This window comes from Nelumbo lutea, chromosome 5, assembly GCF_056320005.1.
Source record: "Nelumbo lutea isolate HS-2025 chromosome 5, American lotus-T2T, whole genome shotgun sequence".
Lineage (NCBI taxonomy): Eukaryota > Viridiplantae > Streptophyta > Magnoliopsida > Proteales > Nelumbonaceae > Nelumbo > Nelumbo lutea.
Window position 1 is genome coordinate 50430923 of NC_142688.1, and position 72089 is coordinate 50503011.

Consider the following 72089-nt stretch of genomic DNA (forward strand, 5'->3'; position numbering starts at 1 on the left):
TTCCTTGCAAATAGAGGTATTGTGGGGGGTAGAATGTCTCAGTTTAATTTGATTTCTCAAATTACCAGAGTTAGTGAGGTTGAGCTCTTTTTTCTTTGGATTTGGGGTAAGGTCAGTTATGTCTTTCTCTATATTTTTTCGCTTCCCATTTGACAGTGGTTAATAAAATTTTAAGAAGACCAACCCTCCATTTAGAATAAATGTTGGGGTAAAAAGGGATTTCTAACTAAGGGTTAGGCCTTGATGCGGGCCCAATTCAATATGGTATAAAGGACTCTTGAAGCCAAAAGTTTTAGATGTTACCAAACTTGATCCAAAGTAAAATCTTAAATAAAACTAAATTAGTGCCTGTTTGGAAGGGCTGAAGCACAGTGGCTTCTGCCTTTCTAAGGTGGGTCCTACACGAATAGGAATAGCCTATAAACTATATTTGGTGAAAATTCCAGAAAGCCCTAATTGATTGTCGGTAAATCATTTTATGGGCTGTACACTTCAACCTCTTTAGATAGCTTATCCGGAGTGCTTCAAAGTAATTGAACCTCCCAAATGGGCCCTTAAAATAAGGTTGTGAGTGGGGTGGTAAACGAATCCAGATTATGTTAGCTTGAGGTCAGGTTGGTTCAATTTCTTCCTTTGTTGAAAAAAGGTTTCTTAACTTAGGAATTGTTAAGCAGAGTTAATTTAGCTTTAACTTCAATATGTATCATGACTTTAGAACTTAAAATTGTTGATGCAAATACATACATACATATATACATACATAATACCATGCAATGCATGGTTTTTTTTTTAAAGAATTTAAGGTAAAATATTAGGTGGGCCAATTCGAGCCTAACTTGGCTGAACCAAAGATTTTACGTAGATTGGGCTTAAGTGTTTGAACCTCAAGTTGGGCTTCATCTAAAAGAAACTTAGGCCTAACTTAAACTCAGGTTGGGCTTGGGTTGAGGCCTCAGGTATATTGAGCCCGATCTCACCAAATCTGAGTCTACCCAACATTTTATGATATACTTATCTACATATTAGCAATCTATTCTACCTGGAAATTGGGTTACATAGCTCCATATGCTCAAGCCCAAGCCCAGCATGAGATGTTGGGTTAAGCTCAGGTTGGATCTAGCTTGGTAAACTTGGTCTTAACCTTACATTGGAACAAGATTAAGCTCAAGGTTTGAGAGTTAGGTTTGAGTTTAGGTTGACCCTCAATTTGACCCAACCCACCCAAGTTGCATCCTAAGAGCTAGCATTGAGACATTCCTAATAGTATTAGTTTTTGTTTTTATTAAATTGTTTTAAATTTTGCTAAATTTTTATTTAATATTAATTTTTGTTTTTTTAAATGGATTAGGAGATTTTAAATTAATAATAATTAAATTTAAAACTAATAATTTTGTTAATTTTTTATTTTATCAACCATTTTGTAGTATCATTTTATTTTTTTAAGTAAAATTTAAATGGATATCAAATTATAAGATTTATTTTTGAAACTAAAGTTTTCTTAATATTTTGTCATTTTATTAATAATCATGTATAATTTATATTACATTTACTTTTAAATAAAAATCTGTGTTAATAAAAAATTGCCTTTAGAAGCTCAAAGAGTTGCCACCTCAGCATGGCTTATCTCCCTTTCTCCTCTCATTTTTATTAGGAAACTATCCCCCACTTTTTCCTAAATTATCTCTAATTCCTATTTATCTCTAAAATTATCACTAATTCCTATTTATCCTCTCTCCCACTTTTTATCTATATCGATCTAAAGAAAGCTCCAATTAAAAAATTTAACAATTTTTAAATATTATAATGAAATTACGTAATAACTTTAAAATATTTATTAAAAACACAAAAATAATTATGACAGATTAAATAATATTCATTTTCTTAATAATTTTATATTTTTATAATTATAATAATAATAATATAAATTATAATTTTATGGATTATTCAATTTAAGAACTAAAAAATATTTTAAAAATAAGTAAGAAATTATTTAAATGTTATTCAGATAATAAAAATTAAAATTATAAAATAAAACATTATTTAACTATTTCAATAATTAAATGTTTTAAATAACAAAATATTAAAAATAGCTAAATTATTGTATAACAAAATATTCAATATTACATAATAACTTTAGAAGAAATAAAATTAAAAAAACAAAAATGTTTAAAAATTTTACATATTATTCAAATATTTAACATATCTAAATTTTAAATAGTTAAAATAACAAAAGTTATGTAATAAATTTAAAAACGTTCTTATGAGTAGAAAAATAATTATAGTAGATTTCAGACTATTTGAATTAATAATAATTATATATTTTACAAATTAATAACGAAATTATGTAATAATAGTATAAATTATAATTTTAAGGATTACTAAATTGAATAAATTATTATTATTTTAATAATAATATTATTTAAGTAATTAAATATTATTGTAAATAAATAATTTTTAAATACATTAAATATCAAAAAAATAATAACTAAATTATATTTTATATATTATTTCAAAAACAAAAATAGATTAAATAATGAAATCATGTTATAACTTTAAAAAATGATCAAAAACAAAAATAACTATAATAGATTTAATAATATTTGATAATAAGAGTATAGAATATAAAAAATTTAAAAAACAATGAAAATTAGATTATATAATGAAATAATGTTATAAATTTAAAATTTTATCAAAGACAAAATAATTATAATATATTTAATAATATTTGGTAATAATAATTTAAAATATAAATAATTGAAAATTTTTAAATATTATTGAAGTAATGAAAGCAAGGTTCAAAGTATCGACACGTATCAACCTGTATCGGCCGATACGTATCGTTCCGAGACCCCTCCGATACGCCCCTACAGTGGGTGTATCGGGGGTCTAACCAGTTTAGGGGGTGGATCCTAAACTAGCCCCCCTGAACCAGTTGCAAAAAAAGAAAACAATAAAACACAGTATCGATTTGCCCGATACGTCCCTATCGGCGTATCGGGTGTATCGATATTTTGAACCTTGAGTGAAAGTATATTAAATAACTTAGAGGTATTGAATTTGTTTTAGTTATTAATTGTATTTTCACTGTAAATTTTCAATAATTATTGGAAATTAAACTATTGTTATTTGTTAGAGATTAGACTATCAATTTAGTTGAAATTAGGAGTGTTCACTAGGTGGTTTAGTTTAGTTGTAGATTGTTTGGCCAACCAAACTGATATGGTCTGGTGGGGGAGTTGGTTGCTCGAAACTAATCAACCATTAGTGAAAACCGACCAATTTGAACTGTATCGATTAATGTTTTTAAAACCAACCTGAAGATCGACCTGCTTTTGCATCTAGGTCACAATCACCAGTTCAACCATCTTGGTCAAATGGGTTAGACCATTCCACATTAGCACTCTATATATTTATATACATATAATGTGCATACATGTATATATGTGTGCGAATACAAGTTTTATCAATAAATAGTGTATAATTATGTTTTATTTATTTTATTTTTTAGTTTAGTTTTACTTTATTTTGTTTATAAAAAATGTTAAAATTTGTGACTTGAGGACAAAAAGTTATTTTTTTCACAAAAATAGCAAATCAAGGCACCCACGACACCTTAAGATGCATAGATCTCGAAAAGTTACCCAAAATAAAAAATGATCACCTAAGTTGTACATCGGAGTACAAAATTATGGTCTCCAAAAGTTTGCACATGCATTAAGTATGCAACATGTAACCTAGTGAGTAGGTCGAAGATGTCAACAATTGAACCCTCCAAGTTGGATGGTTTTTTACCAAGTCAACTATTTTTGATTGAAAGGGTGGGTTTCAATAGATCTAAACCCAGAATCAAGGTCTGGTGAAGATTCGAATGGTTCGACTGGTCGAGTCAATGGCGGGTTGAAAACATTGGTATCAATTTGGTTGGTCAATTCAAAAGACTTAAACTTAAAAAATTAAATTACATTTAAAAAAGACAATGATATTATTAAAAGAATAAGTTTAAAAATTTAAGTTTACAATATAAAGTATTTTAGACTAAGAAATATGGGAATTTTCCCACTTTCCTGTATTGAGAAACTTATATTTGAAATATAAAATATTAATATATATTTATGATCGGGTTAATTCAATTTTGGTCAATTTACAAATGACCAAACCGAAACTAACCTGACTTGGTTGGGTTGGGAAATTACTGAATCGAAGCCGACGAAAATACTAGAAAGTGACCAACTTGGGTCGAGTTGGATCAGTTTAGTCAGTTTCATTAGTTTGATGAACATCACTAGTTGAAATTAATTATTGTTATTTTTGTATTACAAAATAATTATTAAAAATAGTATACAAAATATAAATAATTATTTATTATTGAAAAATTAATTATAAACAATTATCTACTCTTATGTATTTCTATTAATTAACTTTCACTTAACAAAGTCCTGAATCCCCGCTAGTGGAATAAAAAAAAAGTGTATATATGTATGTATGTATGGTATGTATGTATAGACATATGTGTTGGATTTGGATTGGGTCAAGTTAGCTAAGGTCTTAACTGTAATTAAACCCGAAGTCAAATGAGGTTCATCATTTTCAAAAGCATCATAACTTCAAACCAACTTTTTGGGTTCGATTAGGGCTAATTTGCCCAAATTTCATCCCTAAAGAAGGGGATATGAATGCGGCACATGGGTCTAATTGAATGTTATATTGGATTGACCCAAAAACCACTATGGATTGAGGCAACCATTTGAGTTGAAAAATGGAGATGGGCCCTGGGTCTAAACAAAAACCATGGTCCAAGGTAACATTGTGCGGAATAGATTAAAAGAAGTGTTAGGTTCAAGTAAGGAGAAGGTCCACAGAATACTGCTCCATAAGCTAATAATTCTAACCGTTCAAGACATGCTTGCAAATAGGGCAGAGTTGTAGGGGTCCAACTTGGGATGATCCAACCTAAGCCCAAACTGACCCAACCCAAAATTTTACACGAACTGGGTTTGAATTTTCAGTCCTCGGGCTATGATTGGGCCCAAGAATTTGGGCAATTTTTATTTTTTGGGCTAGGCCCTATCCCTAGGTTGCTCGAACCCAGCTAGACCCAACCAGATTATATACATACATACATACATACATACATACATACATACATATATATATATACATACATATTTACATATATACATACATATTTGCATACATATTTATATATACATAGATATATGCATACATATTTGCATAAAATGTATATGAACATGTACAATTTTAGAGTGGGTTCATCAACCAACCCGAATCCAACCTAGGCTCGAGCCCAACCTGAATGCATCAAATTAAAATGCGGGTTGGGAAGATCAGGCTTGATCAGGGCTCTAGTCTTCAGCCCAAATCTTAGGGTTAGGCCTAGGTAGCCACTTCTCATGTTGCAAGGTATGCTCCACACAAAAAAGTGTGAAACCATGTTCTGTGAAAAACCCAAAAATTTAAAAATACATTTGTATGAATCACAAAACTAACATTCAAGTGGTTCCCTAAATGCAACTGAATCAATGCTAAGGCCCTACTAAACAAGCTCTAAGATAACATGTAAAAGAATGGCAAAGTGTTTTTAGTGAAGGAAAGGGAAGCAAGGTCTAATTGATAGCATAGAGCGTCAGGTAAAAGAAGGTCAATGGTACAATGCCCTGATTCAGGCTAGATCCCTGGGAGTCAAACAGCGAGGAGTGAACCCAAAGCGGCTACTAGCATCGAATCAACGCCGCCCTTTGACACCTCGAGAAGACGAAATGACACCTCCACTCTCCGCACGTGTGTAGCCTCGGGGAAACGAAACGATACACCTACCAACTCATCTCAGAAATGGCATGGGCATTGAACCAACTAGTTCACCTAGCAGATTAGTTTCACCCCGGGTTGCTCAACTTGGAAAATCAAAATCAATTAAAGTCAAAGTTTCTCAACCGAGGACCTTAGAGCTCTTCCACATCAAATTGCGAACGAATACTTCACTCATCAACTTCGGAATTGGGGGAGTGGTGTTTGGGTTATAGTTGAGCTGGCCACGGATGCCATGTGGCAGCTTCCACGGCCATCTTATCTTTAAATCCACGCTGACACCACATGGAATAGATAAGAGCAACCAAGAAGGAGTCCTATATGGACAAAGAAGACAAGTCCACTGGGGAAGAGGACTCATCTCGAAGACCTCATTGGATAACCTTATCCCGACAATCCCAGAAGCCTCATCCGAATTGGAGACAGATCTTCCGCTATAAATAGGTAACCTCCACTCAAGGTAAGGGACTTTTGGATCCTCAGACTTTTATCTTGCTTCTTTTGCTCGGAACCAACATTATTCTAATCCGCTCGAGCCGACCGTTCACCCTTTGTTTTATTGACTTGAGTGTTAGAGTGTCTATTCGGGGAATAACTGTGGTATTGGTTCGAAACACATTGGATCGACAACATGAAAGAGAAATCAAGAATAGTAAAGAAATAAATAAACTAGAAATGCACAAGACTTATGGGGTTTTTGGCGTATTGGATCATTATGTCTATAGATGATCCCCGCAAAAACTTGTTCTATTTTTCAGTCATGTCTTACAATCCTAACGAAAACATTAGCATTCATACCATATAACAGAACGCAGCACCATCATAATCACAATTTTTATTTCTCAAAGTGAGTATTACAAGGTGCAGTTACATTCAGAATAGAAGACATGCATGGTCCTTCCATTGGTCCAGGAACTTCTTCCCTACGCTGGATTACATAGATAGAGAAGAGAGAGGTAGGGCGGGGGGGTTCAAGAAGTAATGCTTAGATCTGATCTGAGAAGGCAAGGAAGGTGGAGATGGATGATATTTTAAATCCATTGAAGTTGGATCCAGAGCTGGTTGTGTAAGCACCCATATTAGGAAAAACAAGCCAATCGTTCAGTTGTAGCTCTGGAAGAAGATGGCATTTAAAGATTGTGTCACCTGAGTCACACGTTGGCCCAAACACGGTCGATGGGTATGTGTCCTCTCGACATGCTGCTAATTTGCCGTTGCCCCAATTCGAAGTGATCAAAATTGGTGCACTCAGAATTGCATTACCAGTGAGCAAGCAATTCATAGACCCATATATTCCATCATTGATCCAGTATTCCTTCAGATTACCTCTCACACGCTTCCCTATGATGCGGGTTGCTAGGGTGATCGGCTTCTCAGCAAAGAATCGCCCTGGTTCAGCAATCACAGTCAAGTTTGGTTCATTGGAGAAGTAAGTCTTAAGGGCTTCTTCTATAATAACAGCAATTTCTTCAAATTTTGGCCCAACTGTAAAGCCACCACCAAGATCGAGAATGCTCATTCTAGGCATGGCAAGCTTCACGGCAGTATCAAACACCTCCTTAGCAGCTGCTACTGCATCATTGTAGATTTGTGGATTAGCAACCTTGCTGCCTACATGGAATGAGACCCCGACCACATCTAGCCGAGCTTTATGTGCAGCTTGAAGAAGTGGCGTCACCTCTTGGGGCAATGCCCCATACTTGGCTCCCAAAGTACGCAGCGCACCACTGTCCTCTGGGACCTTAAGTCGAATCAACAACGAGCATTTTGGGTGACACCTTTGTATCTTTTCTATTTCATCCAGGGAGTCAAAGGTGGTAAGATTAACTCCGACTTGAGCAGCATACTTGATATGGGACTCCGCCTTGCACGGGTTAGCATAGACAATGCGCTCCGCCGAGACCCCAAGCTCTAGGATAGCCTCAATCTCCTCCTGGCTTGCACAGTCAAAGTGTGCTCCCAGTGCTGCGAGGGCACCAAGCAATGCTGGATGGGGATTACATTTAACAGCATAGAAAGGATGGGCAATGGGGAGGCATTGTCTCCACTTGTCCATGAGACTGACCACCAACCCAAGGTCCAGCACGTAGAACGGATCCTTCATATCTTGGTTGTTTGATACTATAGATTGGATCAAATCCATTAGACCATCGGTTGCAATGTTGCTCACATGCTTACCTTTGACCCCAGGAGCAATTAACATCGATTGTAGGATCCTACGATTCGATGCAGTAGCATGGATCTGCAAGTGGCTCATGAAATTAAAACACAGAGACTAAGAGTGAAAACAGAATATGTGAGAGAAGAATAAGAAAAAAAAACCTTAAGAAGTTAAGAACTTGTTTTGTATCTCTTTTACTTGAGACTCTACAAATATATAGGCAGTGAATACTAACAACACGTTTTATTAATGACGCAGAAGCCTTTTTATTTGAAAAAAATAAAATAAAAACCCATGATCTACGAGTATGCAAATAGAGTAGGTTGGAGAATAACAAGAAAAAACTTTTGAATTTGTTTTGTATCCCTTTTGCTTCAGATTTCATATATTCAGGAAATGCTTCGAGATTCCATATGTTCAACACCTACGCGAAATTAAAAGATTATATATCTATATTACTTATAAATTACAGTGTGAATAGGTTGTCTTGGTTTATGGAATTTTCATTAAACAGCTTTAACCCTATACCTCAAGGTATATACAAAGCATACATGTAATTATTACTTGATAAAATGCTTCACATTAAATGACACAGTTGAAGAATGAATATATCTGATTTTGGTTTTGGCTTGGAAACAGAGAGCTAAAGAAGATGGACAGTTCAGATTTCTTACTAACCAAATTCTACTATGCTTATTTCTACTAACCCAGTGAAGCAATTCCACCTTTCCATAGTGACGGTAAGGGTCCTATTTCTTTGCGACAAAAATAAAAATAAAATAAAATAATCAAAATTTTGAATAAACCTTTTTTTTTTCTTTTTAAACACCAAAGAATGAAATTCAGTGTTCCACCTACCACACCCCCTCCTCTAATCTTGTTTTCTTCAAGGGGTGCTGCAATTCCCAGAGAATCCAATGCTCCCCTTGTAGTTCGAGTCTCTCCAGCTAGCCTACTATCCTCTCAACAACTCCCGACCAATTTCATTCCTGATTTTAAACACCAAACTTTGGAAAAATCTGTTGTTTTTTTTCCTCTCCTGTGAAATTTTGTCAATCATAATTGCATTTTATTGATCACCAAAGAATAATGAAGACTTTTTTTTTTATGAAAAACATATAATAGTGAAGATAATTTGTTATGATATGTATATTGTATATGATGTACCTTATCTTAGCCTAGCATAGCTCATAGTTGATTAGAGAGTTAGTTTCGAGTTAATAAGTTGTTCATATTCTAGAATTATACCCTGCATGTGTTGTTGCATGAGCTGGCAGGTTAGTTACAACAGTTTTCTGTATATAAGGATTGTATAGCAAAAATATTCAATGAGTGAGAACGAAGTTTCTTCTCATCTTCAACATTTCTTATTTGGCTTGGTTTTAATCCAAGTTTGTTCATGGTATCAGAGCTCTCGATCTGATATTGATTTTTTTTATTCAAGTATTTTTTACTTACTGGTGGTAAAGAACGATGGAAGAGGAGCAAGAAATTACTCTTACTCCTGCGGCTCGGGTCACAAATACTAATGCTGGAGCTACAAAGGAGCTCTTATATGGCAACAATGGAGATCCACTTGTGTTGCAGAGTTCGGATCATCCAGGAATGGTCCTGGTAACTGCTTTGTTAAATGGAAATAATTATCTTGCATGGAACAGGTTGATGAAGATAGCTTTGGGTGCAAAGCTTAAACTGGGTTTTGTAACAGGGGAATGTGTTAAACCTGAAGAAGGAGCACCAGAATTAGCTTAATGGAACAGAGTGAACTGCATTGTGACTTCATGGATACTTAATTCCATCTCTAAAGAAATTGTTGAAGCCTTCTTATACACCACAACAACAAAGAAACTTTGGGAAGCAATCGAAGAGAGATTTGGAGAATCAAATGGGCCATTACTCTATCAGATTCAAAGGGAAATCAGCACAATCTCTCAAGGTACTATGTCTATCGTGAAATATTATACTATGTTACATAAGCTGTGGGATGAATTAGCATGCCTTATGCCCTTTCCTATATGCACCTGTGGAGCTGCAAGATCTATTTCTGATATTAATGGTTTTAATAAACTGATGCAATTCTTAATGGGTTTAAACGATACCTATGATAATATCAGAAATCAGATTTTAGTTATGGATCCACTTCCTTCTATTAACAAAGCTTATTCAATGGTCTTACGTGTTGAAAAGCAAAGGGAAGTTCATGGTTCTTACAATGACAATATTGAATCAAATGCTTTGTTGGCTAAAACTCAATTCTACAAGAAAGAAGTGATGGAATCCGTTAAGAAAGAAGAGGACAGGGGGAGAGGGAACTGTAAAAGAGTAGACAAGGCCAATAAGCATTGCAGTCACTGTAACATGAATAGTCATGTTAAGGAAACTTGTTTTAAATTACATGGCTACCCGGATTGGTATAAGGATTTGAAAGGAGGGAAAGGGTCAGGTAGAAATGTGGCAAACATGGTGGATACTCCACTGGATACTGAGGATGACAGTGAGGACAAAAAATCAGACAAACAGAGTTCTATTGCTAATCTGGTACAACAAGAACTGATGAAATTATTGAATGGCAAAATGACAGTAGAAAGTGGAGTACATGTCAATTTTTCTCATCTCAATGATTTTGCAGGTAACACATTTTCTTATTAATTTGCCTTGGCTTCTGCTTTTAATGCTAACTTACTATTAAAATCTGGAACCTGGATTATAGACACAGGTGCATCAAACCACATGTGCACTGATATCAAATTGATTGAAAACCCCAAACTAGTAAAACAAATCATACATGTTTACTTACCAGATGGAACCATTCAATTTGTTAAACATATTGGAAATGTGCCTTTGAATTCCAAATTGAACTTAATAGAAGTTTTACATATTCCAACCTTCAAGTTCAACTTGCTTTCTGTTAACAAGCTTGCTAAATCATCAAATATCAAATTCATTTTTAAGCCTAACCAGTGTATATTACAGGACCAATGGGTTGAGAAGATCTTGGCTGTAGGCAAGCTAGTAGGAAACCTATATATTCTAGACAAGTTTTGTTTTGATCATTTTGAAGATCATTGTAAACCAAAGGCAATTTTTGCTTTACAGACTGAAACTAAGATTCCTAAACATGATGTATTTGACAATTCTGGTTCTTTATTTGCTAATACATCATCTTGCTTACCTTTATCTCTCTGGCACAAAAGGCTTAGGCATGCATCAGTTGTTGCTTTAAAACATCTAGATCAATGTAAGAAAACCCTGAATCATCCTTTACCTGTGTGTGATATTTGCTACAAATCAAAACAACATAGACTTCCTTTTATTCTTAACAGTATTCACACATCAACACCTTTTGAGTTAATACACTTGGATTTATGGGGACCTTACAGATAGCCTTCCTTGTCTGGTGCACACTATGTGCTAACAATTGTAGATGATTTCAGCAGCACAACATGGACCTATTTACTGCCAAATAAAATGCACACTCATTGTTTTTATTAATTTTCATACTATGGTTACCACTCAATTTGAGAAAAGAATAAAGTCTGTAAGGACAGACAATGACACAGAATTTGTCAACAAAGAATTTCAAAAGGTTTTACTTGATAATGGGATTTTGCATCGAAAGAGTTGTGCATATACACCCCAACATAATGGAATAGTAGAAAGAAAGCACAAACATTTACTTCAAGTGACATGCTCTTTGATGTTTCAATCAAATTTGCTCAAGAAATTTTGGGCCATTCAATTTTAATGGCTACACACATCATAAATAGACTTCCTAGTTTTATTTTAGGATGGAAAACAACTTTTGAGATTTTACATAACAAGAAACCAAATTACAAACACTTAAGAGTGTTTGGATGTTTGTGTTATGTAGCAAATACTTCTCCTCATAAGGATAAATTTGAAACAAGGAGGTTACTAGGGACATTGTCTTTCATGAATCTATATTCCCTTTTAGCAAGTCTATGTTACTAGAGACATTGTCTTTCATGATTTTTGAGATTTCAAGCATATGATGTTGAATCACACTGATGCATTACCCCTTCCAATTGTGACAGAAGCAAATGATATACTTAATACTCCTCAGCTTGATCAACCCACAAAACCAGAAATTCAACTAAAAGATCTCACTCCTGAAATTTCAGAACAAAATGATATTGATCCAATTCCACCTTCTCCTATTGCACCTGATCAAAGCCCTACCAAATCAAACTTGGTTCCTAGGCGTAGCACTAGGCCTAAATAGAAACCAATTTGGCTCAATGACTTCATAAAAAATATGGCTACTGCTAGCAAATTGGCTACATCCAAATTTTTTTATCAGTTTCAAAGGTCTCAGATATCACATGACCATGCCCAATATTCACCTCCAACTTTCTCTTTTATTAAATCTTCTTGTTTCAACAGTGCATATTTATCCTTTTTAGCTAATGTGTCTAGCATCCAAGAGCCAAGATCATATAGAAAAGCTAGTATAAATGCATATTGGGTTAAGGCAATGAATAGGAAATTGCAAGCTCTTGAGCAAAATCAAACTTGGGAAATAATAGAACTACCAGCAGGAAAGAAGGTTATAGGATCCAAATGGGTTTACAAAACTAAATTGAATGCTGATGGAAGTTTTGAGAGGTTTAAAACTAGGTTAGTTGCAAAGGGATATGATCATGTGGAAGGGATTGACTATTTTGACAGTTTTTTACCAATGGCTAAACTGGTTACTATTAGAATTTTTCCTGCTATTGCTACAACAAAGAATTGGCCTATTCATTAGTTGGATATTAACAACGCATTCCTACATGGACATCTTGATGAAGAAGTGTATATGGTGCCTCCTCAAGGATATTTTAAAGCTGCAAATGGGAAGGTTTGCAAGCTTAAAAGATCTCTATACGGGTTAAAACAGGCATCAAGACAATGGAATTCAGAGTTTTGTGTTCATTTGAAATGGTATGGTTTTGTTCAATCAACCTTTGATCACTATTTGTTTATTCTATCTACTGGTTCTTATTTCTTGGCACTCATTGTTTATGTGGATGATGTCCTTATTACTGGAACATGTGAAGATAAAATTCTTGATGTTAAAAGTTTCCTGGATGCTACTTTTACCATCAAAGACTTGGGGCATGCCAAGTATTTCCTTGGACTTGAAATTGCAAGAGGAAATACTGGCACTTACACCTATCAACGAAAATATATTTTGGATATCATAATTGACGCAGGATTACTTGGGGTAAAGCCAACTTCCACTCCATTTCCTAAAGGCCAAAAATTATTTTCTGATAAAGGGACACCACTTGCTGAACCTGACAAGTATCGAAGACTAGTTGGTCGACTACTTTATTTAAGCCTCAGTAGGCCAGACATTACCTTTTCTATACATCAACTCAGTCAGCACGTTAATTCTCCTTGTCAACCTCATTGAGATGCTGCCATTCATCTTCTTCGATACTTAAAGGGATGTCCATCAATAGGTCTTTTTTATCTAGCAAATAACTCTCTTGTTGTGGAAGCATATTCAGATTTAGACTGGGCTTCTTGTCCCCAAAGCAGAAGATCACTTACTGGATACTGCATCTATCTAGGTTCTACCTTAATATCGTGGAAAACAAAGAAGCAAATCACGGTATCTCGATCATCAGCAGAGGCAAAGTATCGCAGCTTGGCCTCCACTGTCTGCGAATTGCTTTGGATTTCATACATTCTTGCTGATTTTTTTATTTCTCTAAAGCTGCCAATCACTCTCTGGTGTGATAACCAAGCTGCCATGCATATTGCAGCAAACCTTGTCTTCCACGAACACACCAAACATCTCGATATCGACTATCACTTAGTCCGAGATAACTTCAAGAAGGGTTTTATTAGTCTTCAACATGTTTCACCAAGTGGCTGACATCTTTACTAAAGGCCTCTCCAGTCCACAATTTTCTTATTTGCTATCCAAGTTGGGCTTGGTTGATTTTCACCAAGACTTGAGGAGGGGTTGTTATGATATTTATATTGTATATGATGTACCTTATCTTAGCCTAGCATAGCTCATAGTTAGTTAGAGAGTTAGCTTCGAGTTAATGAGCTGTCCATATTCTAGAATTATTCCCTGCATGTGTTGTTGCATGAGCTGGCAGGTTAGTTACAACGGTTTTTTGTATATAAGGGTTTGTACAGTAGAAATATTCAATGAGCGAGAATGAAGTTTCTTCTCATCTTCAACCTTTCTTATTTGGCTTGGTTTTAATCCAAGTTTGTTCATAATTTCTGTTCCTTTGATACTTTTATTTTATTCCTGTTCCTTTGAGTGGGTTTTAATGAAACCAACAGTCTTTGACAAAATAGTAGGTTTTAGGAAACCTTGAGGCTTTGTTTGGTTTGAAGGAAAAAGTAGGGAAAGGAAAGGAAAGATAGGAAAACTTTTGCAAACCTTGTATGAGTTTCCCTTCCTTTCCCTAACCTTTCCTTCAAACCAAACATAGTCTAAAGGATAATGCATAAAAAACCATTAACAACATCAGTAAAAAGAAATGATGAATCATCACAGATTGAAGGTGATAAAAAAGATTAGAGACAGACTAAAAAGAAAATAAGTTGAAGTAATAAAAAATAATTTAAGCATAATTAATTTAACAACGATATGGCACCATACAAAAGTCCATGTAGACAACCCCATATTAGAGTTGGGATAAGGTTTATATGAAATATGATAATGATATATCATCATTTTAACCCACTTAATACCAATGGTGAGTTATGATTAATAATTACAATTAAGCCTGTAAGGCTATAACAATGGTGAGAGGAAATTTGAATAAGGCTTCTGGAATGACATTGATAGCTCACGAAAGGAGGAATTAAATGAACAATGATATTAAATATGTAATTTTTCCAACCCATCATCGGGCCATTGCCAATGAGTGTAGCTACAAAATTCAATCAACAATGATATTAAATGTGTAGAGAGCTTGGATCATGGGCTGCCGTGGAGTCAATTATTTTGTCAGAACCATGAATTGATGAGTTGGAAAAATTAGATCCACAAACAGCTTAAGGACCGAGTCAATAAATATAATAAATTCCAGCTAGCTGCCGAATACAATGAACCATGTGATAAATGAGGTATAGGAAATAAATTGGAAAAAAATATAATAAATTCCAGCTAGCCTACTGGTGTCTGTTATAATTACTTTTGTAATTTTGTTAAATTTCTTAAAGTTATTATATAATTTCGGCATTTAATCTATTTATTTGTTTTTAAATAATATTTAAAATATGATTTAGTTATTAAATTTTTTATATTTAATTGAGATTTATTGCAAAGAGCCCTATCCAAATGCAATTATAGAGCTCTAGACCATGGACTGTGGGTAAGATGGGAGTAAAACCATATGGATTGACAATGACATCACTGAATTATTTCAATTCTATTAATAACACCCACATTCACTGCACTTATTGTCATTTGATCCCTCCAAATGCTGAACTCTCACCTCAAGCAGATTAGACTTGTTCACAGGCTGGGTTCAGACATGTTCACAGGTCTGACCAAATTCTTTTGAATCATGTTCAATTTGAATGAATGTTTCATTGATTATTAGACTTTTTCACAGGCTGGGTTTAGACCGGGTTTGGGATGGACATTACCACTTAGTAGCAGAAAGGGCCCAGGCCCGAGCTCATGAAACCCTGATGCAATATCATAGTTTTATCTTAATTCAAGTTTCAGTATGCATGGTAGCTTTTACACGTGACAAAATAATAATTAAAGTTATTTTGAATAAACATTTTCAGTGATCTATTGAACCACAACACTGAAAACACTCTTTTGGTTATAGTTTTTGGCATTAAGAAACAAATATGATAGGAGAAAACTAAAGCCCCTAAAGGACTGTCTGAAAACAGATGAAATGCCTGAACTTCTAGAAGGAATCTCTATGATTGGGAAATGGTGCAACTGCTAGAACTTCTAAAGTTATTACAGAATCAACAAATTTCTGTTGAAGTGGATGATGAATGGAAGTGGAAATGGAGTGGTGATGGGGTATTCTCAGTCAAATCTATGGCTGAGAAGCTGAGCCAAGGAGCTAATTTGGGGTTCCCTAGTAAGCAGATCTGGGTTTCTACCAGTCCTTCTAAGACAAACTTTCTGGTTTGGGTTCTTGCCCTTGATAAATGTTTGACTAGATCCAATTTGTGCAAGCTTGGGGTTCATATTCCTAATCAGAGCCGTAGCATTTGTGGTCTGGTTCCTGAATCTTGTGACCATTTGTGTATTCATTGCCCTCTGGCTGCTAAGTTATGGGAGCACTTCATCAATTCAGCAGGTCTCAGTTGGGTTATGTCTCGGTCTGTTAAGGCTTTGTGTGTAGTTGGAAGCTTTCTGGTTTGAGCAAGAAAGGGAAGTTGGTCTGGAAAACAATCCCTGCTGCTGTCCTGGTTATTGTCTGGTCTGAAAGGAACAGTCGTGTTTCCCATAACAGATCTATAGGTCCTGATGACCTGCTCAAGATGGTGGTTAATAGGCTCGCTTCTTGGCTTTCTGTAATATCAAGTTTTAAAAGTCAGAATGACTTTCAGCTCTTGCAATCCCATTCCATTTGGGGTCTGTAATGTTGTAGTTCTCCTGGTGTTTTCTCACCAGGTTGCTGTTGTACTGTAACTTTCCATCATCAATAAATCTTCTACTTTAAGCGCCTGAACTGAATGACTTGTGTTTGTGACTGTTGTCTTTTAGTGGATAAAATGGGTCAAATGATAAAAACTCCTAATGGTTCAAATTCTGTCAACTTTTGCACCCACACCCATTGAGTGCCAAATCAATCAACATCATTTGTCTGGTTGATGTAGATGTAGTCTCAAAGTAGGTGGATTAGTGGAGTCAAATGAAAGGTTGGAAACCTGAACCTCTCCAAACATTCATCCCTATTGTCTCAACTATAAAGAGGCACACAATCTTGTGATAATGAAAGAATTTTGGGAGCCAAAAGTTCATTCTTTTCAGTGTTATCTTGTGGTATATATACAAGTTCGATGGAGTCTCTTGCTCCTAATACAAAACTTTCTAAAAGCAACTTTCTATAACCAAAAAGACTTTCTAAAACTGCTAACTATCCAAAAAGAATATGTAGAAAATATACAGAATATCTTCCTAAAAAAACAAAGCTGTTAAAAACAAAACTTCTAAAAAACAAAGCTTCCTAAAAAACTGCAAAGAATCTGTACAGAAAATATACAGATTTTCTATAAAGTTTCTTGCCTAAAATAGGTGAAGAGGATCTCCTAGGAATCTCGCCCAATACTCCCCCTCCAGTTGGTGCATGAGGATTACAAATGCCCAACTTGGGAAGGAAAAGTTCAAACTGCTTCTATCCGAGAGCCTTCATGAAAATGTCAGCAAGTTGTTCACCGGTACGTACGTAAGAAGGCGCAATGGTGCCAGCTTGGAGCTCATTACAAATGAAATGACAATCAACTTCAATATGTTTGGTTCGCTCATGGAAGACAAGGTTCACAGCAATGTGCAGAGCAGCTTGATTATCACAAAACAAGCATATAGGTTGAGGGTGAGATACACCCAAAGACGACAACAGACCTTTGAGCCACTTCAACTCACAACTGGTAGTAGCCATTGATCGGTATTCAACCTCGGTAGAGGAATGAGAGACAGTATGTTGTTTCTTAGTCTTCCAGGAGATGGGGGAATGTCCCAACATGACAAAATACCCAGTAAGAGAGCGACGAGTTAAAGGACAACTCGCCCAGTCAGAATCACAATAGGCATACAATTGCAGATCACTATCAGAGTGCAAAAATATCCCTTGATCAGGATGTCCTTTCAGATAACGAACCACACACAATGCCGCATCCCAATGATCCACATGAGAATACTGCATGAATTGAGTCAGGACATGGATGCAATAACTGAGCTCCGGCCTTGTAATGGTTAAATAAATCAAATGGCCCACAAGACGACAATATCATTCAGGATCATCCAGGAGTGCGTCGCTAGCAAGGGTAAGTTTATGATTCTGAGCAATAGGAAAGTGAGCAGGTTTGGACCCCAATAAGCCGGTTTCCGTGATAATATCAGGTGCATATTTCCTTTGACAAAGAAATATCCCAAATGGTCTACGAGCCACTTCAATGCCCAAAAAATATTTAAGAACACCCAAGTCCTTCATGTGAAAACAACGGTGCATATACTGTTTAAATTTGAGTATGAACTCCAGGTTATTCCCACCAACAATCAAGTCATCATCAACATAAACCAAGATGTGCAAGATAAGCCCATTATTGCGATATGTAAATAAGGAATAATCAAAATAGGACTGAGCAAATCTAAAGGTTTTCAAGGTAGTAGCTAATTTAGAAAACCAATTCCAGAGAGCTTGCCGTAGGCCATTCAAAGATTTTTGGAGTTTGCATATCATTCTAGTCCCAGAGGCCGAAAATCCTGGAGGAAGTTTCATATAAACCTCCTCATGGAGATCATCGTGCAGAAAAGCAATGGACATCCATCTGATGCAATTCCCAATTTTGGGCCGTAGCAACTGCTAAGAAGGTTTGAACTATGACCATTTTAGCCACAGGAGCAAAGGACTTGTTGTAATCAGGACCTTCAACTTGAGTGTTGCCCAAGACTACCAACTGTGCTTTAAATCTTTCAATGGAGCCATCAGAGTTGTACTTGATTTTATAGACCCATTTACACCCGATTGCCTTTTTCCCAGGTGAGAGGTCTTCCAAGGTCCATGCCCCATTGTCTTCTAACGCCTGTATCTCTTGGCGCATACCCTTGCGCCACTGAGGATCAGTTATTGCCTCAGACAAATGAGTACGTTCTCAGCCTACAGTAACAACTGCCAAGAAATGTCTGTGTTTCATAGAAAAATTATCATACGTTACATAATGAGCTATGGGATAAGGAGTACCTGAGGACTGGGATGATAGAGGAGAAACAACTGAGGGGTCTAAACGATGAGCAGAGTGTGTGATAAAGTCTTGTAAATAGCTGGGGGTCCGCTTTTCTCGATGTCCATGGCCTAATAACTCCGTGGTAGGCTGAGGAGTAGTTTGATTTTCATTATTCCTGTAATCTGTATGGCTCCTTGTCTCATCAAAAGGACCTGCCTCAACATCGTTACCCATGTTCTGACATCTTTATTCATCCATTGTGTCTCTCCCCCTCACTTCTATATGAGCTGAATCAGATACCATGTTTGGAGGAGTGGTCATAGAGTTCGGTGGTTGGACAGTCAAAGGCAACACAACATTTTGCGTGACTATGGGAGAATTGGTTATTGAGGGTTAATGTTCTAGAGTGGCAAAAGGAAACTCGGCCTCACTAAACACCACATCTCGTGAGATGAAGTATTCACTGGACTCAAGATCGTATAATTTCCATCCCTTTTTCCCAAAAGGGTACCCAACAAAGATACATTTCCTACTCCTACCGGCAAATTTGTCACGGTCCCGAGTATGCAAGAAACACAAACAACCAAAAACTCTGAGATGTTTATAAGACGGACTTTGTCCAAACAACATCTCGTAAGGTGTTTTACCACCAAGAAGGGTTGAAAGTGTCCGATTAATCAAGTACCCTGCGGTCAAAACACACTCACCCCAGAAATTGATAGGAAGATGTGCTTGAAACCTGAGTGCTCTAGCCACATTCAAGATATGATGATGTTTTCTCTCCACATGACCATTTTGTTGTGGTGTTCCAACATGAAGTTTGAAATAAAATTTCTTGCTTGTCAAAATATGATTTCAAGGATTTAAACTCTGTTCCATTATCACTCCTCACCACCTTAAACTTCTTATAGAATTGTCGTTCAATCATTGCACATAAATTTTTTAGTGTTTGACCAACTTCACTCTTTTCAGCCAACAAATATATCCAAACCACTTGAGAAAAATCGTCAACAATTGTCATAAAATATACAACACCACAAGATGCAGATACTCTATAAGCACCCCATAAGTCACAATGAATCAATGCAAAACAATCAATCACTTTATTGCCACTTTGAATAAAAACATTTCTAATTTGCTTTGCCTTCAAACAAATATCACAGTCTTTATTCTTATTACTATTACTGATATTAAGAAGCAAGCTAACCGTTTGATAAGAAGGGTGTCCCAATCTCCGATGCCATAAATCACATGACCCAACTCCATTTGTCTTGTAAGCACGAACTGGCACCACACCCTTGAAGACATAGACCCCATCAATTTGTTCACCTGCACCAATCAGAGTCCTCGAGATGCGGTCCTGTATTACACACAACTTATTAGTAAATGTCACAATACAATCTGTGTCATGAAGTAACCGACCCACTGACAATAAATTACAATTGAGTTTTGGGACATAAAATACGTTAAATAATTTAAAATTATTTCCAAGTACAACAGTGCCTTCTTTCACAACCTCGGTGTGTGCACCATTGGGTAACCCAACAGGACAAGGTGCAACATCATAGGTGTCAACGAGCATATTTAAATTCCCCGTCATGTGATGTGACGCCCCAGAGTATTTCTTATCAGAGATTTTTTCATTAGTCCCAGTTTTGTAAGCATTAAGCATGCTTACAAGAGTCTACCATTGCTCGTCATTAAGCCTGCTCAGTGTAGTCCGATCTCCATCAGTCACAACAGCATTAGCAGCCATCTCTCACCCCTTTGATGACTGAGCAGCATGAGCTTTTGTTGTACCTCGGCCTCATCCACTAGAGGATCCTTGCCTTCTTCCTCGTCCTGCTCCATGCCCAACTGACATACCGCAGGGTCTGTCTCCCTACCATTCAGAGTATCCAATCAATTGGAAGCAATTCCTTGCTTCATGGCCAAATCAACCACAATTGTTGCACACAATTGATTTGTCTTTTGAAGAGGCCCTACTGTCTCGCGATATCTGCAAGGCTTGTGCTGCAAAACCAACAACATCTGCCCATTCCTCCTTACTTCGTGCCAATGATCAATGTCGATCTTCTTGTATGATCATTGAGTAAACTTTGTTCATATTTGGAATTGGCTCCATACTCAACATGTTGGAACACACAGTTCCAAATATATCATCATCCAAACCCATCAAAAATTGATGGATTTTCTCTTCTTCTCTTTCTTTAACTAACTCAGCTGCCACTCCACACTTGCACCTACATGTACACACAAGCACCTTAGAGTAGCTTCCTAATTCGTCCCACATTACCTTCTATTTTCCGTAATATGCAACCGCAGTCTGTCCATATTGCTTGCAGTTAGCAATCTCAGACTTAATCTGATAAATCCATGGTTTGTTGCCAATTGAGAATCGTTCCTTCAAATCATCCCAAAGTTCTTTTACCATCTTCGTATACATGATAGTTGAACGCAGTGATGGATCGACAATATTGAAAACCCAAGCCACCAACATCGAGTTCACAATCCACCAAAGATCCATCTTCAGAGCGTCGTTCTCTGGCTTTGTGACCTTGCCTTCGATGAAACCGATCTTGTTTTTGGCATGAAAAGCAGTTCTCATCGCCTTTGCCCATTCGTCGTAGTTATCTCCTCTCAAGACCATTGGACTGATAATAATTCCAGGATTATCTGAGGGATGCAAATAGAAAGGAGAGGACGGTCCAATAAACTTACTCGAGCTCTCACTATTCTTGTCGTTGTTGGCAGCCATGGTGACCGATCAGCAAGATTTGTCTGAGGTTGGGTAGATCTCCAGGCTTGGCTCTGATACCATGAAAGAATATTGGGAGCCAAAATTTCACTCTTGTCAGTGTTATCTTGTGGTATATATACAAGTTCGATGGAGTCTCTTGCTCCTAATACAAAACTTTCTAAATCAAAAACTTCCTAAAAGCAATTTTCTATAACCAAAAAGACTTTCTAAAACTGCTAACTATCCAAAAAAAATGTAGAAAATATACCGAATATCTTCCTAAAAAAACAAAACTGCTAAAAAAAAAACTTATAAAAAACAAAGCTTCCTAAAAAACTGCTAAGAATCTGTACAGAAAATATATAAATTTTCTGTAAAATTTCTTGCCTAAAATAGGTGAAGAAGATCTCCTAGGAATTTCGCCCAATAGATAATACCATTTTGACGTCTTGAGGAATAAAAGAAAAGATTTTTCTTCCAATTGGTGAAGAGAATCAGTCTTCACTATAAAGAGGCACACAAACTACTTTAATGCATGTTAGTCAAAGGTTTTGAAATTTTCTTATAAATTAATATACTTTGAATTTTTTTAGTAGATGTAAAGTATCCATTCATTCATGCTGCTAGTGTGACCTACCACCTAATGGTCCCACATAGGAGATGTCCTCTATAAGTGTTGATTTGATTTGGTAGTTGAACCATCCATTACATTTCGTTTTACTGTATGAGAACCAATGGATTAAGAAAGGCCTTTCCTTGCATGTTTATGGGTGTTGCATTTTGTGTTCAATCCTAAAAGAAACCAGATTGTCAGTGGCTGTATTTCTTGGGTTAAATCACAACCTCAAGAGCGAGAATGATACAAAACAACCTATTGATAAAAATTTCTGTTTGTCATACTTGCATTTTGGATGACACTTGAAACTTGAAGAGACCTCAAAAGAAACACCGTTTATATCAACCCCATAGGTAAACTAAACAAAATGAATAGACTAAAGAAAAAACTTGTCACTTACATCCTTCTCCAAAGGTATTCTAATTCATTGAGTCCACGTAGAACACCTTGTGAATGTAAGTCCTAAAAATTCAAATCTTTCAACATAAGTAAATAATATTAAGGAAAGCAAGACATGGCAATGGCTTCTGATATGAATGTAAAGCTTCATTTAGACTTACAGATCAGAAAATGTTCTAGATGATGCAATGGCCGGGCAAGGGGAGAATAGGGAACTGATGTTTTGGGGCAACTTGTTGTAAGAGAATAAGTGTAGGGTGAGGAATTGCCTCATTGGAGTTCTAGACAACTTATATCTTGGGGATTCTCAGCATTTTGTAAGTATTCATTCTTTCACTTAATCATTAAAATTTTCTCAATTACGTACAAATTAGAAAAAAGGCACAGTTTAGACTAGAAGAGTGTGTTCAATGTTCAATGATCTAAAAAGTGTCAGAGTTGATGCATGACCTATGGTTTTGTCATAGAGTCATTGGCATAGTTTTGTCATAGATTGGCATATGAAACCAAAAATGAAAACCCTAAATAATCAGAATTTGTAAGGTGATAACAAGTGTTTAGAAACTGTCATCTAACCTGATTCTTTTATGCAACAGTGGTGCTGCTATGCCTCTATGGTTTTCCTTCTTTGATGATAAGATAGATAATAGAGGCTGGGCACCAAATGAAGATTTCTTCTCCAACGAGGATGGTTTGTGATGGAGGCCCATCTCATCAGGGAGGCCCATCTCATCATATGGGTGACAGTTCATGGGCGACAGCTCATGTGAATGATATGGCTTTTCTACGAGATTTTTAACCTTTTAAAAGTGGTTTTCTCCATTCACGTATCCTGATCTGGAACGATAGGCCATCTGTCTTCTAAGTTTGGATTTTTTCAATTTTGAAGGAACAATTTTATTGTGTTTGGAAACGTGGATGTTTTTTGGGATCGATTTTCAAGAAAAAATGTCCATGTTTTCAAGACCCATTTTTCATAAAAAAAGGTTTCTGCCACTTAGACAGACAAGTAAACATCACATAGGATACACATCAGTCAACCATTGGGGAAATTGTTCACTGATGTATGAAACGTCAAATCAGTGGGGTCCCGATTTTCGAGACATACCCGATTTTTTAATAATCGGCTAAACCAAACAATAAGATACATGAGCGTTTATTGAAATGCCTATATGAATCCGATGTAACACCATTTTTTTGGAAAAACGGCCACGGTTCCAAACATCCCCTTTGTTAACCATCTCATTTCCCTCTTTCACCAGATTTGAAGTTTAATGTGATTGTCAATAGATGGGTTTGATTTTAATAATCAATTCTCTCCAAATCCCTTGTTGGGACACCTTGCTCAGGATTTTTTTCAACAAATTGGCAATAATCTGGACTTATTAGTTCTTACTTCATTTTTTTTTTTTCAGTTGAAATCACTGCCCCACTTCGCCTCGCCCCATATGGACATTAACCTTTTCCGTTAGGCCCAAAACGAAATCAAAGGAGTTTTAGTATTTTAAGCAATGTTTTTGAACCGTCGTTGATCTGGACGGTTGGACCATTCGGCCTGGAAGCTGTTTGGACAACTGGTTCCATTTCACCCCTAATCTGTTATTGAGTCAAAACTCATTGACTTTGTTAAAAAATCACTGACCTGGGCGGTTGAACCGTCGATTCGTTCAACCTGATTAGTGGTTCACAATATAAAGTTATAGAGAGAACTCGATGATTCAGATCTGAGATCAGACACGAACTCAGATCTGAAATCTAATACGAAGAAGAAGAAGAAGACACGAACTCAGATCTTCCCAGATCTCAGATCTGAAATCCAAGAAGAAGAAGAAGACACAAAAAACCTAGAAACTTGGCAAAATTTAAATTAGCTGGTGACGGTCGTGTTTAATTTTTTTTATTGGCAAAACATGAAAAACATATACAATAATAGGCGCCCTAACCTAGAAAATTGGAATTACCGAAAAAAACTTGGAAATTTGGAAAACCAGGTACAAAGGAACATGCTGACAACCAGATTTAAGGTTTTTTAGTAAAATATTAGATAATTACAAGGACCCACCTCTTATTACGGGGAGTGACAAATATCCACTCAACTTTCATTTGTGACAAAGAGCCCTTAGACTTTTACATTGCAATAAATACCTCATTGACCATTAAGTCAGATGAGGGAATGTATTAAATTACGAAAATGCTTGAACTTTTCTTATTTTCTCATTTTCGCCCTTTTTTCTTAAACCTTAATTAACCAAAAATACCTCTATTTTCTTTAAATTAAACCAGCTAAAATAACAAGAATGCATAGAAAAAATGTTTTTTCATTTAAATTCTTGATTTATTTCACTAACATGAATGTATCCCTTCATCTAAAATATAAAAATTGTTCATTCGTTTCTCCAATAAATCATGAAAAAACAAATGAAACATCTACTATTTCTTTTGAAATTAATTTGAGCCTAGGGTAGTTCTATTGGAACAACCAAGAGGTATTTTTCAAAATAAGATAAAGGTATTTTGGAACGTGGTCGCGATGAGATCGTAATCTTCAAGGAGCAGCTTGTGGCTGGGCTCCTAATATGGACGTGTAATGGGAGCAACAACAACAATGATCCGGTATTCTCATCCTATCCAATTCGGCAATAACAGTCTTATCCATTCAGCAGATTAGATTAGACTATCTTGTTATTCTTATCTTATTAAGTTAGTAGATTATCTTATCTTATCTCATTAGATTAGGATTAAGACAGACTTATCTTATTAGATTAGGATTAAGAGAGATTATCTTATCTTATTAGATCAGGATTAAGAGAGACATATCTTATCTTATCTATCTTATCTTATCAAGATAGAGTTGTAGGTCTCCCTATTCAGCAAGGAGTCACCCTAAGAGCAGGTCTCTTGTAATCTCCTATTTAAGGAGCTGAAATTATTGAATAAAGATATCAAATTTCCAGTCAAGAAAGAGAATAAAAGGAGAGTTTGGTGATCTCTTGGACAAATCACCTCTAGGATGCCAAGATAGGTTCAGCTAGGAAGGGGAGGAACAAGGGAAAATAGGAGCTTTTCCCCATGGACAAACCCGTGATGAGATCCTACGCCCGGGCCCATAACATTTTGGTATTAGAGCCAACTGTCATGGGAGATTTGGAGCAGCTATCATCTAGGGTCCATGAACTGGAGCATAGACTCGTGGAAACCAGCGTGGAGGTTTGTGAGGTCAAAGACGATGTCCGGGAGCTGCGACGCTTGCTGGAATCGTATTTCTCTAACAAGGAGAGGAATCCAGAAGGGGCTGTAACCACAAACAGCCGCCGACCAGACTTGACGGAGTCATTCGACGAACAGCAGGTCATCGCCCCGGTAGCCGCGATCGTTCCCAAGTATAGCAGGCTAGAGTTCCCTTCATACAACGACGCCGGAGATCATTTGGGATGGCTGTATAGATGTGAGCAGTTCTTCCGCAACCAACAGATAGTGGACAGTGACAAGGTAAGCTTGGCCGCATTCCGCATGAAGCAGGAGGTGCAACTCTGGTTTTATAAATTGGAGCAGGAGGAACCCGGGCTCAATTGGAACCAATTCAAATCCTACTGCCTCCTCAGGTTTGGGCCCCCATTGACGAACAACCCATTAGATGAACTAATCAACCTCAAACAGACTGGAATAGTGGCTGAATACCAGCGCCAATTCCAGACCCTCCTTGCCAGAGCAGCTTCGGTACGACCGGACTAGCAGGTAGACATGTTCACTACAGGGTTAGCAGAACCCTTGAGGGTGGATGTAAAGATGCAACACCCCCCAACCTAGTTACAGCCATGAATCTAGCTCGCACCTTCGAAAGAAAGATGTAGCTCAGCCACGGAACCTTCAGTATGGGGCGACCTCCATTCGCATGGGCACCCCCGGAACCCCTCGGAATGGCTCCATCTTCAGCAGCCAACCAAGAACGGAAACCATAGATGAGCCACAATTCCATATCAGCATCTAGTGAGGGGAGTAGCATTGTTGCACCCCCTATTAAGCACTTGTCCAGGACAGATGGTAGAGCGCAGGGTGAGGGGACAGTGTTTTAATTGTGATGAACCCTACTCAGCAAGGCACAAGTGCAAGAGACTTTTCTGCCTCCTGGTGGAACAAGAGGACGATGAGGATGAACCCCCTTCATTGGAACCCGATCTAGGAGGGCTAAATCATTCCACCTATCTTGGATTCCCTTAACTGAACTCCAAGACACATATCCAGATTTCGAGCTTGAGGACAAGCTCAAAGTCCAGTAAAGGTGTAATGATGTGGATGCATATTGGGAGCAGCAGCAACAATGATCCGATGTTCTCATCCTATCCAATTCGGCAGTAACAGTCTTATCCATTCAGCAGATTAGATTAGACTATCTTATTATTCTTATCTTATTAAGTTAGTAGATTAGATTATCTTATCTCATTAGATTAGGATTAAGAGAGACTTATCTTATTAGATTAGGATTAAGAGAGATTATCTTATCTTATTAGATTAGGATTAAGAGAGACTTATCTTATCTTATCAGTCTTATCTTATCAAGATAGAGTTGGAGGTCTCCCTATTCAACAAGGAGTCTCCCTAAGAGCAGACTCTTGTAATCTTCTATTTAAGGAGCTGAAATTATTGAATAAAGATATCAAATTTCCAATCAAGAAAGAGAGTAAAAGGAGAGTTCAGTGATCTCTTGGACAAATCACCTCTAGGACGCCAAGATAGGTTCAGCTAGGAAGGGGAGGAACAAGGGAAAATAGGAGCTTTTCCCCGAGGACCGACCCGTGACGAGATCCTACGCCTGAGCCCATAACAGCTCCGCCTTCCTCTGCATCCCTTGATCGTTGAAGTATTAAACCACTTCGACGTAACCATAGACAAACTCCACCCGAACTCCATTCGGAATGTGGTCGGGACAATCTCCCTCTGTTCTGACTATGCCCTTCCACTTGACCTCGATATTTTTTCTTCAATCCTGTCGATAAAGAAGAATGCGTCTAGCGTTCTCCCCGAGCACAGGCAGACTTATTACCTGTTCCGCCGCCCGGGCTTCAAGCTGCTACACAACCTCCCTAACAAAATCCTGGTCTGGAAATGGGATTACTTTGTAGTTCGGAACCCTCAGGGGTGGCCCTTCCGTACTCACTGGAGGGTGGCCATTCAAGACTCTAGCATTATGCTGGACAAGGACACAAGGGAGACACTCCAGTCATGGGTGGAGCTCAGCTTCATCTACAAGGACTTCTTTTTTAGTAGCATCATTGATGTCGAATTCTATTGCAGGTCCTATGGAGCATCTTAGTGCCGAGAAGCTGTTCGGAAAAATGAAGAGGAGACAGAAGCAAGCTTCTAAGAGAGCTCGTATTGAGTCCTCACAAGCTCCTACTCCTGAGCCCACATTGCCCACTCAAGCTCCTCCGGTGATTAACTTGGTAGAGTCGGAAATCCCCCCTCGAGAGCCTGAAACCACTATGGAGCCCCCTCCCGAGATGGCCGTTACCATGTTGGGGGCAGAGAGGCAACCCGAAGCGTCCTGAACCCCAAGTACAGCCTCCGAAAGAGCAAGGAGGCAGTTTGTGCCAAGGAGGTATTTGACTGGGCCGAGCTAACGCCTGCTCGGCTCGGAGCTCGGGCAGCTACTCATTTCATGGTGGTAAGTCCCATTGCAGTTATAATTCTTTGCGATTTGTTACCTTACTGGTGCTAACTGGCACTTTCTTGGTAGGTGAACTCCGCTGTGCATGCCCTTACTCTCCAATCCGAGAGGCACTTGAAGCAAGCTCTAGTTGCCGAGGACTCAGCTTGCGAGGCTCACACTGACCTGAAGTTAGCTTGCAGTCAGATTCACCGGTTGGAGAGCGACGCCATTGTTCAAAAGAACTACATTCAAGTATTGATGTTGGAGAAAGAGGAGTTACAGCGAGAAGGAGGAGTTGCTGCTCCGGGTGAAAAACCTTGAGTCGGACAAGGTGACCCTGAAGCATCAAGTAGAGAGCCTGGAGGCCGATGTCAAGGAGTGGATTGAAATCCTTATTGGTGCCATGGACGAAGCTAAGGCCAAGGCCGTTCAGGATTATGTCCAGTCGGAGGAGTTCGATCGATGATGGTGGAGGCCACCCATAAAGGCTTCAAGCTTAGTAGGTGGTTGATAAAGCGCAAGTTCCCACAACTTGATGTGAGCGCGATTACTACCTCGCAGATCACAGGAGAGGTAGCCAATCTAGCCGCCGAGGACCCGAACTCCGAACTAGAGGGTGATGATGACGAGGATACCACCACCGACCAGGCCGGCAGTTCGGAGGCTCCGAACAAGAAGGATGAACCCCTCGAGTAGTCTTTGTACTTTGGGCCTACCAGCTCAATTTTTCTTCTCTTTCTTTTGTAATGAACTCCACATTTTGTAATGAAGTCTCTGTAGTGAAGTATGTTTTGCAATGAAAAATACTTTTCGCTAAGTGTTTTTGTAATTTACCTTTTCCAAAACGATTGTCTTACCTTGAGCTGTTAAGCTATCGAGTTAAATTCCCGAAGTGGGTGTTCCTTAACTGCTATTAGACCTATTCATGGGCTGGGTGGCCTGACGGGTCGGCCCGGCCTGGCCTGGCCCTCGGACGGGCTTGAACATGTTTATAGGTCCACGGGTTTAAACTCGGTCCAAAAAGCCCGGCCCGCAATAAATTCCAGTTGGGCTCAGGTTTTGTCAAAATAGCCCGTTCCGAGCCCGACCTGGCCCAACCTAAAATTAGACATAAAATGGGTTATGTGATTATGTCCATTTGAATAATTTTTTTGATTTAAGAATGTAAAACTGTGTTTTAAAACGTAAAAGAAAGGGAAAAAAACCATCTTGGTGGCCCATTGTTCATTTAAATAGGAAAAAAAATCATCTTAATTTTTAATTCTAATTTGAATAGGGAAAATTGTAATTTTTTTTATTAAGTCAGGCTTCGGGCTCGGGCTCGATCTTCGGACTTTTTATCAAGGCCGGGCTTAGGCCCAAGTTATAGGCCCATTGGTCAAGCCGGGCTCAGGCTCGGGCCTAGAATATTTCCATTAATGATGAGTTAAAGCCCGGCCCGAGCTTCATTGATTACTGCAGACAGTAGGTGGTGGTCCTAATAGTGACTCAAAACCAGCAAGAAGTTGGAAACATCTTCATTGATTGATTGAAATGAAATTGTGGGGAGATTATATGTGGGGAAATTATAGTCTTTATAATAATCACATACACATGCAACTGCAAACAAACAAATGAACCCCTAGTGGTTCAAAGTTATTATATTTCAATATAATTAATTAGGTCATGTTTGATATCATTCCCTTCGATGATGTCTTAGAATTATATAAAGTAATTTAATGGTTTTATACATATTTTATATTTTTATTTGATGTCAATTAAATGCTATTAGACAAAAACGAGTTAATGTCGTTTCTATTGCATAAAACATCAAAATGACATTTTTATTTTTTGGGCTAGGCCCTATCCCTAGGTCGCTCGAACCCGGTTAGACCCAACCTGATTATATACATACATATTTGCATACATATTTATATATACATACATATATGCATACATATTTACATATACATACATATATGCATACATATTTGCATAAAATGTATATAAACATGTATAATTTTAGAATGGGTTCATCGACTAACCCAAATTCAACCTGAGTGCATCAAATTACAATACAGGTTGGGCTTGGGTTGGGATGATCAGGCTTGGTTAGGGCTTTGGTCTTCAGCCCAAATCTTAGGGTTAGGCCTAGGCAGCCACTTTTCATGTTGCAAGGTATGCTCCACACAGAAAGGTGTGAAACCATGTTCAGTGAAAAACCCAAAAATTCAAAAATACATTTATATGAGTCACAAAACTAACATTCAAGTGGTTCCCTAAATGCAACTGAATCAATGCTAAGGCCCTACCAAACAAGCTCTAAGATAACATGCAAAAGAATGGCAAAGTGTTTTTAGTGGAGAAGGAAAGGGAAGCAAGGTATAATTGATAGCATAGAGCCTCAGGTAAAAGAAGCTCAATAGTACAGGGCCCTATTCAGGCCAGATCCCTGGGAGTCAAACAGCGAGGAGTTGACTCAAAGCGGCCACCGACGTTGAACCAACGCCGCCCTTTGACACCTCGGGAAGATGAAATGACACCTCCACTCTTCACACGTGTGTAGCCTCGGGGAAACGAAACGATGCACCTACCGACTTGTCTCAGAAATGGCATGAGCATTGAACCGGCTGGTTAACCTAGCAGACTGGTTTCACCCCGGGTCGCTCAACTTGGAAACGCAAAATAAAGTGAAGTCAAAGTTCCTCAACCGAGGACCTTAGAGCTCTTCCACACCAAATCGCGAACGAACACTTCACTCATTGACTTCGGAATTGGGAGAGTGGTGTTTGGGTTATGGTTGAACTGGCCACGAACACCACGTGGCAGCCTCCACGGCCATCTTATCTTTAAATCCACGTTGACACCACACGGAATAGATAAGCGCAACCAAGAAGGAGAGTCCCGTATGGCCAAAGAAGACAACTCCACCGGAGAAGAGGACTCATCTCGAAGACCTTGATGGATAACCTCATCCCAACAACCCCAGAAGCCTCATCCAAATTGGACACAGATCATCGGCTATAAATAGGTAACCTCCACTCAAGGTAAGGGACTTTTGGATCCTCAGACTTTTATCTTGCTTCTTCTGCTCAGAACCAACGTTATTCTCATCTGCTCAACCCGACCATTGACCCTTTGTTTTATTGACTTGAGCGTTAGAGTGTCTACCAGGGGAACAACTCCTCGGGCCTTTGAACTTTTTCTTGATTCTAAATCTTGGTGTACAGCTTCATCCTTCCACCTTGATTTCACCAGTTGGTAGAATTATCTAACTGCGGTATTGAATCTAAACATATTGGATCCGACAACATCAAAGAGAAATCAAGAATATTTAAGAAATAAATAAACTAGAAATGCACAAGATTTATGGGGTTTTTGGCGTATTGGGTCATTTATGTCTATATAGGATCCCTGCAAAAACCTGTTCTACTTTTCAGTCATGTCTTACAATCCTAACGAAAACATTAGCTTTCGTACCATAGAACAGAACACAACATCATCATAATCACAATTTTTATTTCTCAAAGCGAGTATTACAAGGTGCAGTAACATTCAAAATAGAAGACATGCATGGTCCTTCCAGTGGTCCAGGAACTTCTTTCCTACGCTGGATTACATAGATAGAGAAGAGAGAGGTAGGGCGGGGGGGTTGAAGATGTAATGCTTAGATCTGATCTGAGAAGGCAAGGAAGGTGGAGATGGATGATATTTTAAAGCCATTGAAGTTGGATCCAGAGCTGGTTGTGTAAGCACCCATATTAGGAAAAACAAGCCAATCGTTCAGTTGTAGCTCTGGTAGAAGATGGCATTTAAAGATTGTGTCACCTGAGTCACACGTTGGCCCAAACACGGTCGTTGGGTATGTGTCCTCTCGACATGCTGCTAATTTGCCGTTGCTCCAATTCGAAGTGATCAAAATTGGTGCACTCAGAATTGCATTACCAGTGAGCAAGCAATTCATAGACCCATATATTCCATCATTGATCCAGTATTCCTTCAGATTACCTCTCACACGCTTCCCTATGATGCTTCTCAGCAAAGAATCGCCCTGGTTCAGCAATCACAGTCAAGTTTGGTTCATTGGAGAAGTAAGTCTTAAGGGCTTCTTCTATAATAACAGCAATTTCTTCAAATTTTGGCCCAACTGTAAAGCCACCACCAAGATCGAGAATGCTCATTCAAGGCATGGCAAGCTTCACGGCGGTATCAAACACCTCCTTAGCAGCTGCTACTGCATCATTGTATATTTGTGGATTAGCAACCTTGCTGCCTACATGGAATGAGACCCCGACCACATCTAGCCGAGCTTTATGTGCAGCTTGAAGAAGAGGCGTCACCTCTTGGGGCAATGCCCCATACTTGGCTCCCAAAGTACGCAGCGCACCACTGTCCTCTGGGACCTTAAGTCGAATCAACAACGAGCATTTTGGGTGACACCTTTGTATCTTTTCTATTTCATCCAGGGAGTCAAAGGTGGTAAGATTAACTCCGACTTGAGCAGCATACTTGATATGGGACTCCGCCTTGCACGGGTTAGCATAGACAATGCGCTCCGCCGAGACCCCAAGCTCTAGGATAGCCTCAATCTCCTCCTGGCTTGCACAGTCAAAGTTTGCTCCCAGTGCTGCGAGGGCACCAAGCAATGCTGGATGGGGATTACATTTAACAGCATAGAAAGGATGGGCAATGGGGAGGGATTGTCTCCACTTGTCCATGAGACTGACCACCAACCCAAGGTCCAGGACGTAGAACGGATCCTTCATATCTTGGTTGTTTGATACTATAGATTGGATCAAATCCATTAGACCATCGGTTGCAATGTTGCTCACATGCTTACCTTTGACCCCAGGAGCAATTAACATCGATTGTAGGATCCTACGATTCGATGCAGTAGCATGGATCTGCAAGTGGCCCATGAAATTAAAACACAGAGACTAAGAGTGAAAACAGAATATGTGAGAGAAGAATAAGAAAAAGAAAACTTAAGAAATTAAGAACTTGTTTTGTATCTCTTTTACTTGAGACTCCACATATATATAGGCAGTGAATGCTAACAACACATTTTATTAATGACGCAGAAGCCTTTTTATTTGAAAAAAATAAAATAAAAACCCACATGATCTACGAGTATGCAAATAGAGTAGGTTGGAGAATAACATGAAAATGAAAGGATGAGAGATCCATCACATGGACGCCCAAAGATTGCGGAATAAGGGGCGAATTTCAAAAATTTTTCCTCTCCCTTGAACTGGGAATCACATTCCCTATTTAGAAAATCATATTTTCAAGGATAAATCTTGAACCTTAAACTGAACCAGATCTGAACCAAAAGGAATGGGAGAGAATAATACCTGATACAGAGAAGTAATATCTCCCAACGAAGGTGTTCACGCCCAAGGAAGGATCCAAAGACAGCTCCCACTGAACATGGTGCAGTGCAGGATGGAGCAGAATCAGTAGTGTTCTTCCCCAAGAACTCTGTCCTTCGCAAGAATCAGTAGAATGGTACGTGAGCACAGCTGGAGATCGAACTGGCAAACAGGGTGACAAGAGCAGGGAGTCGGCAAGAGAGTATTCGCAGGGTGCAGAATTCTCTCTTGATTTCAGCACTAAAGAGGATCTGATGTGTTTCTTGTTGGTCCCTCTCAAGATTGTCGCCCCCTCCTTCTTTTTGTTAACTTGAAAGATCAACTCCTAATCCCATTAGGAGGTGCTTATCCAAATCATATTTGGATCAGCCTTCTCTTCTAGTGATAAGGATAAACTCTTATCTTATCTGCATATTAGATTAGCTTTATCCTAATCCCATTAGGAGATTTTTAGATTTGAATCACATTCAGATATGGACTCTCTAAGTGGATAGGATTAAGACCCTATCCTATCTACTAATCCATCTCAGAATTCGCCCCTTTAATTAACTAAACAAATGGCCCAGTTCGAAATGGGCTTTAGGCCCATCAAGCTTATGTGCTCACTTAACCTTCCTAACTGCTGCCCAGTTGGGCTTCCTTGTATGGCATGGGACCCAAGCATTGATCTACACATCAGCCACATGGGTTCGGCCCAGCCTTTGTTACAAGGCTTGGTCGAATATACTGTTAAAGACAGTGCACCCCCTGAAACCCATCGAATGGGCTCTATGGGCCCAACACTTACCCTAAGTGCTCCCTGAGCCAAGCCACCTTGTAACACCCAGGGACTGTGGGCAGATGCAAGATTAGCCCATCAGGTATTATCCTCAATGGTCTTACACTTAACTTCTCAGCCCTTAATGATCATACACTGCCCGACAAGAGAGGACCTCTCCCTCGGATGCAAGGAACAGTGTTGCACTCTCCACTTATATGAATCCTGGGAATTAAAACCTTTTTGCAAACATTTTAGAAACCATAATATATATACTTTTATATCTCATATAAAATATACTTTGCAAAACAAATCTCAACGGTTGAAATCGACTGCCGGCAGTCTTGGTTTCCAACAATGAGAGCGCATCCCTGATCATTACCTTTGTCCGACAAAGGGGCTGATCCTGTCACTATGATCACCCACTTAGATGAATTCTCGGATTGTCCCAACATACCCAGGTTTTGACCCCCGCTAAGGATCTCACTGATTGGTACATCAAAGACACCCCGATCTGACACCTAGTGCAGTATCATAATCGAGTCTAGGGGTCGGGTGTAACTTTCCAGTTTTGCCCATCAATCTCCAAGGTCCAGGGCAATACTGAAAATCTGGTCCAGTTCAAAGATTCAATTAATCCCACACTGTATGTGCCTAGGGTCTCACCCCGGTAGTTGAGACAAGCCACCCCAACCGACTTGATGGCACCACAGTGTCAGCCTTGTCAGGATAGATCTCCCCAGACCGACCCACTGGCTGTGAACTTTCTAAACTAACACGAGTCTCAATAAGTGTCCAGTTTAAGGGTATTACACAGAAACATACCAAGGGAACATGAATCAAATGTGCAATTTTATTCATTTACAATAAACTCATAAAGTACATCAATTTTGATTGAAGCTAAGGGCATACAAAATTGTCTAACAGAAAAAACTTTTGAATTTGTTTTGTATCCCTTTTGCTTCAAATTTCATATATTCAGGGAATGCTTCAAGATTCCATATGTTCAACACCTACGTGAAATTAAAAGAATATATATCTATATTACTTATAAATTACAGTGTGAATAGGGTGTCTTGGCTTATGGAATTTTCATTAAGCAACTTTAACCCTATATCTCAAGGTATCTACAAGGCATACATGTAATTATAACTTGATAAAATGCTTCACATTAAATGACAGAGGTGTTACCTAACAACAGATTGGCTCACCTACTCCCTAGTCCTGATAAAATGACACAAGGCGTTACCTAACCACAGATTGATTAAATGACACAGAGGCATTACCTGATAAAATCTCAAGGTATCTACATGGTCACATTGGCTCACCTACTCCCCAGTCTTGACGATAACAGCCAATCATTCCGAATCGTTACCTAACAATAGATAGCCGCTGCAGAGATTTGGGATCTGCCCCTCCAAACCTGCCAGAATGTTAGTACATAAAGATTGCAACCCCCCAGGGGCCAAGGTATCGCATATTCACCACTCTCTAGCTTCCTCATCTTCTTGCAAACTTATTCTCTTTCAGCTCACAACCGAATACTAACTTAAGCATCGGTAAGAGGAAGAAGAGGAAATGAACCAAAAGGCCGGGGCTCCAGCAAAAAAGAGGAGGAGAGATGATGGAAAGATGCACCATGGAAGCGGTAAGAGGAAGAAGAGCAAGTCCCCAACCAGGGGAGACAGTAAGTCAGGTTGGCACCCCCGAACTCCTCTAGTTGAAAGGATGAATTACACCCCTCTCAATGCGAGGCAAGGGGAAATTTTAGTGACGACTGACGATTAAAGACGCTCCGTTTGTAAGGTGGCCACCCTGGATGAAGGGAGACCTCACCACCAGGAATAAGAATGTATATTGTCATTTCCATAAAGATCACGGTCACAATACCGAGAATTGTAAAAGCCCCTGCGACGAGATTGAGGAACTCTTCGTCGCAGATACTTGAAAAATTTTGTACAAAAAAGTAATAAAAATCAGATAGGTCAATAGAGGGAGCAGAGGAGAGATGCTCCCGAATCTAGTAACAGACAAGCTGAGCAGGAAAGAGCACCTGAGGAAAGACCAGTCTGTGGGGTGATCAACACAATTAGGCGGTCCATCATCGCAGGCTGCACCTCGGCAGCAGGGAGGACCTCGGTCCATGAACTGGAGCATGAAAGACAGAACCCGCAAAAGCGCCCACAGTCCGCAAACCCCGTATCTTTTATCGAGGATGATGCACGAGGAGTCCAGTACCCCCACAATGACACACTAGTCATAAGGATGAAGATCAACGACTTTGAAGTCAGACACGTCTTGGTGGATTCGGGAAGTTCGGCCATGACATCCTATTCAAGAGCACCTTCGACAAGCTACAGCTCTGGGAGAGTGACCTCTAGCCCACAACTACCCCTCTAGTGGGCTTCAGTGGAGAAGAAGTTAGGTCCCTTGGCCGGATCTTGTTGTCTGTAGAGGTCGGGACATGGCCTAGTATAGCAAAGCATGAGCATGCCTTCCTAGTGGATGCAATGCCTTCCCCATACAATGCCATCATAGGATGGCCCATCACCCATGCGCTTCGTGCGGTGGTGTCCACCTAATACCTGACAATGAAGTTCCCTATGGACTTCGGGAACGACCTAGGGAACGACCCTCTTCCCGACTTTGAAAGAAGACCCGACTAGGACCCTCCAGATCGGGGTAACAGTTGGAGAACCTCTTCGAACCCAACTGATAAGCTTCTTACTCAAAAATTTAGATATATTTGCATGGTCTACGGTAGAAATGCCCAGCATAAACTCAAAAATAATAACTCATAGTTAAACACTGATCCCATAGTCAGGCCCGTTAGAGAAAAGAAACTCAACCTCGCCCCGGAACGTTGGAGGATAGTTGACGAGGAGGTCGGGAAACTTCTCACGGCCAATTTCATCAGGGAGGTCCACTACTCGAGCTAGGTAGCCAACCCCATTCTGGTAAAGAAGGTCAACGGTAAATGGCGCATGTGCATCAACTATACTGACCTAAATCGAGCTTGCCCGAAGGACTATTTCCCGCTCTCCAAATTGCATCAACAGTGGCAATTCGGTGATGCACCCCATATCTTCTCAACAAGGCTTCAACTGTTCTATTGCAAAAATGGGTCCCTTGATCGCTTATGATGGCTCGAGGAATGCCAAACCTACTAAAAATGTTAGACTTTATAAACCCTACAACACATTTAGAATCATCAGTTTTGGTGGCTTTGGCTTCCACCCATTTTGTGACATAATCGACTGCCAAAAGTATGTAAGAAAAACCACAAGATGGGGGAAAGGGTCCCATGAAATCAATGCCCCAAACATCAAATATTTCACATATAAGAATGGGGGTTTGGGGCATCTCATTCCTGCGAGATAGTGTACCTGTTTGTTGACATCTTTCACAGTTTTTACCAAACAAGTAGGCATCTCTAAATAGGGTAGCCCAATACAGCCCACTATCCAAGACCTTTCGAGCAGTCCTCTTTGGCCCAAAATGGCCCCCACAAGCATTATTATGACAAAACTTTAGAATTGACATCTGCTCCTCCTCAGGGACACATCTCCTAATCATTTGGTCAGAACAAAATTTCCATAGGTAGGGTTCGTCCCATACATAATATTTTGCCTCATACTTGACTTTATTCTTTATGGATCTGCTAAGGTTATTAGGCAAAATTCCCGTGACCAAGTAATTCACAATGTCATCAGGAAACAACTCACAAATGGGAGAGGAGTCCTCGTCTTTCACCAACCTACTTAGGTGATCAGCCACCGAATTTTCAGCTCCCCTTCGATCCTTGATTTCTAGATCGAACTCTTGGAGCAAGAGTATCCACCTTATCAACCTCGGTTTCGACTCCTTCTTTGCTAGTAGGTATCTCAAAGCTGCATGGTCAGAAAAAACAATCACTTTAGAGCCAAGAAAATATGACCTAAATTTGTCTAAAGCAAACACAATAGCTAATAACTCTTTTTCAGTGGTTGTGTAATTGCTCTGTGCAGCATTCAATGTTTTGGAAGCGTAGTGAATGACATGGCTCTTCCCATTTATTCGCTGCCCTAGAACAGCCCCTACTGCATAATTACTTGCATCTGTCATGATCTCAAAGGGCAAGTTCCAATCGAGTGGTTGAATGATGGGTGCAATGGTTAATAAATTTTTAAGCTTGTTAAAAGCTTCCTTGCACTCATCATCAAAATCGAAAGGCGCATCTTTTTGCAGCAAACTGGACAATGGCAGAGCAATTTTTGAAAAATCTTTGATGAACCTGCGATAAAAGCCTGCATGTCTAAGAAAAGAACGAACCTCCCTAACATTTGTAGGGTAAGGTAAACTCACAATCAAATCAATTTTTGCCTTGTCGACTTCTATTCCTCTGACTGAAACTACATGTCCCAACACAATACCCTCCTTCACCATAAAATGACATTTTTCATAGTTTAAGACAAGATTTGTTTCCACACACCTATTCAGAATTTTACTTAAACTATTCAAACAATCATCAAACGAATCACCATAAACAGTAAAATCATCCATGAACACTTCAATGCATTTTTCAATAAAATCAGAAAATATGCTCATCATGCATCTTTGAAAAGTGCCCGGAGCGTTACACAAACCAAAGGGCATTCGTCTGTAGGCGAAGGTGCCGAATGGACAAGTGAATGTCGTTTTCTCTTGGTCCTCCTGTGCAATAAAAATCTGATAATACCCGGAGAATCCATCGAGAAAACAGAAGAAAGCCTTACCTGCCAACCTCTCTAGCATTTGATCAATGAAGGGTAGGGGAAAATGGTCCTTTCGAGTGGCCAAGTTGAGTTTTCGAAAATCTATTACCATTCGCCAGCCACCTTGTACCCTCATGGGAATTAGTTCATTATTTTTACTTTTTACTAAAGTCATCCCAGTTTTCTTAGGCACAACATGAATAGGACTTACCTATTTGCTATCTGAAATTGGATAAATTATCCCTTCATCTAACAGTTTATGCACCTCTTTCATTACTACCTCTTTCATCACCGGGTTGAGTTTTCTTTGTGGTTCTCTAACTGGTTTAGCATCATCTTCCAAAAGGATCCTATGCATGCAAATTGAGGGGCTGACCCCTTTTATGTTGGCTAGGGTCCAGCCAATCGCCTCCTTATGGTCCTTTAGGACATTGATGAGCCTCTCCTCTTGCTTCTCAGTCAACCCTTTTGCAATGATCACAGGTAGTGTCTCTTTTTCACCCAAGTAGGCATATTTTAGGTGATCAGGTAGGGTCTTTAGTTCCAGCTCCGGAGCCTGCAAAACAGAGGGCAGCAGCCTTGCGTGAGAAAACTTTGATTGAACATCAGAAATCCTTACCTCCTGTTCAGGTTCCAGAGTAACATAGGATGCATCGATCTCCTCCTCCCTGTCCGATTGTGCCTTATATTCTAGCTCATCATCCATGTCCTCCTCTCCAAAGACTTCCTGCACAATTGAATCAATAGTATCAATAGAGCAGATCGAATGACACTCACTAGGATATTTCATTGCATCAAAAATATTAAATTTTACAATCTCTCCATCAAACTCGACGGAGAGGGTACCCTCGTCCACATCTATTTTGGTCTTGGCCGTTCTCATGAATGGACGACCTAATAGAAGTGGGGCTGAACTCGTGGTTGTGTCTTCTTCCATCTTCAGGATGTAAAAATCAGCTGGAAAGATCAAATCGTTAACCTGCACTAATACATCCTCAACAATTCCTTCTGGGTATGCATTAGAACGATCAACCAATTGAATAACAACTCTAGTCTCTTTTAAAGGACCTAGTCTCAATGCACAGTAAATCGAGTATGGCATGACGTTAATAGATGCACCTAAGTCCAGCATGGCACGCTCGATTTGTTTATTGCCAATCACACAGGGTAGGGTAAACATACCTGGATCAGCACGCTTTTCTGGCAGGGTCCTCTTGATCACGACTGAAACATTCTCTCCTACTCTTACCTTTTCATCAATTCGCAGCCTCCTCTTGTTAGTGCATAACTCTTTCAAAAATTTTGCATATTTAGGGATTTGTTTTATTGCATCTAGCAAGGGAATGTTGATCTCCACCTTCCTGAAGGTTTCTAACACTTCTTGTTCATATTCCTCTTTCTTTGAATTTGCCAACCTGCTAGGAAAAGGTGGTACAACATTAGTAACCTTTGGGAGAGGGGGGTCCGATTTTACCTCAATGGGGCTATCGTTTGACCCTTGTCCTTCCTCTTCCTTGGCTGCCTTCGATGGTGAACTTGGTTGGGACTGCAACTCTCTTCCGCTTCTCAACACCATCGCACTTGCATTCTCTTTCGGATTAACTACCGTTTGTGAGGGTAGTTTCCCAGAGTTCTGCACCTCCAACTTGCTAATGGAAGTGGCAAGTTGGCTAATTTGGTTCCCCAAATTCTGAATGCTAGCTCTTGTTTCCTACTGAAATTGCTGAGTATTAGTAGCTAGAGCCTTAACTATTTCATCCAAAGACATACCTGAATTCGGGGGTTGGCTTTGCGCTGTGATGGGTGTTGAAAACTGGGGCTGTCGTCTGAGAAATTGGGGCTGATATTTCTGCTGTCCTCCTTGGGTCCCGTAGCTTAAGTTTGGATGATCTCTCCACCCCGGATTGTAATGATTGGAGTAAGGATCATACTTTCATTGGGGCTGGCCCGGGAATCCTCCCATGGCATTGACTTGCTGCATCGGGCCATCTTGTAATGATGGACACATGTCTGTAGGATGTCCAGGGATTGAACAGATACCACACACCCTGGCAGTTTGTAACTATCCTGCTGCGAGCTGCTTAACCAAGGCAGTTAAATCAGAAATCTGGTTTTCTAAATTTGCATGGCTTACCTCGTTAACCCTTTGAATGGTACCTTCTGTCCTTGTACCAAATTGCTGAGAATTTTTGGCCATATTGGAGATTAATTCCCTGGCCGCTTCAGGTGTCTTGTTCACTAGAGCTCCTCCACTGGCTGCATTGACCATACTTCTATCCATGGGCTGAAGCCCTTCATAGAAGTATTGGATTAACAATTGTTCAGGAATTTGGTGGTGGGGACAACTAGCAACAAGTTGCTTAAACCTTTCCCAATATTCATATAATGTCTCACCACCAAACTGCCGAACTCCACATATTTCTTTTCTTATATTTGCAGCCCGGGATGCAGGAAAATATTTATCTAAAAATATCCTATTCATTTCATCCCATGTGCGTACTGAACCGGGTGGGAGAATATACAACCAATCCTTTGCTTTATCTCTTAAAGTAAATGGAAAGGCTATGAGTTTTACCTGGTCCTCGGTCATACCATGGGGTTTCATGCTTGAACAGATGACATGAAATTCCTTTAGATGTTTGTGAGGGTCCTCACCTGGGAAACCATGAAACAGAGGTAATAATTGAATCAAACCAGATTTGAGTTCAAAGGCTACCTCAAGAGTGGGGTACGTGATGCATAAAGGTTGTTGGTTCATAATTGGTGCAGCCAACTCCCTTAATGTCCTCTCTCTGTCAGCCATTCTTTCTACTTCTTCGAAGATGGGAAGATCACAATCTGAATTCACCTTCTTTGGTGAACGATCCTTCCTTTGCTTCGCCTCCTTCCTCTCAATTTCGGGATTGTACTCGAGTTTACCTCGTTGAGAAGCACGAGTCATAAAACAAAAGAGGTTAACAAGAGGAAGGTAATAGCTAAGAAATTAAAGTTGCTCCCCGGCAACGGCGCCAAAATTTTGACGGGTTTGTCGAATCCCTCAAAATTAGTACTAGTCCCACAATAAAATATTTGCAATAAAAGTGGTTCTAGGTCAAATCCCACAGGGAGCAAATCAGTAATCTCTTAGCCGAATGGATAAAGTAATTGTGTGGGAATATTAAATAACTAAAATTAAAAGAATAACAAACTAAACAAACAAGAGAAAATCAGTCTTACTGAATTCTGGTTCAAGGGTTCGGGTTGAATCGATTGGCCATCGATCCTAGGTACAATTTAGCATTCTTGCAATTTAAGCATTTAACCTTAGATTTATTAGGATAGCCATAATAAACCTTGTGTTTTCCTAATTCAGTTGACCAAACCCAGAATTCGATCAACACTTATCACCACTCAACTGGGTACGATAGCGTTCCATGTTAAACAATGATAGCATTAAGATTTGTGAAAACAGTTAAACCAAAATAACAATAATTGAAATAGCTGCAAATACTGAATTTTGTTCCATCGATTCTTTTAGGTTGAACCATGTTTAAACATTGGTCAAAGGCTTTCACGAACAATTGACCCAAAAAAGATAACAACCTAATTGCTACTTGTACCATTATTCGTGACAATTACGGATCACCGAAATCATGGATAGCAGTAGGAAAATCAACATTAATTCAGCTTGTCAGACTAATTAACATTAACATCCAATAAAAATATGCACAAGAACCAATGAATACTTGAATTAAAAAGAAAGAAAATAAAGTAACTACAGAACCTCACAATGACACAATCGAACCTCCCCCCTTGAACCAGAAAAAGAAGCTTAGCTACTCATGATCTGCGCAATCTCCATGCTCTTCTTCTCCATAGCCGAACTGCCTTCTTGCTTCTTGATCTTCTTGATGATCTCTTGGATCTTGGAATGAGTGATTGCTAGAGCTGGTTCGCCCCCCTCTTTATATAGCCAAAGGAGAAGGCTGTTTTCCAACTCATTCTAGGAGATCATCTTATCTTTAGGGTGTTTTGATCTTATCTTAAACTAATCCTATCCTATCTCTTATCTAATGCTCTAATCTCAATCTTCTTATTTCTCTAGGATTACATTCAAGACTTTAGATCTAATAAAACTCTCTCCTTGGAGATTACATTCGAAATTCGGACTCTTAACTCTTGAATTCGAGTTGGGCTGCTTCAAGGTACTTCTGCGAGTTGGGCTTAGGTTGTGAAATGGGCTTGGCTGCGAACTTGCTCCGACTTTGGGCTCATTTTCGTATTCGATGCGGGCCGGATCTATCAAAACCCAAAATATAAAAGTTGTGGGCCTTCCTTTCATCTTTCTAATGCTTCTTGAATTGTCCAATTCGGTGTCCGGAATTGAGAGTTAGGCCCAGATTACTGACTGCCGCCGAAACTGTGCAAAATCAACCGATTTGCCCTGTTTTCTTCCAATTGCCTTCTTTATTGCCCTGAATCGAAATACAAGAGTAATGAATTCATTTAAGTGATAAATAAATATAAAAGAGTGAATATTAGAGGATAAAAATAGGATTCTTTTTGGTCTCATCACCAACCTTCAAATTCAACTTGCTTTCTGTTAACAAGCTTGCTAAATCAACAAATATCGAATTCATTTTTAAGCCTAACTAGTGTATATTGCAGGACCAATGGACTGAAAAGATATTGGCTGTAGGCAAGCTAGTAGGAAACCTATATATATTCTAGACAAATCTCGTTTTGATCATTTTGAAGATCATTGTAAACCAAAGGTAATTTCTGCTTTGCAGACTAAAACTAAGATTCCTAAACATGATGTATTTGACAATTCTGGTTCTTTATTTGCTAATACATCATCTTGTTTACCTTTATCTCTCTAGCACAAAAGGCTTGGGCATGCATCAGTTGTTGCTTTAAAACATCTAGATTAGTGTAAGAAAACCATGAATCATCATTTACCTTTATGTGATATTTGCTACAAATCAAAACAACAAAGACTTCTTTTTAATCTTAGCAGTATTCACACATCAATACCTTTTGAGTTAATACACTTGGGTTTATGGGAACCTTATAGACAACCTTCCTTGTCTGGTCCACACTATGTGCTACAATTGTAGATGATTTCAGTAGGGCAACATGGACCTATTTACTGCCAAATAAAATGCACACACTCACTATTTTTATTAATTTTCATACTATGGTTACCACTCAATTTGAGAAAAGAATAAAGCTTGTAAGGACAGACAATGGCACAAAATTTGTCAACAAAGAATTTCAAAAGGTTTTACTTGATAATGGGATTTTGCATCAAAAGAGTTGTGCATATATACCCCAACAAAATGGAATAGTAGAAAGAAATCACAAACATTTACTTCAAGTGGCACGCTCTTTGATGTTTCAATCAAATTTACCCAAGAAATTTTGGGTCCATTCAATTTTAGTGGCTACACACATCATAAATAAACTTCCTAGTTCTATTTTAGGATGGAAAACACCTTTTGAGATTTTACATAACAAGAAACCGGATTACAAACACTAAAGAGTGTTTGGATATTTGTGTTATGTAGCAAATACTTCTCCTCATAAGGATAAATTTTAAACAAGGAGTTTCAAATGTATTTTTATTGGCTACACTCAAGGTCAAAAGGCATTTCAAGCATACGATGTTGAATCACATAAAGTCTATGTTACTAGGGACATTGTCTTTCATGAATCTATATTCCCTTTTAGCAAGTCTTTAGAACACACTGATACATTACCCCTTCCAATTGTGACAGAAACAAATGATATACTTGATCAACCCATAGAACCAAAAATTCAACTAAATGATCTCACTCCTAAAATTTCATAACAAAATGATATTGAACCAATTCCATCTTCTCCTATTGCACCTGATCAAAGCCCTACCCAATCAACCTTGGTTCCTAGGCATAGCACTAGGCCTAAACTGAAACCAATTTGGCTCAATGACTTTGTAACAAATATGGCTACTACTAGCACATTGCCTTCTGCCAAAATTTTTTATTTGTTTCAAAGGTCTCAGATATCACACGACCATGCCCAATGTTCACCTCCAACTTTTCCATTTATTAAACCTTCTTGTGTCAATAGTGCATATTTATCCTTTTTAGCTAATGAGAAGCTAGTATAAATGCAGGTTGGGTTAAGGCAATGAATAGGGAATTGCAAGCTCTTGAGCAAAATCAAACTTGGGAAATAACAACACTACCACTAGGAAAGAAGGCTATAGGATCCAAATGGGTTTGCAAAACTAAATTGAATGCTGATGGAAGTGTTGAGAGGTTTAAAGCTAGGCTAGTTGCAAAAGGATATGATCAAGTGGAAGGGATTGACTATTTTGACAGTTTTTCACCAATGGCTAAATTGGTCTGTTAGAATTTTTCCTGCTATTGCTACAGCAAAGAATTGGCCTATTCATCAGGTGGATATTAACAATGCATTTCTACATGGACATCTTGATGAAGAAGTGTATATGGTGCCTCCTCAAGGATATTCTAAATCTGCAAATGGGAAGGTTTGCAAGCTTAAAAGATCTCTATATGGGTTAAAACAGACATCAAGATAGTGGAATTCAGAGTTTTGTGTTCATTTGAAACAATATGATTTTGTTCAATCAACCTCTGGTCACTGTTTGTTTATTCTATCTACTGGTTCTTATTTCCTGGCACTCGTTGTTTATATGGACGATGTCCTTATTACTGGAACATGTGAAGATAAAGTCTTGATGATAAAAGTTTCCTGGATGCTGCTTTTACCATCAAGGACTTGGGACATGCCAAGTATTTCCTTGGACTTGAAATTGCAAGGGGAAATTATTTTCTGATAAAGCTAGCTTCCACTCCATTTCCTAAAGGCCAAAAATTATTTGCTGATAAAGGGACACCACTTGCTGAACCTAACAAGTATCGAAGACTAGTTGGTCGACTACATTATTTAAGCCTCAGTAGGCCAGACATCGCCTTTGTTGTATAGCAACTCAGTCAACACATTAATTCTCCATGTCAACCTCACTGGGATGCTGCCATTCATCTTCTTCGATACTTAAAGGGATATCCATCAACAGGTCTTTTTTATCCAACAAATAACTCTCTTGTTGTGGAAGCATATTCAAATTCAAACTAGGCGTCTTGTCCATAGAGCAGAAGATCACTTACTGGATACTGCATCTATCTAGGTTCTGCCTTAAAATCGTGGAAAACAAATAAGCAAACCACGGTATCTCGATCATCAACAGAGGCAGAGTATCGCAACTTGGCCTCCACTATCTGCAAATTGCTTTGGATTTCATACATTCTTGCTGATTTTTGTATTTCTCTTCAACTACCAATCACTCGCTAGTGTGATAACCAAGCTGCCATGCATATTACACCTGTCTTCCCCGAATGCCCCAAACATCTCATATCGGTTGTCACTTAGTCCGAGATAACTTCAAGAAGGGTTTTATCATTCTTCAACATGTTTCAACGAAGCACCAGGTGGCTGACATCTTTACTAAAGGCCTCTCCGGTCTGCAATTTTCTTATTTGCTATCCAAGTTGGGCTTGGTTGATTTTCACCAAGTACCAACTTGAAGGGGGGATGTTATGATATGTATATTGTATATGAGGTACCTTATCTTCGCCTAGCATAGCTCATAGTTAGTTAGAGAGTTAGTTTTGAGTTAATGAGCTGTCCATGTTCTAGAATTATTCCCTACATGTGTTGTTGCATGAGCTGGCAGGTTAGTTACAACAATTTTCTATATATAAGGATTTGTACAGCAGAAATATTCAATGAGTGAGAATGAAGTTTCTTCTCATCTTCAACCTTTCTTATTTGGCTTGGTTTTAATCCAAGTTTGTTCATAATTTCTGTTCCTTTGATACTTTTATTTTGTTCCTGTTCCTTTGAGTGGGTTTTAATGAAACCAATGGTCTTTGACAAAATAGTAGGTTTTAGGAAATCTTGAGGCTTTGTTTGGTTTGAAGTAAAAAGTAGGGAAAGGAAAAGAAATGTAGGAAAACTTTTGCAAACCTTGTATGAGTTTCCCTTCCTTTCCCTTACCTTTCCTTCAAACCAAACATAGTCTAAAAGTTAAGATGATTTAATCATATGCATAAAAAACCATTAACAACATTAGTAAAAAGAAATGATGAATCATCACAGATTGAAGGTGATAAAAAAGATTAGGGACAGACTAAAAAGAAAATAAGTTGAAGTAATAAAAAATAATTTAAGCATAATTAATTTAACAATGATATGGCACCATATATAATAGAATGACACTAAAAGACATAAGTCCATGTAGACTACCCCATATTAGAGTTGGGATAAGGTTTATGTGAAATATGATAATGATATATCATCATTTTAACCCACTTAATACCAAGCTCTAAGATTAAGTAGATTGTTGAGTTTTGATTAATAATTACAATTAAGCTTGTAAGGCTATAACAATGGTGAGAGGAAATTTGAATAAGGCTTATGGAATGTGATAGCTATGAATATAACCCTAATAAGTGCACTAGTTATCAAGTAGTATAAAATATCATTCCCATGGGGATTTAACAAAATAAGTATTAGAACCACAGTTTTTCGTAATTATCTAGACAATCGAAATTCAGATTTAAGCAAAAACTATTGAAAATAAAAACTAGAAAAACAAAATAAAAACAAGGGTGGTCATTAATCGAATATGCAAATGATGAAATCGCTAGGATTTTTTGTCCACCTAACAATGTAATGAATATTGATGGGTTTGATTATCCAAGACTAATTGTCATTCCCATAAACTGAGATTTTCCCAAATTTATTTAATATTCTCTCTCGAGATATACTAAACCTACGCCCATCAGGTAGCCCTTCGATCTCTCGAGTAGAGCTCCAAAGTTGGGAGTGCATTAAGTCCAAGAAGACCATGCAATTCAGATGAATCATGTATATATATCTCTATATATCATTCAATTCACACTATGAATTATTCTGTCAATTATGTGAATTCCTCTCTCGATTCATTCACATAACTCAAATCAATTAAGAGATGGCCAAGCTCTTAATTGCATTAAGCACAATAATTCATAGACTATATGAAAATCACAATCTTGGATAAATCATAAAGATAAAAATATATTCATTAACATAATTAGGCTTTACTCAACCCTAGCAAGAAACAAATCAGTTCATAATAGAAGAATTAAAGCAAACAAAGGGAAAGAAAGAACTCTTAGAATCGCCCATGATGCTGAGATCTCCTCCTCTTGCCGCCACCTTCTTCTTGAATTCTTGCTCCTTTCTTGATTGATTTGTCCTTTCTTCTTGATTCAATCCCCAAGATTGAGTAATTGTGTGATTCAGTGATCAAGTGAAACCTCAAGCTGGTCTTCCCCCTCCTTCTTATAGATTAAAGGAGAGAGGGTGATCTCCTACTTTCTCTTGAAGTTGATCTTTACAAGAAATAGAAAGTCCTATCCGAATTCTAATCCTATCTCTTTATCTCTTGAATTTAGTCACTTTTTCATTCTAAGATTACATCAAGAGTTTAGATCTAGAATGATTCTTCTTAGTTTCTTGTTCTTGAGTTCGTAATAGACCTCCTCTGCGGATTGGGCTTCAGCCAGGCTTTTCTGCGAGTTGGGCTTCAACTGCGGATTGGGCCTTCCTACGAAATTTCCCCGACTTCGGGCCCGGATTTGACTTTGATGCAGGCCGAATCTGTGAAAGCTCAAAACATAAAAGTTGTGGTTATTTCTCTTATCTTTTCAGTGGATTTTGAATCAGTCCATTCGGAGTTCGGAGACGCGAGTTAGTCCTAGATTACTGAACGATGTCGAAACTGTGAAAAATCATCCGATTTGACTTTCTTTGCTCTTGATGCCTTCTTTCATACCCTGGACCAAAATACAAGAGATATGAATCTAATTAGATAATTTAGTATAAAAGACAGAATAACCAGGGATAAAAATATGATAAATTCTACTCTCATCAGAATGACATTGATAGCTCACGAAAGGTGGAATTAAATGAACAATGATATTAAATGTGTAGAGAGCTTGGATCATGGGCTGCCGTGGAGTCAATTATTTTGTTTTCATATAGGACCAAGAATTGATGAATTGGAAAAATTATATCCACAAACAGCTTAAGGACGAGTCAATAAAAATAATAAATTCCAGCTAGCTGCAGAATACAATGAACCATTGAATCGTGGAGTCAATTATTCTGTTATAATTATTTTTGTACTTTTGTTAAATTTCTTAAAGTTACTATATAATTTTGGTATTTAATCTATTTATTTGTTTTTAAATAATATTTAAAATATGATTTAGTTATTAAATTTTTTATATTTAATTGAGATTTATTGTGAAGAGTCCTATTCAAATGCAATTATAGAGCTTTGGACCATGGACTGTGGGTGAAATGGGTGTAAAGCCATATGAATTGACAATGACATCACTTAATTATTTCAATTCTATTAATAACACCCATATTCATTGCACATATTGCATTTGGTCCCACCAAATGCTGAACTTTCAGCTCAAGCTGATTAGACTTATTCACAGGTTGGGTTCAGACATGTTCACAGGTTTGACCAAATTCTTTTGAGTCATGTTCAATTTGAATGAATGTTTCATTGATGATTAGACCTTTTCACAAGATGGGTTTAGACCGGGTTTGGGATGGACATTACCACTTAGTAACAGAAAATGCCTAGGCCCGAGCTCATGAAACCCAGTATACATGATGCAATATCATAGTTTTATCTTAATTCAAGTTTCAGTATGCATGGTAGCTTTTACACATGACAAAATAATAATTCAGGTTATTTTGAATATAAAATTTTCAGTGATCTATTGAACCACAACACTGAAAACATGCTTTGGGTTATAGTTTTTGGCATTAAGAAACAAATATGATAGAAGAAAACTAAAGCCTCTAAAGGACTGTCTAAAAATAGATGAAGTGCCTGAACTTTTAGAAGGAAAATTATCTTTTGTCTTACAAAACCCAATTTTGAACTTGTCTCACATTGGAAAATTATAAGCTTTGTCTTTAGTATTTTAATAAGAGCTGATTTACACTCTTGAGAAATAGTAGAAGAGAGTATGGAGGTTTGATACCGCGCAACGCATGTGCATGCATGTGCACACGTGTGTGCGGCATAATGACGCGCTTTAGAGGCACACTTTGCTCGCACCCGCGTGACACTCGAAGGGTGACTTTGGTTTTGGAGTGATGCTGACTTTTGATCACCGTAGATGAGATCAAAGGTCACGATTCAATCGGGTGTGATCAAGAGGCACAATTCAAAGTTAACAGTACTGTTAACTACTTTTTAAATAGTCACAAAGTTTGAAATTGTGATTGTTCAAGGTGCCTTCTCTGAACCAGCACCTACCTTTTCTTCGTACCTCTTCATAAACTATTTAAGGAGCATGAATCAGACTTCAAAAAACACACTTTTTTCGAAATCCACTCTCTCTCTCTCAGTCCGGTCTTCTATAGTCTCAGAGAAGGTTTCTCTGAAGATTCTTCAACTTTGCTGGTTGCAGATTCTCACCCAAGGCTCTGTTTTATCCTGGGAATGGATTTTCCTATAACCCAACAACAAACTTAGTGAAACTGAGTGGGGGCAAATAAGGTTCTAAGTATAGTGTCTTCAGACGTGCCTCAGAGCTTCTCCTCCAAATTTACAGTGACCCCATTTTCCAACAATCTTAGAACGTTCTTCTGCAATGGAGGTGGAAGCAAGCATGACTTTGATCAAGATGATGAACCAAGATCTTGTTCGACTAGACCAGTTCGATGGAGCAAATTTCAGTCGATGACAAGACAAGATGATCTTCTTTCTGACCACGCTAAAACTATACTACTGCTGGACCCGAATCTGTAATCACTTCCTGAACCCACTGACAAAGACTAAGAAAAACTAAAGAAGGAAAGAGCAAAATGAGAAGAGGACTCACTTTTGTGCCTAGGAAACATACTGAATGCCTTATCAAACTAACTCTTCAACTTCTACAAGGAATTTACATCTACAAAAGAAATTTGGATGGCCCTCGCATTCAAATAAAAGGTGCAAGAAATAGGTACGAATAAGTATCTCATTACAGAATACTTTGATTTCACCATGAATGACCATAAACCCATACTGGAGCAATTTCATGAACTACAGGTGATAGTCAACAAAATTCGATCCCTTGACATCATCCTTCCTGAATCTTTCCAAGTGGGAGCAATCATTGTCAAACTTCCACCCTCTTGGAAGGATTATAGGAAGAAGCTTCTACACAAGCATGAAGAACTTACTTTGGAGCAAATTCAGCAATACCTTCGTATTGGAGAAGAGTCTCGGATTAGAGGCAGTAGGCCTGGCGGTATGTGTTAGAAAGTTTTGCATGCCCTTAGCTTCAATCAAAATGATGTACTTTATGAGTTTATTGTAAATGAATAAAAGTGCAGATTTGATTCATGTTCCCTCAGTATGTTTCTGTGTAATACCCTTAAACTGGACACTTAATGAGACTCGTGTTAGTTTAGAATGTTCACAGCCAGTGGGTCGGTCTGGGGAGACCTATTCTGACAAGGCTGACACTGTGGCGCCACCAAGTCGGTTGGGGTGGCTTGTCTCAACTACTAGGGTGAGACCCTAGGCACATACAGTGTATGATTAATTGAATCTTTGAACTGGACCAGATTTCTAGTATTGCCCTGGACCTTGGAGACTGATGGGCAAAACTAGAAAGTTACACCCGACCCCTAGACTTGATTATGATTCTGCACTAGGTGTCGGATTGGGTTATCTTTAATGTATCAATCAGTGAGATCCTTAGCGGGGGTCAAAACCAGGGTATGTTGGGACAGTCTGAGAATTCATCTGAGTGGGTGATCATAGTGACAGGATCAACCCCTTTGTTGGATAAAGGTAATGATCGGGGATTCACTCTCACTCATGGAAACCAAGACTGCCGGCAGTCGATTTCAATCGTTGAGATTTGTTTTGCAAAATATATTTTGTATGAGATATAAAAGTATATATATTATGGTTTCTAAAAGGTTTGCAAAAGGTTTTAATTCCTGGGATCCATATAAGCAGAAAGTGCAACACTGTTCCTTGCAGCCGAGGGAGAGGTCCTCTCTTGTCGGGTAGTGTATGATCATTATGGGCTGAGATGTTAAGTGTAAGACCATTGAGGATAATACCTGATGGGCTAATCTTGTATCTGCCCACAGTCCCTGGGTGTTACAAGGTGGCTTGGCCCAGGGACCACTTAGGGTAAGTGTTGGGCCCATAGAGCCCATCTGATGGGTTCCAAGGGGTGCATTGTCCATAACAGTGTATTCGGCCAGGCCTTGTAACAAAGTTTAGGCTGAACCCATGTGGCTAATGTGTAGATCAATGTTTGGGTCCCACGCTATACAAGGAAGCCCAACTGGGTAGCAATTTGAAAGGCTAAATGAATACATAACCTTAAATGAGCCTTAAGCCCATTTCGAACTGGGCTAATTTGATTAGTCACTTAAGGGGCGAATTCTGAGATGGATCAGCTGATAGGATTGGGCCCATACCCTATCCACTTAGAGAGTCCAAGATCTAAATGAGATTTAGATCTGAAAACCTCCTAATTAGATTAAGAGATGGCTAATCTAATCTACAGATAAGATAAGGGTTATCCCTTATCTTAAAGGGACTTCTAATCCAAATATGATTTGGGTTAGCAACTCCTAATGGAATTAGGAGCTGATCTCTTTAACTCTATAAAAGGAAGAGGGGAAGGCAGCCTTTAGATATGACATGCAAGCAATAAACATCCTTGTCTTCAAAGCTAAGATCACAAGAAGAGAGAATCTGCATCCTGCAAATACTCTCTTGCCGCCTCCTTCCTGTAGCCGCCACGTATAGCAGTTCGATCTCCAGTTCTTGGGAGATATCAAGATTGGATCTTGATACCAATCTTTTGGAGAAAAGATTGGTAGGAGTTGTATTCACAAGCTGTTTAAGTGATTCTTGAGAAGGGTCAAGTTCGTTTGGAAGAACACTACTGGTTCTGCTCCACCCTACACTGCGCCATCTTCAGTGGGAGCAGATTTTGGATCCTTCTTTGGGCGTGAACACCTCCATTGAGAGATACTAGTTCTCTGTATCGGGTATTTTCTCTCCCTAATCCTTTTGGTTTAGATCTGGTTCAGTTTATGGTTCAAGAATGATCTTTGAAAATATGATTTTCTAAATGGGGAATTTGATTTCCAGTTGAAGGGAGAGAAAAATTTTTGTAATTCGCCCCCATATTCCGCAATCTTTGGGCATCCATGAGATGGATTTCCTATCCCTTTAGTGGTATCAGAGCCAAGTTCAAATCTTGAACCATTATGTTTTAGATCTGAATCTGCTCAAATAGGGAGAAGGCATTCTACCCAATTTGCGCAGATATTGGGAAATTTGTTCCCAAAATTGATGGGCAAATAATCTGAAATTGATTTTATATAAAACTGATTATTATTTAGAATAGTTTATATGATTTTCTTGATTTATGGGCTGTTCGTACAAGAGGAGATCGAATTCTTGGTTTGCGCAGGGAGAACTGCAAAATTTGCAATTTCTTGAATTTATTTATCACATTTGGTCTGTAAATAATTTTTTTTTTTATTTTAGACTCAATGTATAGGCATTTGATCTGATGTAATTATTAATAGAAATAGGATTTCTATTTATTTTTATTTTGGATTGAAAATGGTGGCACAGAGAAGGAGATTTCGCAAATGGGACATTCGCTATCTGCGATTTGCAGTTTGTGAAACTTCAATCTATGATCTAACCTCTATTTTGTAGGATGGAGTGTGCAAACAGCCCTATTTAACTGATTCTTGATTTTCTTTTATCAGTTATTTAATTTCATATTATTTTCTTGAATTAAGGATTTAATTAAAGATCAAACCCTAGACCCATTTGAACCAAGATTGGTTCAAAATTGTTTGGACCAAATCTAGGGTTTAATCAAGGCTGAAAGTCAGCCCTAATTTTCCCACTAATGGGCCTGAGGATTGATATTTAATTAAATGGTTAATTCGGCCCAACCTGTAAAGGCTCAGTTTTAAATAGTTAAAACTGCTAAAAGCCCACTTCAAAGGATAAAGCTATATGGGCCGAACTGGGTAACCCTAATTCAGCCCATATACCTAGATAATATTAATGATTAATATTATGGATTTTTAACGGGCTTCCAATGGGCCTTACAGATAATTATTTAATTGAATCAATTTATCCCTGCATGAGATGTTTGGATGTGTGATGTGCTACGTACATGGTCCATAAGTACTTGGCCCATACTCATTCGACAGTGGCTCTTACGTACACCATGGCTGAATGCACATCATTGCCATGGTGTCCCTTCTAGTCATTGGATGACCTCTCTCAGTGGTGGACCCCACACCTCATCAAGAGGTTACGTGCGGAACCCTATCCGATTTAAGGCCCATCGAAATCTGGCTTTATGAAAGTCAATGGGAGCCACTTTGGTTTGACCTAAATCAAACTAGGGCGTAATTATTTGTTCCCTCCAGCTAATATGAGTGCAAGTGATAGGGAGATTCATATGATGAACTCTCTAAAGGCTTTCCATCAATAGCATGAGGATGGGTCCTTCAGTAATGAGGAAACGCACTAGAAAATGGGCTATCCATTTGCTGTTGAGCTTGTCTAAGTGTTTCATGAGATGATAGGGGCATCATAGACTGATGTGGGAGGGGCTTCACCAAAAAATGGGAACTCTCTCACGGTACCTTGGCGTTCACAAAAATGATGGGTGAGCACTCACTAGACAAAAATGTTTACCTGAAAATGGCTCTGAACCTTGTCTGACAGAGGCCAAAGGGAAAACTCATATGATGAGTGGATATGATCCTTCACAGAAAGGTGGTGGGGTTATGCAGCTGAAATAGTTGGCTCCATGCACCCTATGTGATTTCTCACATTTCTAGAGACAACCCATAGTCTCCATCACTGAGGAAGGAGGGAAATCTCAAACATGAATAAATGGAAATGGATCATAGATTAAAATCCATATCTATGAAAAGAACATGAATCAAATTAGGTTGTGGACTGATGTTTGCTCTTTTATCAGAAAATGGCAAACAGATCATTTGCAAAGCTTCTTGATGACAACAAGCTTAAGGGCCCAAACTATGCCGACTGGTACAGGAACCTTATGTTGGTCTTAACCTCTGAAAAGTTAGATAAGGTAGTCAAGAATCCTGCCCCGGATCGCCCAGGAGATAGGGCTTCTGGGGCCCGTAGACGAGAATACCCAGAATGGGAGGAGAAAAACTTTCTTGCCCGCTGCTATATCATTGCCTCTTTGGACAATCCAATTCAGAGGCAGTTCGATCAAATCGAACTTGCCAAAGATGTATTGGATAGTCTTAAGACAATGTACGAAGAGCAGAATCGTTTTACTTGGTAGAAGGTCTTGAAATAGTTCATGACCGCACAGATGTCCAAGAACCAACAAGTTCATGACCATTGTCTCCGGATGATGGGTTATATCAATGAACTAGAGGCTCTTGGATCCAGGCTGGATCTGGTAACACAGATCAATACTATTCTCAACTCTCTGCCTCCATCCTTTAATCCATTCATCATGAACTACAACATGAACAAGCTGAATATCCACTTGCAAGAGCTCAGCAATATGTTGCAAAGAGCTAAAGAATTGATTAAAAAGGATGAGCCCATTGCCATGCTTGTTGAAACTAGCAAATTGGGCAAGAAAATGAAGGCAAAGAGAAAGCCCTAGAAGAAGGCTGCCAAACCCAAGAAGCAGAAGAAAGACAAAGCATCGGATGCCTGTCACTTCTACAAGAAGACTAGCCACTGGAAAAGGAACTGTCCTGCCTACCTGGAATACAAGAAAGGTAATTTCGAAACTTGTGTTATAGAAACCAATTTATTGGTAGCTTCTGCGCCCTGGTGTATTGACTCTGGGGCTTCAACTCATGCGTGTAACTCACTGTAGGGGTTCAAGGTAAGCAGAAGGCTGAGTAAAGGATAAGTTACAATCTGCTTGGGGACTACTGCAATTGTTGCAGCCGAGGCAATAGGAACCGTGGAGTTAATTTTTAGAGAAGGAAAAATTGTACTAAAAGATTGTCTTTATGTACAAAACTTAAGAAGAAATTTGATTTCTGTTTCAAAATTGTGTGCAGAGGGTTATTCTGTCTTCTTTAGTAATAGGATTATTATTAAAAGAAGTAACAGATTCATTGCATACAGGGAACTAGAGAACGGTCTCTATGTTCTACATCCTTCTCTAGAAACTAACATAACCGAAACTACATCGGCCGAAATCCCTAAGAAGAGAGCCCATGATACAGTTAATCCCACGTGTCTGTGGCATTACCGATTTGGCCACATCAGTATTGACCAAATCACAAGGTTGGTAAAGGATGGTCCTTCCCACCTGTGAGCCTTGCCTACAAGGCAAGATGACGAAATGGCCATTTAACGGTAAGCCTGAAAGATGTACAGGCAGACTTGACCTAATACATACTAATGTATGTGGTCCCCTGAGTCTTAGGACACGAAATCAACATGTGTATTTCATCACCTTCCCAGATGATTTCTCATGATATGGTTACGTGTACCTAATGAGACACAAGTTTGAATCCTTTCAAAAGTTCAAAGAGTTTAGACAAGAGGTCAAAAGACAGTTGGGGAGAGAAATAAAAGCCCTTTGATCTGATCGAGGTGGCGAGTATCTCTCTGACGAATTCAGGGACTACTTAAAGTACAATGGGATAGTATCACAATTAGCTCCTCCTGCTACACCACAACTTAATGGTGTTTCAGAGAGGAGGAATAGGACCTTATTTGATATGGTTCGGTCACTTCTCATACACTCAGAGTTACCCACATCCTTTTGGGGTTACGCATTAGAGACTGCGATTTACGTGCTGAATCGGGTTCCAACCAAATTGGTTCCGAACACTCCATATGAACTTTGGACCAGAAAGAAACCATGTGTTAGACACTTGAAGATTTGGACATAGATTCCCAAAAGTGGGTGGAGGCCATGAGAGTAGAGATGGACTCAATGGAGATCAATAGAGTCTGAACTCTAGTAGATCCACCCTCCGGGGTAAAAGCAATCGGTTGCAAATTGATTTACAAGAGGAAGAAGGGCCCCATTGGTAGGGTTGAGACCTTCAAAGCTCGTCTGGTGGTGAAAGGGTACACTTAGAAAGAGGGCATCGATTATGAGGAAACCTTTTTGCCTATGGCCATGCTTAAATCCATTAGGATCCTGTTAACTGTAGCAGCATACCATGATTATGAGATTTGGTAGATGGATGTCAAAACTGCATTCCTGAATGGAGATCTTACTAAAGATATCTATATGCAGCAGCCGCAAGACTTCATGGCTGCAGGTTAGGAAAACATGGTATGTAAACTCAATAGATCCATTTATGGACTTAAGCAAGCTTCTAGAAGTTGGAACATCCATTTTGACTCTACTATCAAATCGTTTGACTTCGAGCAGAATCCAGATGAACCCTATGTTTACAGGAAGTATAGTGGAGATAAGGTTACCTTCTTGGTTTTGTATGTAGACGACATTCTACTCATTGGGAATGATGTAGGAATGTTGACTACAGTGAAAGTATGGCTTTCACAGCAATTCTCCATGAAAGATCTTGGAAAAGCTTCCTATATACTGGGTTTTCGACACTATAGAGATAGATCGAAGCGGATAATAGGATTATCCCAATCTACCTACATTGACAAAATAGTCAAAAGATACAGCATGGAAAACTCCAAGAAAAGAAATGTTCCTTTAAGGCACAGAGTCACTCTCTCCAAGAAGATGTCTTCCAAGACTTCTAAGGAGATTGATGGCATGAAAGATGTTCCCTATGCCTCTGCCGTAGGGAGCATCATGTATGTCATGCTGTGCACTCGTCCTGACATTGCTCAGGCAGTGAGTGTAGTAAGCAGATTTCCGGCCAACCCAAGGCAGGAGCATGCTATGAAAAACATACTTAAGTACCTTCGAAGGACAAAAGAGTTTTGTCTAGTATTCGATGGTAGCTCACTACATATCCAAGGGTATACAGATGCCGATTTCCATTCGGATCCAGATGATAGAAGATCTACATCTGGATATGTTTTCACGATAGGATCGTGTGTTGTTTGCTGGAAAAGCAGCAAGCAGGGGTCCACTGCAGACTCCACAACCGAGGCCGAGTACATTGCCACAAGTGAGGCTGCCAAAGAAGCCGTGTGGATGAACAAGTTTGTTCACGAGTTGGGAGTAGTTCCATCTAGCACATCACCCATCACATTGTTGTGTGACAACAATGGAGCTATTGCTCAGGCTAAGGAGCCACGAGCCCACTCGAAGTTGAAGCACATCGAGAGGAAGTACCACTTAAGGAGGCAGATTGTTGGTACCACGTACCAAGTCGGAGCAATCATTGCCAAACTTCCACCCTCTTGGAAAGATTATAGGAAGAAGCTTCTACACAAGGCTGAAGAACTTACCTTGGAGCAAATTCAGCAACACCTTCGTATTGAAGAAGAGTCTCGGATTAGAGACAGTAGGGATAAGACCCTGGCCGGTATGTGTTAGACAGTTTTGTTTGCCCTTAGCTTCAATCAAAAAGATTTACTTTATGAGTTTATTATAAATGAATAAAAGTGCATATTTGATTCATGTTCCCTTGGTATGTTTCTGTGTAATACCCTTAAACTGGACACTTAATGAGACTCGTGTTAGTTTAGAATGTTCACAGCCAGTGGGTCGGTTTGGGGAGACCTATCCTGACAAGGCTGACACTGTGGCGCCACCAAGTCGGTTGGGGTGGCTTTCTTAGCTACCGGGGTGAGACCCTAGGCACATACAGTGTAGGATTAATTGAATCTTTGAACTGGACCAGATTTCTAGTATTGCCTTGGACCTTGGAGACTGATGGAAAAAACTGGAAAGTTACACCCGACCCCTAGACTTGATTATGATACTGCACTAGGTGTCGGATTGGGCTGTCTTTAATATACCAATCAGTGAGATCCTTAGCAGGGGTCAAAACTTGGGTATGTTGGGACAGTCTGAGAATTCATCTGAGTGGGAGATCATAGTGACAGGATCAGCCCCTTTATCGGACAAAGGTAATGATCGGGATGCACTCTCATTGATGGAAACCAAGACTGTCGGCAACCGATTTCAATCGTTGAGATTTGTTTTGCAAAATATATTTTATATGAGATATAAAAGTATATACATTATGGTTTCTAAAAGGTTTGCAAAAGGTTTTAATTCCCGGGATCCATATAAGCAGAAAGTGCAACACTGTTCCTTGTAGCCGAGGGAGAGGTCCTCTCTTGTCGGGCAGTGTATGATCATTATGGGCTAAGAGGTTAAGTGTAAGACCATTGAGGATAATACCTGATGGGCTAATCTTGTATCTGCCCACAGTCCTTGGGTGTTACAAGGTGGCTTGGCCCCGGGACCACTTAGGGTAAGTGTTGGGCCCATAGTGCCCATCTGATGGGTTTCAAGGGGTGCACTGTCCATAACAGTGTATTCGGCCAGGCCTTGTAACAAAGTTTAGGCTGAACCCATGTGGCTAATGTGTAGATCAATGTTTGGGTCCCACGCTATACAAGGAAGCCCAACTGGGCAGCAATTTGAAAGGCTAAATGAATACATAACCTTAAATGAGCCTTAAGCCCATTTCAAACTGGGCTAATTTGATTAGTCACTTAAGGGGCGAATTCTGAGATGGATCAGCTGATAGGATTGAGCCCAGACCCTATCCACTTAGAGAGTCCAAGATCTAAATGAGATTTAAATCTGGAAACCTCCTAATTAGATTAGGAGATGGCTGATCTAATCTGTAGATAAGATAAGGGTTATCCCTTATCTTAAAGGGACTTCTAATCCAAAGGAGCTGATCTCTTTAACTCTATAAAAGGAAGAGGGGAAGGCAGCCTTTAGATATGACATGCAAGCAATAAACATCCTTGTCTTCAAAGCTGAGATCACAAGAAGAGAGAATCTGCACCCTGCAAATACTCTCTTGCCGCCTCCTTCCTGTAGCCGCCACGTATAGCAGTTCGATCTCCAGTTCTTGGGAGATATCAAGATTGGATCTTGATACCAATCTTTTGGAGAAAAGATTGGTAGGAGTTGTATTCACAAGCTGTTTAAGTGATTCTTGAGAAGGGTCAAGTTCGTTTGGAAGAACACTACTGGTTCTGCTCCACCCTACACTGCGCCATTTTCAGTGGGAGCAGATTTTGGATCCTTCTTTGGGCGTGAACACCTCCATTGAGAGATACTAGTTCTCTGTATCGGGTATTTTCTCTCCCTAATCCTTTTGGTTTAGATCTGGTTCAGTTTATGGTTCAAGAATGATCTTTGAAAATATGATTTTCTAAATGGGGAATTCAATTCCTAGTTGAAGGGAGAGAAAAATTTTTGAAATTCGCCCCCTTATTCTACAATCTTTGAGTGTAGATATGGATTTCCTATCCCTTCAGTATGTAGAACTCTAAGGTCAATTTTGTGGAAAACGGATCGAAGAAGACTAACCCTGCATTACAAGTAAAGAAGAAGGATTGGAATTTCAAGAAGAGTAATAATAAGAAAGGATCATGCTATGTTTGTGAAAAGAAGGGGCATTATGCCCGAGTCTTTCGACATCAGAAAGGTGGAACCAAGTCTGCAAACATGGTAGAAGACAATATAGTGGCCATGATTTCTGAACTCAACATGGTAGAATCATCTTCTGGGTGGTGGTTTGATTCAAGCGCCACAGTCCATGTTTGTAAGGGAAAGTCCTTGTTCAAGACACATGGGAAATCAAACATGTGCTAAAGTTGCTGGAAGAGGTAGTGTAGAGTTGAATTTCACCTCCAGAAAGACACTGACTCTCCTGAATGTTCTCTATGTCCCTGAAATTAGAAAGAACTTGGTCTCAGTAAATCTTGTCTGTAAGAGGAGATTCAAAGTTGTCTTTGAATTCGACAAACTAATCTTATCCAAGAATGGGATGTTTGATGGAAAGGGATATGGTTGTAATGGTATGTTCAAATTAAGTCTTAATGAAGAAAAATTTTATGCTTAAAGAACATGAGCAAACTGAGAATAATTGCTTACAATAGTGAATCAACTGAAAAATGTAAGATATGTGTAAAATCTAAAATGGCTAAGAAACCCTTCCCTAATGTTGAGAGAAATTCTCAACTTCTATAACTAATTCATTCTGACATCTGTGAACTCAATGATATATTAACTAGAGGAGGTAAAAGATACTTAATAACATTTATAGATGACTTTTCTAGGTACACCTATGTCTAGCTTATGAGAACTAAGGATGAAGACTTTGACATGTTTAAACTATACAAGACTGAAGTTGGAAATCAACTAAATAAGAAAATTAAAATCCTTAGAAGTGATAGGGGTGTCGAATACTTCAAAAATGAGTTTAAATCTTTCTATGAAGAATTTGGAATAATACATCAGTGTTCTGCTCCCTATACCCCTCAGTAGAATGGTCTGGCCGAAAGGAAAAATAGAACACTTACAAAAATGATAAATTGCATGTTGTTAAAAACTAATGCACCCTTAAACCTGTGGGGTGAAGCACGCCTAGCAGCCTATCATTTACATAACAGAATTGTTTCTAGAATTAATAACAAATGCCCATATGAATTATGAACAAGAAGAAAGTCTAATTTAGCATACCTAAAAGTGTGGGGGTGCTTAGCATATTATAGAGTTTCAGAACCTAAAAGAACCGAATTAGGACTCAGAGCTAAGAGAATTATGTTTGCTAGATATGCAGAACATAGCAAAGCCTATAGGATTCTAGACTTGGAGTCCAACATAATAATTGAAACTAGAGATGTTGAATTCTTTGAAAATAAACTATGTTCTGAATCTACAGAAAATGAATCCACAGAAAATGACAGAGAACCTGAAAGAGAAACTCAGATCTCAATACCTATTGATAATAATGAGACTGAAAGAAGAAATTACACAATTGTAACACCTACAATAGGACTTAGAAGAGGTCAAAGACAAAGAACAGAGAAACACTTAGGTCAGATTTTATCTCTACTCAATCAATTGTATTTTTGGTTGAGGCTGATAAAGAGAAGATTTTAAATATCATACCTATTGTCTTGAATATTGAAAATGATCCAAAAACCTATAGTGAGGCCAGGACCTTTAGAGATGCTACCTTTTGGAAGGAAGCTATAAATGATGAAATGGATTCAATAATGTCAAATAACACATGGGTACTAGTAGACCTAACTCCAGGATCAAAACCAATAAAATGTAAATGGGTGTTTAAAAGAAAACACAATACTGATGGAACTGTATGAACTTTTAAGTCTAGATTGGTAGCCAATGGATTTAGTCAAAAGGAAGGGATTGATTACTTTGACACCTATGCACTAGTGGCAAAACAACTTCTATTAGAACACTCATAGCATTAGCATCCATTTATCAATTATCTATTCACCAAATGGATATAGAAACTGCTTTCTTAAATGGTGATTTAAATGAAGAGGTTTATATGGAACAACTAGAAGGATTTGTTCTACTTGGAAATGAGAAGAAAGTTTGTAAACTGGTTAAATCACTATATGGATTAAAACAAGCACCTAAATAGTGGCATGAAAAATTTGATTCTTGCATTCTAGATTTTGGTTTTAAACATAATAGTTCTGATAGATGCATCTACTCAAAATTCATTGAAAATTATGGAGCAATTGTATGTCTTTATGTTGATGATATTCTTATTGTGGGTACAAATATGGTTAGCATAAATGAAACTAAAAACTATTTATCCTCTGTCTTCAAGATAAAACATTTAGGAGAAGTAGATACCATCTTGGGAATAAAAATTAAAAAGCATAGTAGGGGCTATGTATTAAGCCAATCACATTATATCGAGAAAGTACTTGAGAAATTTAAGCATTTAGGGTTTAAAGAATATAGCACGCTATATGATTCTAGTGTAAAGCTAGTAAAAAATACTAGTAAAACAATTGCACAACTTGAGTATGCTAGTGCAGTAGGAAGCTTGATGTATGCTATGCTTTGTACTAGACCTGATATTGCATTTGCAATAAGTAAATTCAGTCGGTTTACAAGTAATCCTGGTGTAGAGAAATGGAAGGCAATTGGGAGAGTTCTTGGGTATCTCAAGAGAACCTCGGAACTTGGCTTGTTTTACTGTGATTATCTAGCTATACTAGAAGGGTACACTGATGCAAGTTGGATTCGCGGTAATAGAGATAACAAGTCCACCTCTAGTTGGATTTTCGTCATTAGTGGTGGTGCGATCTCTCGGGCATCCAAGTGACAAACTTGTATATCTCACATCGACCATGGAATCCGAATTCATAGCCTTAGCGACTACTAGAAAAGAGGCTGAATGGATTAGGAATTTATTATTGGATATAAAACTTTGGCCTAGTCCTACGCCTCCAATTTTCATTTACTGTGATAGTGAGACAACTCTGTCAAGAGCCTACAGTGGTATTTACAATGGTAAGTCCAGACATATAAGTCTAAGACATTAATTTGTTAGGCAATTGATTCAAGATGGAGTCCTAAATGGGCCTAAATGGGCCTTAAGCCCATTTCGAACTGGGCTAATTTGATTAGTCTTTAAGGGGCGAATTTTGAGATAAGATCAGCTGATAGGATTGGGCCCACACCCTATCCACTCAGAGAGTCCAAGATCTAAATGAGATTTAGATTTGGAAACTTCCTAATTAGATTAGGAGCTGGCTGATCTAATCTGCAGATAAGATAAGGATTATCCCTTATCTTAAAGGGACTTCTAATCCAGATATGATTTGGGTTAGCAACTCCTAATGGGATTAGGAGCTGATCCCTTTAAGTCTATAAAAGGAAGAGGGGGTGGCAGCCTTTAGATATCCAAGAGACTCATCAACAACAGTCTTGTCTTTAGAGCTGAGATCACAGAAGAGAGAATTCTGCACCCTACAAATACTCTCTAGCCGCCTCCTTCCTGCAGTCGCCGCCTATTGCAGTTCGATCTCCATTCCTTGGGGTAAATCAAGATTGGATCTTGATTCCAATCTTTTGGAGAAAAGATTGGTAGGAGTTGTATTCACAAGCCGTCCAGGTGATTTTTGGGAAGAATCAAGTTCTTAGGAAGGACACTGTTGATTCTACTCCACCTTGCACTGCGCCATCTTCAGTGGGAGCAGATTTTGGTTTCTACCTTAGGCGTGAACACCTCTGTTGAGAGATATTATTTCTCTATATCAGGTATTATCTCTCTCTCCTCCTTTTGGTTCAGATCTGGTTCAGTATATGGTTTAAGAATGATCCTTGAAAATATGATTTTCAAAATAGGGAATTCGATTCCCAGTTGAAGGGAAAGAAAAATTTTTGAAATTTGCCCCCTTTTATTCCGCAATCTTGGGCATCCATATGATGGATTTCCTATCCCTTCAAGAAATAGTAGAGGAGATTAAGAGGGTTTGATACCGTGCAACATGTGCACACGCGTGTGTGCAGTGCAATGAGGCACTTTAGAGGCGCACTTTGCTCGCACTTCGCGTGCACTCGCGTTGCTCGTGAAGGGCGGCTTTGGTTTTGGTGTGATGCTGACCTTTGGTCACCGTTGATGAGATCAACGGTCACGATTCGATCAGGTGTGATCATGAGACACAATTCAAAGTTAACAGTCATTTACTGTTAATTACTTTTTAAACAGTCACAATGTTTGAAATTGTGACTGTTCAAGGTGCCTTCTTTGAACCAGCACCTATCTTTTCTTCATATCTCTTCATAAACTATTTAAGGAGCATGAATCAGATTTCAAAAAATATACGTTTTTCGAAATCCACTCTCTCTCTCTCTCAGTCTGGTCTACTATAGTCTCACAAAAGGTTTCTTCAGAGATTCTTCAACTTTGCTGGTTGCAAATTCTCGCCCAAGGCTCTGTTGTATTCTGGCAACGAATTTTCCTATAACCGAATAGCAAACTCTGTGAAACTGAGTGGGGGCAAATAATGCTCTAAATACAATGTCTTTAGATACACCTCAAAGCTTCTCCTCCAAAGTTATAGTGGCCCCATTTTCCAACATCTATGATTGGGAAATGGTGCAACTACTAAAACTTCTAAAGTTGTTACAAAATCAACAAATTTCTATTGAAGTGGATGATGAATGGAAGTGGAAATGGAGTGGTGATGGGGTATTCCCAGTCAAATCTATGGCTGAGAAGCTGAGTCAAGGAGCTAATTTGGGGTTCCCTAGTAAGCAGATCTAGGTTTCTACCAGTCCTTCTAAGACAAACATTCTCGTTTGGGTTCTGGCCCTTGATAGATGTTTGACTAGATCCAATTTGTGCAAGTTTGGGGTTCATATCCCTAGTCAGAACTGTGGCATTTGTGGGCTGGTTCCTGAATCTTATGACAATTTGTGTATTCATTGCCCTCTGGATGCTAAGTTATGGGAGCACTTCGTCAATTCAGAAGGTCTCAGTTGGGTTATGTCTCGGTCTGCTAAGCCTTTGCTGTGTAATTGGAAGCTTTCTGGTCTGAGCAAGAAAGGGAAGTTGGTTTGGAAAACAATCCCTACTGCTGTCCTGGTTATTGTCTGGTCTGAAAGGAACAATCGTGTTTTCCATAACAAATCTAGTTATTGTCTGGTCTGAAAGGAACTTTGTCAATTAGGAGCTGCTTATCCAAATCATATTTGGATCAGACCTCTCTTTAGGTGATAAGGATAAACCCTTATCTTATCTGTAGATTAGATCAACCTTCTCCTAATCTCATTAGGAGGTTTCTAGATCTGAATCATATTTAGATCTGAATCAATTCAGAATTCACCCACATTTAACTTATTAAATAAGTCCAGTTCGAAATGGGCTTTAGGCCCATTAAGCTTATGTGCTCACTAAGCATTCCTAATTGCTGCCCAGTTGGGCTTCCTTGTATGGTGTGGGACCCAAGCATTGATCTACACATCAGCCAAATGGGTTCGGCCCAACCTTTGTTACAAGGCCAGGCCGAATACACTGTTATGGATAGTGCACCCCCTGAAACCCATCAAATGGGATCTATGGGCCCAACACTTACCCTAAGTTGTCCCTGGGCCAAGCCACCTTGTAACACCCAGGGACTGTGGGTAGATGCAAGATTAGCCCATCAGGTACTATCCTCAATGGTCTTACACTTAACCTCTCAGCCCATAATGATCATACACTGCCCAACAAGAGAGGACCTCTCCCTCGGCTGCAAGGAATAGTGTTGCACTCTCCACTTATATGGATCCCGGGAATTAAAACCTTCTTACAAACATTTTAGAAACCATAATATATATACTTTTATATCTCATATAAAATATACTTTGCAAAACAAATCTCAACGATTGAAATCAGCTGCCGACAACCTTGGTTTCCATTAGTGAGAGTGCATACCCGATCATTAACTTTGTTTGACAAAGGGCTGATCCTGTCACTATGATCACCCACTCAAATGAATTCTCAAACTGTCCCAACATACCCAGGTTTTGACCCCCGCTAAGGATCTCACTGAATGGTACATCAATGACATCCCAATCCAAAACCTAGTGTCGTATCATAATCGAGTCTAGAGGTCGGGTGTAACTTTTCAGTTTTGCCCATCAATCTCCAAGGTCCAGGGTAATACTGGAAATCTAGTCCAGTTCATAGATTCAATTAATCCTACACTGTATGTGCCTAAGGTCTCACCCTGACAGTTGAGACAGGCCACCCCAACCGACTTGGTGGTACCACAGTGTCAGCCTTATCAGGATACTCCCCAGACCAACCCATTGGCTATGAATATTCTAAACTAGCGCGAGTCTCATTAAGTGTCTAGTTTAATGGTATTACATAGAAACATACCTTGGGAACATAAATCAAATATGCACTTTTATTCATTTACAATAAACTCATAAAGTACATCATTCCGATTGAACCTAAGGGCATACAAAACTATCTAACAACTTCTACTTCAAATGGAAACAGAGATCCACTGTGTTTTGAGGGCATGACTAACATTAAGGTTGAAGGGAGATTAAAGGTTGTATTATGTTGCTTTTTTTCAGACTGCTCTTTCTCTCTCTCACTCCACATACACACACAAGCACACACCTTTCTTTGGAGAAGATTTAGAGGGACAAATATCTCAGTCCTGGATAGAATAAACAAATTAAGATAAGAGGCCCTTGCTTGGCTTGTCAAGATTTTGTGGTTAGTGGGATGATGATGTAGGTATATCCTTGGAAAGTCGTATCTTTTACCTTAATTGTACTTTGAGAGTAAATTGATCAAAAAAATTTTATGAGAGTAGAGAGTAACTTTTTGATGAAGCATAATAATTAAAAAAAAACTATTGATCTATCTGCACATCAAGTAGATGACTAAATGAGGAGAAACCATTCAATGTCAAATTACCATTCATTCTCAGGTAGCTTTTAAATTGAACATAATTTGTATGTGAAATGATGCCTATAATTGGAAACTTTGTAGTCCAAATTTATAAATTTGTTGTAGAAATTTGAGGTTATCTTCAGTCTTAAAAGAAATCAGATTGCCAGTGGCTGTATTTCTTGGGTTAAATCACAACCTCAAGAGCGAGAATGATACAAAACAACCTATTGATAAAAATTTCTGTTTGTCATACTTCCATTTTGGATGACACTTGAAACTTGAAGAGACCTCAAAAGAAACACCGTTTATATCAACAACAAAACAGATTGCATTCGATTAAGAGAAAAATCCCTATTACCCAAAAGATTGGATGGTAAGCAAGAGGAACAAGGCTATGATTGACTTCACCATTCAGTTAAAGAGCAAAAATTTTACACAACAATCAAATTAGTGTAAAGAAACCAGAAATTAGTAAAAATAATAAATTGCAAATCTCTCAACCCTCTACCCCATAGGTAAACTAAACAAAATGAATAGACTAAACAAAAAACTTGTCACTTACATCCTTCTCCAAAGGTATTCAAATTCATTGAATCCACGTAGAACACCTTGTGAATGTAAGTCCTAAAAATTCAAATCAATCAACATAAGTAAATAATATTAAGGAAAGCAAGACGCGGCAAACTAAAAGGAACAAGACTAAGACCACCTTTCTTGTAGTGCTTCAGGTGATATGAATGTAAAGCTTCATTTAGAATTAGAGATCAGAAAATGTGCTAGATGATGCAATGGCCGGGAAAGGGGAGAATAGGGAACTGATGTTTTGGGGCAACTTGTTGTAAGAGAATAAGTGTAGGGTGAGGAATTGTCTCATTGGAGTTCTAGACAACTTATATCTTGGGGATTCTCAGCATTTTGTAAATATTCATTCTTTCACTTAATCATTAAAATTTTCACAATGAAGGGAAAAGAGATCCATCCCATGGACGCCCAAAGATTGCGGAATAAGGGGCGAATTTCAAAAATTTTTCTCTCCCTTCAACTGGGAATCACATTCCCTATTTAGAAGATCATATTTTCAAGATTCATTCTTGAAACTTAAATTGAACCAGATCTGAACCAAAAGGAATAGGAGAGAATTATACCTGATACGGAGAAGTAATATCTCCTAACAAAGGTGTTCACGCCCAAGGAAGGATCCAAAGACTGCTCCCACTGAAAATGGCATAGTGCAGGATGGAGCAGAATCAACAGTGTTCTTCCCCAAGAACTCTGTCCTTCGCAAGAATCAGTAGAATGGCATGTGAGAACAGCTTTCTTCTCAATCCTTTCTTAAAGAACTGATGTCAAGATCCAATCTTGACTTCTCCCACAACTGGAGATCGAACTGGCAAACAGGGCGACAAGAACAGGGAGGCGGCAAGAGAGTATTCATAGGGTGCAGAATTCTCTCTTCTTAATTTCAGCACTAAAGAGGATCTGATGTATCTCTTCCCAAGGTGCCGCCCCCTCCTTGTTTTTGTTAACTTAAAAGATTATCTCCTAATCCCATTAGGAGCTGCTTATCCAAATCATATTTGGATCAGCCTTCTCTTCTATTGATAAGGATAAACCCTTATCTTATCTGTAGATTAGATTAGCTTTCTCCTAATCCCATTAGGAGGTTTCTACATCTGAATCACATTCAGATCTGGACTCTCTAAGTGGATAGGATTAAGACCCTATCCTATTTGCTAATCCATCTCAGAATTCACCCCTTTAATTAACTAAATACATTGCCCAGTTCGAAATGGGCTTTAGGCCCATTAAGCTTATGTGCTCACTTAACCTTCCTAACTGCTGCCCAGTTGGGCTTCCTTGTATGGTGTGGGACCCAAGCATTGATCTACACATCAGCCACATGGGTTCGGCCCAGCCTTTGTTACAAGGCCTGGTCGAATACACTGTTAAAGACAGTGCACCCCCTGAAACCCATCGAATGGGCTCTATCGGCCCAACACTTACCCTAAGTGGTCCCTGGGCCAAGCCACCTTGTAACACCCAGGGACTATGGGCAGATGCAAGATTATCCCATCAGGTATTATCCTCAATGGTCTTACACTTAACCTCTCAGCCCTTAATGATCATACACTGCCCGACAAGATAGAACCTCTCCCTCGGCTGCAAGGAACAGTGTTGCACTCTCCACTTATATGGATCCCGGGAATTAAAACCTTTTTGCAAACATTTTAGAAACCATAATATATATACTTTTATATCTCATATAAAATATACTTTGCAAAACAAATCTCAACGGTTGAAATCGGCTGCCGGCAGTCTTGGTTTCCAACGGTGAGAGTGCATCCCCGATCATTACCTTTGTCCGACAAATGGGCTGATCCTATCACTATGATCACCCACTCAGATGAATTCTCGGATTGTCCCAACGTACCCAGGTTTTGACCCCTGCTAAGGATCTCACTGATTGGTACATCAAAGATAGCCCGATCCGACACCTAGTGCAGTATCATAATCGAGTCTAGGGGTCGGGTGTAACTTTCTAGTTTTGCCCATCAATCTCCAAGGTCTAGGGCAATACTGGAAATCTGGTCTAGTTCAAAGATTCAATTAATCCCACACAATATGTGCCTAGGGTCTCACCCCGGTAGCTGAGACAAGCCACCCCAACCGACTTGGTGGCACCACAGTGTCAGCCTTGTCAGGATAGGTCTCCCCAGACCGACCCACTGGCTGTGAACACTCTAAAGTAACATGAGTCTCAATAAGTGTCCAGTTTAAGGGTATTACACAGAAACATACCAAGGGAACATGAATCAAATCTGCACTTTTATTCATTTACAATAAACTCATAAAGTACATCAATTTTGATTGAATCTAAGGGCATACAAAACTGTCTAGCAGCTCCCACTTCACTTAGGTCCAATCAGGTACTAGCCGGAGTCCCATGCTTTCCACGTGTTTCTCAAACACTTTCTGTGATAGTGGCTTTGTCAAAGGGTCTGCTACATTTTCCGCTGACGCTACCTTCTGAATCAGGACGTCCCCTCTACCAACAATCTCTCGTAGTACGTGGTACTTCCTTTCAATGTGCTTCGACTTCGAGTGGGCTCATGGCTCCTTAGCCTGAGCAATGGCTCCATTGTTGTCACACAACAATGGGATGGGCGATGTGTCGGATGGAACTACTCCCAACTCATGAATGAACTTCTTCATTCATACGGCTTCTTTGGCAGCCTCACTTGCGGCAATGTACTCGGCCTCGGTCGTGGAGTCTGTCGTGGACCCCTGTTTGCTGCTTTTCCAGCAAACAGCACATGATCCTATCATGAAAACATATCCAGATATAGACTTTCTATCATCTGGGTCTGACTGAAAATCGGCATCTGTATACCCTTGGATCTGTAGTGAGCTACAGCAAACAGCACATGATCCTATCATGAAAACATATCCAGATATAGACTTTCTATCATCTGGGTCTGACTGAAAATCGGCATCTGTATACCCTTGGATCTGTAGTGAGCTACCGTCGAATACTAGACAAAACTCTTTTGTCCTTCGAAGGTACTTAAGTATGTTTTTCACAGCAGTCCAATGCACCTGCCCTGGGTTGGCCTAAAATCTGCTTACTACACTCACTGCCTGAGCTATGTCAGGACGAGTGCACAGCATGGCATACATGATGCTCCCTACGCAGAGGCATAGGGAACGTCTTTCATGCCATCAATCTCCTCAGAAGTCTTGGGAGACATCTTCTTGGAGAGAGTAACTCCGTGCCTGAAAGGAACATTTCCTTTCTTGGAGTTTTCCATGCTGTATCTTTTGACTATTTTGTCAATGTAGGCAGATTGGGATAATCCTATTATCCACTTCGATTTATCTCTATAGAGTCGAAGACCTAGTATATAGGAGGCTTCTCCAAGATCTTTCATGGAGAATTGCTGTGATAGCCATACTTTCACCGTAGTTAACATACCTACATCATTCCCAATGAGTAGAATGTCATCTACATACAGAACCAAGAAGGTAACCTTATCTCCACTGTACTTCCTATAAACACAGGGTTCATCCGGAATCTGCTCGAATAGTCAAAACAGATGTTCCAACTTCTAGAAGCTTGCTTAAGTCCATAAATTGATCTATTAAGTTTACATACCATGTTTTCTTGACCTGCAGCAATGAAGCCTTGCGGCTGCTGCATATAGATATCTTTAGTAAGATCTCCATTCAGGAATGCAGTTTTGACATCCATTTGCCAAATCTCATAATCATGGTATGCTGCTACAGCTAGCAGGATCTTAATGGATTTAAATATGGCCACAGGCGAAAAGGTTTCATCATAATCGATGCCCTCTTTCTGAGTGTACCCTTTCACCACCAGACAAGCCTTGAAGGTCTCAACCTTACCATCGGGGCCCTTCTTCCTCTTGTAAATCCATTTAAAACCGATTGCTTTTACCCCGGAGGGTGGATCTACTAGAGTCCAGACTCCATTGGTCTCCATTGAGTCCATCTCTGCTTTCATGGCCTCCACC

At 39.0% G+C, this 72089-nt stretch overlaps 2 protein-coding genes, 1 long non-coding RNA gene and 3 pseudogenes across 4 annotated transcripts; 2 read left to right on the forward strand and 4 right to left on the reverse strand.

The window, feature by feature from the left end:
- Positions 1-6642: 6642 nt before the first annotated feature.
- Positions 6643-8110, reverse strand: LOC148852318 (ornithine decarboxylase pseudogene; annotated as a pseudogene). The gene has a single exon (XR_016099853.1). The product of XR_016099853.1 is annotated as an ornithine decarboxylase pseudogene (transcript).
- Positions 8111-9928: 1818 nt separating this feature from the next.
- Positions 9929-13406, forward strand: LOC148852319 (uncharacterized). Its single transcript, XM_088945779.1, has 4 exons — positions 9929-10616; positions 10698-11225; positions 11986-12200; positions 12756-13406. The coding sequence occupies exons 1-4, from the start codon at positions 9929-9931 to the stop codon at positions 13404-13406; spliced, it is 2082 nt and encodes a 693-aa protein (XP_088801905.1).
- Positions 13407-15917: 2511 nt separating this feature from the next.
- On the forward strand, positions 15918-16361 carry LOC148852320 (uncharacterized). Its single transcript, XM_088945780.1, has one exon. The coding sequence runs from the start codon at positions 15918-15920 to the stop codon at positions 16359-16361; it is 444 nt and encodes a 147-aa protein (XP_088801906.1).
- An 808-nt stretch (positions 16362-17169) lies between these two features.
- On the reverse strand, positions 17170-21644 carry LOC148852321 (uncharacterized; annotated as a pseudogene).
- A 10237-nt stretch (positions 21645-31881) lies between these two features.
- On the reverse strand, positions 31882-33186 carry LOC148852322 (ornithine decarboxylase pseudogene; annotated as a pseudogene).
- Positions 33187-42900: 9714 nt separating this feature from the next.
- Positions 42901-48534, reverse strand: LOC148852323 (uncharacterized). The gene is made up of 3 exons (XR_016099684.1): positions 48333-48534; positions 44146-44260; positions 42901-43583 (listed from the first exon to the last, which is right to left on the reverse strand). It is a non-coding gene; the product is annotated as an uncharacterized LOC148852323 (long non-coding RNA).
- Between the last annotated feature and the right edge of the window lie 23555 nt (positions 48535-72089).

Bases quoted from the DNA above. Each gene is read 5' to 3' on its own strand.
- LOC148852319 (XM_088945779.1), top strand. From the start codon at position 9,929: ATGTCTATCGTGAAATATTATACTATGTTACATAAGCTGTGGGATGAA. The intron at 10,617-10,697 runs GTAACACATTTT...CCTGGATTATAG, and splicing joins TCATCTCAATGATTTTGCAG to ACACAGGTGCATCAAACCAC. The intron at 12,201-12,755 runs GTTCCTAGGCGT...CCTATTCATTAG, and splicing joins GCCCTACCAAATCAAACTTG to TTGGATATTAACAACGCATT.
- LOC148852320 (XM_088945780.1), top strand. From the start codon at position 15,918: ATGGTGCAACTGCTAGAACTTCTAAAGTTATTACAGAATCAACAAATT.